The following is a 70,597-nucleotide window of genomic DNA, read 5'->3' on the forward strand; positions in this document are numbered from 1 at the left end:
ATCACAGAGCCGGGAGTTGGCCAACATGAGTATCTCTCGATATGGCCCCAAAATCAAAAGAGAAAAAAAAAGGCAGATAAAAAAACATTGTTGAAACAGAATCAAAATCACAAACAGGAATTTCACCAAGGATGCAGGAAAACCATGAGCCCGAGAAGAGGGCTCAGGTGTAGTGTAGTGTAGTAATCCAGGATGCACCGAAGCTGAAGCGAGATCTTATTTGCTTCCCACAGCAAAGTAAAAGGCCCTCCCATTGATCGTCGATTTGCTCGAGTGGGCCCAGTAACGTCTCCATTGGAGACTTTGTTGTTACTGTGTCTGGCATATCGAATACTCTCGGTAGCTTGCCGGGCTCTCCGAGAGGGACGGAGGAATTGAACTCGGGTCGGCCATGTTGGCTGCTTGTAAGGCGAACGCCCTACCCGCTGTGCTATCGCTCCAGCCCACTTTGTATAAATAACATATTTTAATTCATAATAAACAAATATATGTATTTCTATTATAAATAATAGAAGTAATATGTGTAATATTTTGTTATATACAATATAATTTTGTTAGTTATCATTGCTGTTGTGGGGCCATGCCTGGGGGGTGTCTAGTGGGGGTGTGGGGGTGTGAAGGATGAATTCAAGGATGAAGACAAGGCACACATGTGTCCCTCGGGCCACCTCACTGGTCCCTGAACGGACCTGACTGGGTTGGGTTGGTGATGGAGGGGGAGGGGTGAGGGGAGCGGGTGGGTGGGGGCCGTGGCGGTAGTCACCTGGAAAAATCGCACCCACTCGCTGTGCCAGTAGGGGAAGGGGCCGTCCAGGGCTGGGGGCAGCTGGCTGGGGTCCACGTGGCGGCTGAGAGCCTTCAGTGACATCAGCACCTCCACCTGCAGACGGAGAGGAGGGTCAGGGGCACCAGGATGGGTTGGGGGCTGGCACAAGTGTTTGAGATGCCCCACCCGGACCCTGCCCCAGAACCAGCTGCTTCGCACAAGGACGCTGGTCTTCAGAACTCACTTTTTTTTTTTGCTTTTTGGTTCACACCCAGTGGTGCTCAGGGGTTACTCCTGGCTCTGCACTCAGGAATTACTCCTGGCGGTGCTCAGGGGACCACATGGGATGCTGGGAATCGAACCCGGGTCAGCCGCGTGCAAGGCAAGTGTCCTACCCGCTGTGCTATTGCTCTAGCCCTCAGGACTCACTTTCTCTCTGGAAATAAAAGAGCGAAAATGCAGACCCAGACTTGGGTAGGGAGTGGCTTTCACCTCCTCACCTCCCCTTCCCTGGCCTGTACCTGGGGCAGGCATCATTCATTCAGCTCAGCCCTTGAGCCCTCTAAGCCGGGCTCTCCCAGGCTCACTGGAGGCCACTGAGGGTCACTGAAATCTGTCACACGTGAGAAGCTCTCTGAAATCCTGGGACAATTCTCTGGCTTCCCCGACTCCCCTCCCCAGCCAAGGAACCAAGGTGCTGTCTGCTTGGGGCAGATAAGAATGGTCCCCCGATCTCAACAGCGTCCCCTAAGTCGGGGTGGGGCGGGAGCTTTGCTCCGGGGACTTTTGGCCGGCCGTACAGACTTCAGCTGGGGTTCGGGTAGATGCTATGGTGGTTGGGACCCGTTTGTTGGAACTCACTGGGATTCCCAGAGCAGCAGCCACCGAGCCGGGGACCCCGTGCCCACCTGCCTCCACAGCTCCACACGTGGACTGTCTCCCTGACAGTCCTGGGCACATCGAGGCCTGATAAGCGCAATCACCCCTGCCAAATGGGGATGGGGGCTCCAGGTGAGGGTCTGGAGGGACTACGGGCAAGGAGCGTGCTACAGAGCATTCCCGTGAACCCTGCTTCAGCTTCCCGACCTCCATGTCTTTCTATGTGATCCCGGGCAGGGTGGTGCGACCTCATCCCTTGGGAACGTGAGTCTGAATTTCTTCTTCCAACAGCATTAACCTGTCAGAATCATTGATCAATTACCTCCAGGAATTAAAATCCTGCAGGTACAATTATTGGCAGGGGTGGGGGTGGGGAGTTGAGCAGGGAGGGGTGCAAGAGAGTGTCCAGCCACTCCTTACGGTCTGCCTCTTAGGGGACAAAGTGGGGGTGGGGGGACATAAGAACATTTATCATCGGTCTTCACTCCTTGCCTGGGGCCTTTCTATTAGAGTACAGTGTGCAATAAAAATCAAACACAGCACTCATTTTGATTGACTGTCAGAGTTACACACACACACACACACACACACACACACACAATGTCTTTCATTTCTCAGCTTTGCTAAATGCACAATGATGACAGAAGATGCTAACCTTAGGGAAATCTAGGGTCATTGGAATTCTTTATGGTGTTTTAGCAACTCCTCTGTGAACTAACATGATCGTGAGAAGCGTTTTTTGAAAGTTTACAAAAATGACTATAAATGCCAGAGCAAGAGGCCCCAAGGCCCCAGGGATGCTCCGGGCCTGAGTTTGGTGCTGAGGGATGGGCCAGGGCTGGCGGGCCGGAAGTGCCACAGGAACACGGACAGAGCTGTGCACAGATGGAGATGCCTGGTCAAGGACTCTGTGATGGGGACACGGAGGCAGCCCCAGAGAACACAGTGGTCATTGACCAGGGAGGTGGCGGTGGGAGGGACAGTGCCTCACACAGACCAGGAGGGCAGCTGGGAGGGGGGATGGGACAGGAAGGACAGCGAGGGCTGGGCCGGGCCTCCCAACTCCCTCCCTATGTCCTCCCCCACACTGCGCACACCTGCTTCCTCCCTTGCCCCCAGCTCCCAGAGGGGTGCCATCTGAGGTCACAGCCCTTTTCCTGAACTTCTGGAATCTTCATGGCCCAGAGAATTCTCCCTCATCAATTCAAGTGAAAATTCTCTTTAATCCAGTCCCTTGTCCAGCAGCAGCCAACGGACCCCCTTGCCTACACCAAACCTTCTCGGGACCCATTCATCACGCTGGCCTGACACCCACTTCCTGACCCAGTCACCATTTAGCACCTGGAATTCCCCAGACACGCACACATACACACACATACCATACACATACACACATGCACACACATTTACACATGCACACATGCACATACCAGATATATGCACATATATACATATACACACATACACACCTGACACACATTTACTACATACATACACGCATCACACACACCAATATATATGTACATATATACATACACACATACACATATGCACATACACCGCACATATATGCAGAGAGATATATATACACACGTGCACACACCACACATACACATGTACACATACACACTACACATACCACATGCATACACATACACACATATACACATGCACACTTATGCACATACACAATACACATATCCAACCCCCCCCACTCCTCCCCACAGGTGACAGCTTTTGCTCGGCTACTCATAGCCTTGCTTTCACCCTTTCCATAATTGTGAGTGATCATTAATTTCTTTTCCTCTGGCCCTCCCCCCCCATAAGTGGGGTGCCCGTGTTATGGCTTCACACTGTCTCCTCAAATCCATGTGCTGACACCCTGACTCCCAGCACCTCAGAATGTGCCTCCTGTGGAGAAACGATCAAGACCCCTTAGAGCCCTGGGGTGCCCCCGCCCAGGGGAAGGGTGGCACCCGGGGAGTGGGAGCTGAGGGTGATGGGTCAGCTGCTGGCGGGCTGCTCTCACCGGCCTCAGGGCGCCCAGCTGCACTCCAGCTCCAGTCTGCGAGAAAATAAACTTCTCTCCGGAAACCACCCCGACCCCGAACTTGGTTGACACGGCCCTGGTCGAAGAGGGACTCAGCCGTGGTCCCTTCACAGTGCCTGGCCCTCAGTAATGATTCCTCCCACTCAGCAGACACGCCTTCTGGTCAAACAGGATAATTGCTGAAATAGACTTAGACTGGAAGAAACATCAACGATGCAAAGGGCTCCACAGTGAAAAGTGCCTCTTCCCCAGGGATGTTGTACGAAACGGGCAGCAGAGGGCCATGGGGATGGACATCCTGGGAGACCACTGTGGGTTGGGGATATGGCTCAGCCGAGTGCATCGTGCATGCAGGAGACCCCGAGTGTGACCCCCGATGCAAACCCACTGTGCACCAAACGTGGCAGCACCTTATGCTCCATCTGCGAGGAGCCCCAGCAGCTGGCTGCCCCTGGAGTTCCCACGCTGTTGTGCAAATGCAGCAGGTGCTGTTCAAGGTCGGGGTTGAGACATGGAGGCCTCCATGGACTGTCTTGGAGGAAGCTGGTGCCGTGTTGGAGACCCCGCGGGCCTTTCACCCTGCGGCGTGGCCCTGGACAGGGACCCGAGGCCTCCCCCTGCAGCCTGCAGCAGATTGGTAGCCACGGTAGCCACGGCAGCCGCTGGCTTGGAAGCGGGTCTGTCTGTACCACTCCTGTGGACAGAGGACTCAGCCCTGGCTGGGCATCTCTTTTAAATATTTTTTTTTAATGTAGGAGTCACTGTCACTGTGGTCCTGTTGTTCATCGATTTGCTCGAGCAGTCACAGTAACGTCTCCATTTTGAGACTTGTTGTTACTGTGTTTGGAATATCGAATACGTCATGGGTAGCTTGCCAGGCTTTGCCGTGCGGGCGAGATACTCTCGGTAGCTTGCTGGGCTCTTCGAGAGGGGCAGAGGAATCGAACCCGGCTCAGCTGGGCTGGCTGCATGCAAGGCAAACGCCCTACCGCTGTGCTATCGCTCCAGCCCTAAATGTAGGAGTACTGATATTTATTCAGCCATTGATTAAGCTGATTGAATAGGGCGTGAAGGTCACATTACCTTTTTAAAAAATGATTATTTAAGTTTTTAATTGACTATCCATGCGATAGACCGTTGTACAAAGCTGTTCATAATTGGGGTTCAGTCATACAGTGATCCAGCACCCATTCTTCCACCAGTGTACATTTCCCACCACCAATGTCCCCTGTTTCTCTCCCACCATCCCCCAACACCCCACCCCCTCACCCCAGCCCCCTTTATGGGAGGCACTTTCTTGCTCTTTTTCTCCTCTTCCTTTTGTGCATTATGGTTTGCAAATGCTACGAGATCATGGTGTTTGTTCAGGGCATTCGGTATTTTTCTCGGCTGGTATACGGCTGGAGTAGCTTTTCAACTTGGGTGACTGCTTTGGGGTGTGGATGTGACTGCCGAGGCTTCTGGAAGTACGGGGAGGTGAGGGAAGGTAGCCCATCTTGACCCCAAGAAAGCCTGGATATTTCAGTCACAAAACCCACATACCCAAACTATCAAGATTATATCTTGGTGATGGGGCTGGAGCGATAGCACAGCGGGTAGGGCGTTTGCCTTGCATGCAGCCAACCTGGGTTTGATCGCCCGCATCCCATATGGTCCCCTGAGCATGGCCAGGAGTAATTCCTGAGTGCAGAGCCAGGAGTAACCCCTGAGCATCACCAGGTGTGATCCAAAAAGCCAATAAAAAAAAAATAAAATAAAAGATTCATATCTTGGTGAGGTCCATTCTGAGATGGTGGAGTCAGACCAGGGGTGTGGTCACAATTTTGAATTGTGGAAGCAAGCAGCTACTAGGGGCTCTGCTTGGGCCAACCCACACTCCTCCGATTTACCCTGGTATGTTCAGCAATGTGCAGGTCCAAGATTAACTGGCTTTTGATCTCTTTCGAGATTTATTTATGGGTCTCTGAAATAAGTCCAAAAAATGAACTTGTATAGCTGAGCTGGAGGTGGTTTGTGGGCATGGCTCCCACATACCTAACTTTTGTTCATTTAATTTCTTGATAAACTTTACCCCAAGGTGTTGGGTCAAGCCAAAGGCACAACAGCAATTTGGAGGTATCGGGAAGCCTGAAAGCATCATCAGGCTGCTGATGCACTCACCCCGCAGATACAGGTTGACCTCCTGGTGGCACCATATCCCCATGGCTGGGCATCTTGACCCCCATGTTACACATGCAGCTGGGCAGTCCCCAAGTTCCTGACCACAGAATCCTCCAGAAACAATGAATGTTCATCACTGACTTCACTGCTGATGTGGGGTCATTTGTTAAACTGCAGTCTTGTAGGCCTTCGTGAGCTGGTTAGGAGGAGTGAGACTGTTTAAGCCACGTGGATGGGTGCAGCCCCCTATGGACTGGTCAGGGATGTCCAGCACTCCCCCACACTCCCCCCGCTGGGCCTTGCTGGCCTCTTCTCCTCCTCAGGGCTGAACCAGCTGCTTCCATCCTTCCGTCCCTGTGGCCCTTGAGCCAGCAATGCTGGGGGTGAACAGGGTCATACCAGAGGTTCTGAGGGGTCACCAGGGCTCCATCCGGAGCACCTGGGGACCAAGGTCGAGTGCAGGGCCTCAGCCCTCATGTGCTCCAGCCCGCCCTGCCTTTCCCAGCCCAGGAACTTTCTTCTTGCCTCCCGTTTTGGACTCCGGCATGACTGAATTGCTTTTGATTGCTCACGTAGGCCCCTGCTCCTCCCCCTCTCCCCCCACCAAGGCCCTGCACATGCTGCTCCACTGGCCTGTGGGACCCTTCCTCCTTTGCCTAGATATTACCTGCACCTCCTTTAAGAGTGCCTCCTCCAGGCAGCCTTCCCCAGTTTCTCTGCCAATGCCCAGACTTAAGTAACCCGCTCTGGAGCTCTTGCAGTATCCCGGGCATCTGAGTCATTGTGCTTCTCTTTGAGCTTTTCAAGAACCCATTTGATGGCCTGTTTTGAGTATCTTGCGGACAAACCTGCTCTCTGGCTAATCCCTGGCATCGCGCAGGGTGGAGTCAGGGCGGGGTGAATGTTTGGAGGGAGGAAGGAGGCGGGCAGGAAGTGGCTGGCTTGGATTGAACCCTGAATCTCACCCTGTGACCCTGAGCAGGTCCTTGTCCCTCTCTCCAGAGCCTGATTTCACTCGTCTGCATAACGAGGCCCTCGGCCCCCTGCTGTGTTTATTCACCCGGCAGCTTCCTGTCCTGGCAGAGGGGACACCTGCAGCCTGTGCAGCTGGACGCTGGACTTGGGGCCCCTCTGAGCTCTGCAGCCCCGAGATTTTGCTTTGATGAGGGGCGGCGGGGAGGGAGAGGAGGGACACTTGAGGACCCCCGGGGTGGGGGACACAGGCAGGAAGAGAGTCCCATGAGGGCTGCAGGCAGAAATGGGGTTATGGGGGGGGCGGGGACTCGAGCCCAGCTGCACCAGACAATCCAGCCCTTTCATGGCCAGCTCACGGCCGCGGGATGACCCCCTCTCGGGCCCCCCTCCCTGAGCCCTCCCGCCCTGGTCTGCTCCCAACCCCACAGCTCCCTCCTTTGGCTTACACTCTCCGGAACTTTCAGCCCAGAAATAGGCATCGAGTGTCCTTGGTGGTCGCAGACCACAGAAGGGAAGGCACCCCGGCTGTGAGAAAGGAGGAAGAGGAACCCCGTGTTTGGGGGCAGTTCGGTGTCGAGACTCCCAGGCGTGGGGGTGAATCAGACCAGGCCCCAGACTTGGAGGGACTATGGATGGGGGAGCCCCGCTTCCTTTTGTAACTTAGACACTCCTAGTGATGTGAGGAACCCTCTCCCTAAGCTCTCTGAACTCTCCTTGCCTTCTCCATAAATGGGCACCCCCTGTCCCCAACAAACCGGGATGTGTGGGTAGATCCCTGGGCTCATGAGTCATTGGGTTTGAATCCTGACTCTGCCATCCGTGTGCTATATGGCCTTGGAGAAGCTGTTGGCCTCTTTGGGCACCTTCGCAAAGCAGGTGAGGGATCATTTATGCCAGTGCTTGGCTGCTGAGAGCATCACTCCTGGCCTGGAAGGATGGAGGAGGATTGTTGGACAGATGGATGGATGGATGGATGGATGGATGGATGGATGGATGAATGGATGGATGGGTCTAAGTCAACCTGTCACTCTGTTGCTGTTCTCCACCAGACACATGGCTTGCTCTTGACCTCTGTTGGCAGCTGAGACAGGTCAGGGTTCACCTTGTCAGAATTCCCCACTATAAAGCTACTCTCAGGGTCCCAGCCCCCACCCTGTGTTCTCTGGGAGCCAGACACTGAGGGTCCCGGCTTCGGACCAGGAGTGAAGCTCTCGGCAGCCAAGCGCCAGATGATCTGAGAGTCTACTCTGGAGATGTGTCATTTCTCCTCCTTATTTATTTATTCTCCCCTTTATTCACGCAAGTTAGCACTTTATTTTCTCACACAGATTGTTGCAGCTCTGGTCACCAGCAGAGGCCCCGCCACCCATGCCTGGCGCATGCTAATGGGCTGGTGACTTGTTAGCACCTCTTGCTTTCTGGCATGACAGGAAAAGTTGGCTTTCCTTGTCCCTAGCCCGAGTCAGCATTTTCTCCATGGGTCCCTGCGTGCTTATACTAGAGCATGGTTTCGAGAACCTGGTATGGGAGCAAGGGGTGTCCACTGGTCCTGGGCCCCCCTGATTCTCTGTGTCCTCAGTTGATGGGTCCAGGAAGCTTCCTGTGCATTCACTGATTCTGTGTGGTGACACCTCACCTCTCTATCAATCTACTGTCCAGTTGCATCTGTGTTCCGTTAAGTTAAGCACACATTCCTACAGCCTCCAGATCTAATTCAGGACTACATGGAGCTTCTTAGCCCCATATCTGTCCAGAGACTTCACTTCAACAGAGAGAAACCCACACCCTTCTTTTTCATCCAAATGGGCTATTCGGAGTCCCTTTAAGTTGGCTGTCCTCAATGGGTTTTCAACATTCTTTCCCTTCCTTCCTTCCTTCCTTCCTTCCTTCCTTCCTTTCTTGGTTTGTGGGCCACACCTGGTGGTGCTCAGGGCCTACTCCTGGCTCTGTGTGCAGGGATCACTCCTAATGGGCTCAGGGGACCATATGGAGTGCCAGGGATTGAACCTGGGTTGACTGCATGCGAAGCAAATGCCCTATCTGCCGCACTATCTCTCTGCCTCCCCGTCTTCATCATTCTTTGAAAGTTGCCTTGCTTTCTGACATGAGGTATTTCAAGTTTTTATACCAGTCCCACCTCAGCCATTTCTTAAGGGATTAGGGGAACAATGTCTAGACATCAAGATCTGGACATCCAGGGAGCTAAATGCCATGGTTCTTTGGTCTTAGCAGTGCATTTGTGTGTCAAAGTGTGAGTTCCTGCTAATGTCTGCCATGAAAACTTATAGCTACAGATTCTCCCCACCTCCTGCTTCCTATTTTTAACTTCCTTTGCCCATAATAAGAACTCACCTCCCCAAATACTCGACAAAAATATTCATTTCTTTGATCTCACCCACACAGATATGGTGGCTTCAGAATTCAAGTGCCAGGAGTCCCACAGTTATAACCTCTGTTATGCACTATTAATTAGAATTCAGGATTTCTTTGTAGTCTTTTCCTTAGACTACATCCCACTAAAAGGGTCCTGGAGACCAAGTCCTGTGGTCAAAGTTATTTGAATTAATTATCTTCTTTGTGCTTCTTAATATTACTCATTTGGCATGGAGTGAAGCTAATCCCTTACCTTCGTTTTTAGGTTTGAGGCTTAGATTTTCATTTCTTAATTTAATTTTGAAAATACAAAATGTTTACCTAGCTCAAGAGTCCAAACCCTATAAAACTGAAATTTTTATAGGGAAATCTCACACCCATCTTTCTCCTCTATTGCCTTCTCACTCTCTCTTTATGAAAAACCATTTTCAAGAGAGTTCTGGTTTATCCTTCCTGGGTTTTTTATTAGCATGAATAAATAAATAAGTGCATACATAAATAAGGGAGTGTTTTCAATCTTTACCTTATGTGAAAGGTAGCACACTCTGTGTAGTGCTTTGCACTTGCTGAAGTTATACTTTAGCTTAAAAATCCGTGTCAGTCCCTCCTCAGAGGTCAAGCCACATGCTGTTCCCTGCTGTGGCACTAGTGTGTCATGCAGCCATTTACCTCTGCCAAAATGCCATCTGGGAATGCCAACACTTGTTTCGCAACAGTGATTGGCTTCTCAAACACAACAAACTATGCTTCCATGAAGAACCTTGCACAGATGCTTTTTTTGAAGGTCCAAGGAGGTCCCAGAGACTCCCATCCATGATTCTCAGTCAACTGGGCCGGTGGTTTTAACTTCCAAGGATGAAATACTACAGGGACTCTGAGGCCCAGACATTCCTGGGCCACCCCAGCAGGGCCAGGAACCTCCAGAGCTGCACCCAGAGATGCTCAGGGAATCACGTGGTTCAGGGGATCACTCAGCTCAGGTGATGCCAGGCATGTATCTTAAGCTTGGTCTCAAACCTTGTGGGGAAACTTTTTGTATCTTTGTGGCATTGCATTTTCAGGATAACTCCTAAAAGTAAAAAATCCTGTGCAGACAAGTACAGTCTATGCCATTCTATTGGACGTTATCAAACTCTTGAATGCCATGTTAACACGTGGCATTCCCAGCCATGGCACAGAACAGTGCCCTTTTGCTTGAAACCTCCCCCAGGTGCATTGTCAAGCGTTTGAATAGTTTGTCCATTGGGTGGATGAGAAATGGGACTTCAGTGCAGTTTGATTTGCATGAGAATTCTCTTCTGCATCAGGCACGTTTGCCGGTAGTTTCCCCAGAGCACGTGCTGGGTTCTTCTGAACAACCCTGGCTGACTGATCTCAGCTCGACCCAGCCTCAGGGGTGGTTGGTATTGGCGGCTCCCCAGCTCATTCCCTGTGATTCGAGGGGCCAGTGGGGTCTCAACAGAGAATCTCAGCTCCTCATCTCCTTGTCTGGATCCTGAAGGCCACTGACCCTCCCCAGAAACCAAGAAGCCGAGGGAGCAACTGCTCCTTCCACAGACAAAGAAGTGTCTGAGAGAGGAGGGTGAGTCAGCCTCGGAGAAATGCAGAAGTCCTGACCCCCTATGACAGCGGGGGGGCAGCTGGGCCAGTGAATGATAGAGAGGGGCTCAAGGGGGCCGGGAGGGACTAGGGTGGGACTGCTGTTGGAGGAAGCTGGATCCGGAGACACCGGACAGCTCGCTTCCTCAGGATGACTCACCTGACCTCTTGCTAATTTCTCAGTCTTGATGCTCCTTGCTGATGTCTTCCCTCCCTGGCTGTCTGAGAGATATGTTTAAAATTTAGAGATTGACAATCACACCTCCATGCTGTAAAATTATTCTTCTCCAGGAGATAAGCTTAGCTGGAATTTCACCTCCATTGACTTTTCAAGTAGAATACCTCCCTACCTAAAATACTCTATGGATATACCCACCCACTCGTCTATGATCCATCCATCCATCCATCCATCCATCCATCCATCCATTCATCCATCCATATGTCTATCTATCGACCCATCCATCCACCCTTCTGTCCATCCATCTATCCACCCACTCATCTCTCTTATTTTTCTATTGATGTCTGATAATTTGCTTTCCCACTCAGAAACTGAAACACTTATTCTTTCTTAGTTGTTGTGAATTGGGCAGCTGCCTGGCTGAGTGAACTAATTAGGGGTCTCTTATGAAGTTGCAGTCAAGTCATTGCTGGCCCTGCTGACATCTGAAGACTTGACTGGGCCGCAGGTATATATCCCAGAGCACTTGTCACGTGGCCAGGGAGTCGGTGTGGCTGTTGGCACACATCATCCGACTCTTTGGGCATCCAACAATATGGTGGCTGAGCCCAGGTGGAAACCACAATGTCTTTGGGACTGAGGTTCAGAAGTCATAGACACTCCCCTCTTCCACATTTCAGCCTTTGAGAGTGAGTCTTTAAATCCAGTCTGTTTTGGGAAGAGAGGTGGATTAAGAAATTTACATGAGCTGGGGAGACAGTCCAGGGGTTGGGGCATGTATTTTGCATGCAGCTGACCCTAGCGTGATCCCCAGCACCACAGGTTCCACAAACATCACTGAGCGCCAACTGAGGTGCAGTTGGTGGCTATGATGGTCCGTAGAGCTGCAGGGTTCAGACATCACTTTACCCTCAGGCCCTCACACAGAGTCGCCATGTAGTTGGCCGAGAATTTCTGGGAGTGCTCTCCCGATCTCCTGAGCACTGCCCGGCAGTGCCACCGCCATCCCAAAAGGACTTTGGGGATACGTTTCAAAATCACCACCTTATGTTCGGAGGACCCTCCCAGGATGAGAGATACATGCTGAAAATAGACTATAGACTGAACATAATAGCCACTCAATGCCTCTTTTGCAAACCACAGCACCCAAAAGGAGAGAGAGAACAAAAGAGAATGCCCTCCCACAGGGGTGGGGTGGAATGGGGGGTGGTGGTGGAAGGGATGCTGGGAGCATTGGAGGTGGGGAATGGGCACCGGTGGAGGGATGGGTACTCAATCATTGTATAACTGAAACCCAAGCACAAAAATTTGTAAGATCAACAACTGTACCACATGGAGTTTCACTAATAAAAAATGTTAAAAAAATAAAAATAAGGAAGGTAAGGTAAGGTAAAGGCCCTCCCGTCGTTCATCGATTTGCTCGAGCGGGCCCAGTAACGTCTCCATTGGAGATTTTGTAGTTACTGTGTTTGGCATATCGAATACATCACGGGTGGCTTGCCAGGCTCTGCCAAGTGGGCGAGATACTCTCGGTAGCTTGCCGGGCTCTCCGAGAGGGGCGGAGGAATCGAACTCGGGTCGGCCATTTTGGCTGCGTGCAAGGCAAATGCCCTACCCGCTGTGCCATCGAACACTAACTCTGTATGTACTGTTTTGCTTTTATATAAACTAGGTTCATTCGCAGTATGAAAAATAAGGAAAGAAAAATAAATAAATAAATAAATAAATAAATAAAATCACCACCTTATCCTTCCACCTAGCTAACAGACACTTCTTGAGCACCTGACGTGACTGTCCCTGAGACATCCCTGAGTCAGGATCCTGGATGGGTTAGAGGAGCAGAGAGTCTAGATTCTGGGGTGCAATCCCAGTGCCTGCGGACCCAAGAAGTCACATGACTAAGTACAGCAAGCCAGGTGGACACACTGAGCTGGAGAAAATGTATGTGGGCGTAGAAGGCATATAAGCTGGCTTCCTTGCTCCCTATGTTTAGATACGGACAACTAACCTGGTTTTGTTGGATTATGTTTGCTTGCTTTGACCCCTACATCTCTCTCTCTCTCTCTCTCTCTCTCTCTCTCTCTCTCTCTCTCTCTCTCTCTCTCTCTCTCCCTCTGCACCTGGGACCTTGGACACATGCAGAAATGGCTTTTAATCACCCCTGCTTCCATGCATGCAGTTTTTTGTTTGTTTATCACTGGGAATGTCTTTTCATCCTGGGAGAACTTCTGTTCCTCCTTCATGACCCAGGTGCAATGTCCTTTCCTCCAGGACCCCTTTGGTCACCCTCCAGGGGTGGTCCCCTTCTCTCTGCCCCCGTGACTGCATCCACAGCCCCATGTTGCACGTCTGCCTTCTCTGCTGTGTGTGTTGCAGGGAGGGAAGGGGGACATAGGGGACAGAGAATACAGGAGCTGTGGGGAGGAGGAAGCCACATCAGTTCGGACACCTGGCAGCACTCCCCTGGGCAGCTGGTCCTGGTAGGACAAGCAAGATTTGTAGAAAGGGGGCCCTGGGGGCAGAGCAAGCGGATGACCAAAACCACAGCAGGAAAGTGTGGGTGGCACATGGGTGGTGCCTGACGCTGGCAGGTCCCAGGTCCTTCCGCCTTAGACCTCCCACCCAGCTGTCCACCTCCCAGAAGGTGAGGGGGGGCAAGTGTGCCGGCTCCAAAGAGCTCCCATCAGCAGGGGATAGTCAGGGCCGGGGAGACGGCTGGAACAAGAAACCCCAGTTCCGGTTGAGTCACTGATGGAGTCTGTCCCACGAAAACAAGAGAGGGCTGAACTGGGAGGAAAAGAGGAAGCCCAGGGCGGCAGGACCCACCCAGGGGAGCAGGGCCACCTTGGGGCTAAGTCGTCCTCTGGCTTCTGTCTCTTGGTTTCCACCGTCCTCGCTGCTCCTCCAGCTCCCCAGACAGCCCCCTGTTCTCTTCTACCATCTCCTCCACCCCAGCTGCTAGAGGAATCTTTTAAAAAAACAAAGCAAAGGAATCCGATCATGTTACTCCCTCCCCACTGTCTCCCTGGCGCCTTGTGACTCGGAGAACAGTCAGAGCCTGGGATCGATCTGGACCCGCCGAGCCTCGCCCACGCCTCCCCCTTGGCTCCCAGCGGCCCCTCCCTCCAACGCTTGACAGTCTCCAGGCTGCTCTCCAACCACGGGGATGTCCCAGATGCTGTTTGGGGGACTTAATGCTTTTCCCCGACTTAATGCTTTTCCTCAGGTCTCAGCTTCATGACAGCCCTTTCAGGCTCATGGAAGTGACTGGATTTCTTGGATCTGTGATCTGGTTTTCTGCTCACGGAGGTATTGAGATGTGCACGATGCATTGATGCATTCATTCATCATTGAGATCTCATCACCTGTGACACTATGAGCCACCTGAGGGCAGGGGCTCTGTCTGCTGGGCTCACCTGGGGACCGACACCCAGCACTCTGTCCTGGGCATGGGGTGGGGATTGAGGAACACATCTCAGATTCTCTGTCCCTTGTAATACATGACAAATGAGATTGACTGTTCCCCACAACAGGCAGAGTGGGGAGGCGAAGCAGGGGTCATCGGCTCCATGCTACCGCTGGGAAAACTGAGGCTCAGGAGTGTTATATGGAGTTGAATGCTTCAGATACATGGTCATGTTGTATGCTTGCTCCCGAAGGGAGGGCTGAGTGGCATGGTCCATGATGTATGCAATGCTTTAAACCTACTCATGGTAAGGGTCATTAGGGGGTGTGTTCCAAGTCTGTGTCCAGAGTACATGTCTTCCTTAATGCAATCTTATGACGTGTGTGTGTGTGTGTGTGTGTGTGTGTGTGTGTGTTGGTGTTGAGGATCAAACTCAGGGCCTCACTCATGAAAGGCTCTACTGCCAAGCCACCTTTCCCAGCGTAAGGAAAGCTCATCCGTCTTCCTCATTTCAGACTGCACATCGCAAGCAAGCACCTTCTCCAAGACAAAGCACCGTCCTTGATAGCAGCTTCCTGGGCTCTATGTTAAGGAGGGGTCTGAGGCTGCTTCTAGGTGCCACAGGAAGTTCTGTGATTGACTCTTGATGTCTACCATGGGTAGGAGAGGATATGCACATATTCTCAGTATTTTCTCAGTATCCTTTTCGAAGGAGCAAGTACATTTTTATTGCATAAAACAGTTTGAAATCCCATGACTTTGTGCCTGAATTAGACAACTCAAGTGAGCTGCCCCTGAACTTGCCATGTCCTGGGAAGCTCAGAAGCATCTTCAGAGCTGCTGTTTGCAAGGGGCCATACTCCAGGCACTGTTTTAAGCACTTTCAGTGCATTATCTTAGTGGATTTTCACAAAGTCATGCAAAGAGAGTCACGCAAACACCTTCCTTTTGTGCTGAGGGAACTATGGCACCAGAGGAAAGAGTAAGTAAGTAAGTAGCAGAACCCTCTTCCTTGGTGCTTCTCTATTTCCTCCACCTCCACCCTTTGTAAGGCTAGTTATTTCTCAAAACCTAGAGCAGAGATTGGAGCATGATTCGTAAATGATATTCGTTTACCAAAGAGAAAGGAAATGAATACTTGAGCAGTCTTTGGAAAATCCTCTGGAAATTCCCCAGAGATGAATTTGGTCCAATCCAATAGTTAAGCCTGTGTATTTGGAAGTTGATTTCACAACCATTGGCCCAAAACATTTTTTTTATTTTTTATTTATTTTTTTAAAATTTTTTGGGTCACACCCAGCGATGCACAGGGGTTACTCCTGGCTCTGCACTCAGGGGTTACTCCTGGAGGTGCTCAGGGGACCATATGGGATACTGGGAATCGAACCCAGGTTGGCCACGTGCAAGGCAAACGCCCTACCCGCTGTGCTATTGCTCCAGCCCCTCAAACATTTTTTTAAAAAACTACCATTTTATGTGTTGTAGGATAATTCTGCTGTGTACCAGACACATTCAAAACATTTTACATTCATGAACTTATTAAACACCACCATAGTGTTATGAGGAAGTCAATATTATTCTGTCCTACAAAAGATGATTCAGAGACTTGGAGAAGTGAGCACACAGCATGGGGCTAACCCAAACAAAGACATAAGCTTGTGCCCACATGCGTGGTGTGTGTGTGTGTGTGTGTGTGTGTGTGTGTTTATTGGGTCATATGTAGAGTTGTGCCACGTCAGAAAGAGTATTTTTTGGAAAAAATATATGGAAATAAAGGAGCTAAGGATGGGGTGGGCTGAGCACTTATGTAGAAACCATTTCAGGCTGTTTCCACCCTTTGCATGGAGCCAGCCATGGGTGTTCAGGGGCTATTCTCTATGCTCAGAAGTGACCCTGACAGTGCTCAAGGACCATGTGCCATGTCAGGGATCAAACTACAGGGCAAGAAGTAATACACCTCAACCCTGTATTACTGCTCTTGCCCCCATTGCTCTCTCTGCCCACTTCTCTCTCTCTCTCCACTAATGCAGAGCGTGCATTAGCCAAGGGTAGAATCTCATGCTGTTCCATGTCTGATGAATAAACAGGAGAGTCCCAGAGTCCTGCAGCCGGAAGTCATCTGGTTTCTAATGCCACTCCAAAGCCAAGGAGCCATGGCTGGCCCAAGGTCACTGCACCAGTCATGACTCAGAAAAATCCAGACTAGCAAACAGTCCCCGCATCTCTAAGCTTTGAATCTGACATACAGTGGGACTGGGTGTGATAGTCATGGGGGAAAGATGTGGGGGTGAAATATTGACTTCTTGGGGGGTGGAGCAATAGCACAGTGGGTAGGGCGTTTGCCTTGCACGCGGCCGACCCGGGTTTGATTCCCAGCACCCCATATGGTCCTCTGAGCAATGTCAGGAGTGATTTCTGAGTGCAGAGCCAGGAGTAACCCCTGAGCATCACCGGGTGTGACCCCCCAAAAAAATTTAAAAAAAAGAAATATTGACTTCTTATATTCAAATTCACATCCCCAACCCCATTACCACCACCAAAAACATCACTAGTATCACCACTACCACCATCACCACCATCACCATCACCACCACCAATATCACCACCACCACCATCACCACCATTACTATGATCACTGCCATCATTACCACCACCACCATCACCACCATCATCATCAGCACCACCACCGTCATTATCATCACCTCTGCCACCATCATCAGCACCACCCTCAGGACCAGCAGCATCAGCACCATCTCGGTTCTACAGATGAGGAAACAGAAGCTAAAGACCTTTCCTAGTCTGCCCTAATCCCCAGACACGATAATGAGGCTGGGGCTCTAACGGGTTTGTTGCAAGAGTCTGTCTAGCTCTGCCCTGGGTCCCTTACTCCTGGCGGTGGACAGCGGGGCGAGTGTGTGTGAGGGCCCGTGGTTCAGGGAAGTGCGTCGGGACGGGACAGCGAGTCTTGGCAGCCGAGTCGCCCTGGCCGGGAGGGGGGCGCCTGGTTCTCATCACGCGCGGCGGGCGGGCGGGCGGGGCGCGGCCGACACAAAGGGGAGCCGCGGCCGACCCGGGCGGGGTCCCGGCGCCCCGCCCCCCACCCCCCCCCCCCGCGGCCACCCCTCAGCGCCGCCTCTGCCTCTGGTCTCTCACTGTCTGCAGTCCCGCCGCGCGCTCTGCGCACCCCTTGGTCGGTGCCCCGGGCCAGCGCGCCCCGGCGCGAGCCAGGCGGGACTGCGCCCCGAGACCCGCACGGACCGACCTACAGACTCCAGACGGAGCCTGGACCCCTGGACAGGAGCCAGGCCCTGCATCACCATGGTAATGCCTGCAAAGGCTTTGCCCCTGGGCGCCTGGCTCTGCACCCTAGGCGGGGCGCAGCGGGAGTGGGGGAGCTGGCAAAGGGCCGGTCCACACCAGCGGGGCTGGAGGCAGGGTCCCTTCTCTGCTCTCTCTCCTCTCTGTCCACCACGGAGGTCGCGCAGGGAGCGTCTGTCTTTGCTGTCTTTGCGTCTCAACTTTGCTGTTGGGAGCCCCCCTCCCCGGTCCGGAGTGGAGCTGGAGACACAGCACGTGGGCCTGGCACTGAATTTGGGATTGGGCTGGAGGGTCAGCTAGGACAGGGCACCAGAGGGGCATAGGGGCTCAAGTCCCCTCTCTTGCAGTCGCGTATGGAAGGTTAGAGGGGCGCAGTGGGCAGAAGGGAGTTGTTCAAGAGAACTCAGGGTGCTTTTGCTGTTTTTGACTCAAGACTGGAAATTCATGGTCCTGACTTAAGGTGCTGGCTTAGGAGTTGGGTGGGGGCATGAGGCTAGGGGAAGGGGATAAGGGAGGGCAAGGCCCCTCCCCTCCACCCCTTTCCATGATTTCCAGGCTGGAGATGCCCTAGGAGGTGTGTGTGTGTATGTGTGTGTGTGTCTGTGTGCGTGTGCATGTGCGTGCATGCGTGTGCGTGTGTGTGTGTGTGTGTGTGTGTGTGTGTGCAAGCAGTATCTAGGCATGGGGAATTAAGAAAAGTTAGTTTGGGGGAATTCCCGCTCCCCAGAGGCCCCAGAGCTGGGGTGGATTCACCAGCCTGACTGTGATTGGAGAAGGGCCCCGAGGACAAGGATGGGGCTGTCACAGGTGCCTCTACTCTGCCCTGGCAGCTCTGCAGGGGCTTCCATGCCTGTCCACGCAGATCCAGATCCACTAGGCACGCCCAACTTGCTCCCGCTGACTCACCTCTAATGCCGGAACCCTGTCCTCCTACTCCCTGTTGTCGGGGACAGACCAGCAGACGAGCCCCAGGACAGGCTCCACACACTGGGCTGTCTTTTGGATCCACTGCATAGCAATCCCAGGCACTCTCCAGAGGCTCAGGCAAGGCGCGTCCACCCTGGCAGTGACCCTGCAGGTATTCCCACCCCCAGGCACCTGGGGGTTTGGGAAGTAGGGGGTGAGGATGGTCTGAACCCTGGAAAAGCACCCAGCTGTCCCAGCCAGCCTAGAGGCACCCAGTGTTTGCCAACTTCCTTGGTTTCAGGGCCAACTCTGTGATTTAGAATTTGGAATCTGAGAGACCCTCGGGTCAAGGGTCAGGCACGCACAGCCTCTCTGAGAGGTAGAGAGAATCATTCCTGCGTTGTCTTTAGATATTAAAGCTTGGGTCAGAGAGATAATACAGGAATTAAAGTGAGTGTCTTGCACATCACCAGCCCTGTTTAAGCCCCCGGAACCACATATGGGTCCTTGAGCACTGCCAGGAGTGAGTCCTGAGCGCAGAACCAATAGTGAGCCCTGAGCCAGTCAGAAGGTGGTAGTTGAAAATGGACTCACTCTGGACAAGAACTGAGTCGTGAAAGTAGCTAAAGGGATACACATGATTATCTCTCAGTAACTATATTGCAAAGCATTTATTCCCAAAAGGAGAGAGAGAGAGAGAGAGAGAGAGAGAGAGAGAGAGAGAGAGAGAGAGAGAGAAAGTGCCTGCTAGAGAGACAGGCTAGGGGAGGTGGGCAGGTGGGGAGGGTGTGGCAGGAGAGAAACCAGTGACACTGATAAAGGGATGGGTATAGAAACATTGTATTGCTGAAACCCAATCATAAACAAACTTACAACTGTGTATCTCACGGTGATTCAATATAAAAAACTAATTTAAAAAGAATGGAAAGAGTGACCACAGAACCAGGAGAGAGCCCTGAGCACAGAGCCAGGAGTGAGCCCTGAGCACAGAGCCAGGAGTGAGCCCTGAGTACCTCTTGGCTTGACTCCAGACTCCTCCCACCCTGCTCCAAAACTGCATCCAATGGGGATAGAAGCACATTTTCCAATTCTGACTGCATGAGCCTGGTCGTGAACGATCTGGAGTCCTGGGATTATCTTTCAGATAATGGCTACAGTCCTGTGCTACCCACTGACATTTGGCTGGTGATGGAGCTGTAGATTGGGGGGGTCCCGAGAGTCTCTGTGGCTGACCAGGTGTGCTGTGGGCGTGTCCAACCCCGTCTGAGCTGGTCCATGCTCTGAGTTTTGTGGAAGGCCCCAGCTCCTCTCAAGAGGGGTCCTTTGTCATAACATATGGCTGTAGTGACGGCCCCAGGGGGCTTCAAGAGAAGCTGGCGTGGAGCCAGGGAGCCAAGACTTCTGTCTGCTGTCATTCCGAGGACTGGGTGTGAGGTCACTTCCTCTCTTCGGCTCTCTTGGTCTCCCAAATGGTGTTCAGGAGACCTGGGGTCTTTCCTAGTGGTTCTGAGCCAACTGGGCCAGTGCTTCCATGCAAGGACCAGAGGATGAGATGCTGGAGGTATTGGGGCCCCCTGTGCGGTTCAGAGGCACCCAGAGCCACACCTGCCAGTGCTCAGAGGACCACATGGTGCCCAGATCAACTGGGGTCTGCCGTGTGCAAAGCCAACATCCTAAGCCTCTTGCGTGCTACCTCCCGGGCTCCTGGAGGGCCTTTTCTTAGGTCAACTGTGCATTTGCCTTCCTGCCTTCCCACAGTGGGCTGCTGTGGGCCCTCTCCCCGCTTTGAGAATGGGTTGAAACTGGTTTAACTGCCCAGCATCACTGTATGGAGGCTCCCCTTGGCGCCTCCTGTGTGCCAGGGCACAGCTCTGGGGAGAGGTGTGTTCACCTCAGTGCTGCCGTCGGAGGGAAAGGCAGCCCCAGGTGGGGCGTGCTGACCTGGCAGGAGGCGGTCTCCCTGTCCTGGAAGCAGCTCATCAAGGTCCTGCTCAGAGCAGAGAGGCAGCTGGGAAGCCCTGGTCCTGAGAGGGGTGCACGGGGTCTTGATGGAGAGGCTTTCATCATCCATATGAACATTTTGTTTCTTTCATTCTATCCTTTCCTTTATTTTTTGGTTAACAGGGCTACACCCGGCAGTGTGGGGGGCAGGGGTGAGGCTAGTTCTGGGTGCGTAGGGGGTCACATCCTGGAAGCGCAGTGTTTGTGCACAGGAGACCCCTGATCCCCACATGTGAAACCAATACACTAGCCCTTCAACATCTCTCCAGTCCATAGGTGAACACTTAGAGGGTGACGGTGACCGAGTGTCAGGACCTGGTAAGAGCATTTAGTAAGCAACCAGGGTGTCTGAACAGCAAGAGAAACTCCCAGATGCAGCATCAGGGGGTCTAATGGAAAGGGGGAAAGATCCTGTGGGCAGAGGCTGAGAGGTCAGCTGGGCCAGAGAGAACCACTGAACCAGTGGGGAGCCCCTGTTGGGGGGACAGCAACAACTGGACCTGTGCATGAAGAGAGCCAGAGGTGCCCGGGAGCAAGGCCTGTTGGTAGAGTGGCCAGGAGGGGTGGAAGAGTGAGCGGAGCGGAGCGTTGGTTCCTCACTCCCGCAGCTGGGAGAGCTGATGGGAGAATGTCTGGAAGGGCCTCGCAGCGCACTTGGGCCCGACTTCTCAGCATCCTGGACCATGGACTGGGAGGGAGGCAAGTGGACAGAGGGGAAGGGCCAACACAAACTCATGGCAGAGAGGTTCGGCCAGCTCACGGTCCCACAAGGGCACACCAGCCTGGTCTGGACTTGAACGTGGGTCTCCCGATGCCAACTGGCCTCTCAGCTCAGGTTTTATTTTTCCACTCCTGGAAGGATATTTTTTTTAATTTTTGATTTTTAATAAGGAGCCAATTCTCACTCATACCTCCACCCACACAAAAGTAAAAAAAAAATTTTTTTCAAGTAGAAGTTCTTATTGGCCACGTGCAGAAGCTTCCTGGCAGGCGGCTGCAAGACACTGGCTTTAGAATCTCCAGCCTGGACATGCCCAGGAGGGGCATAGCCGACACCTACCCCCCCAACACACACGCGCACACTCACACACACACATTCCTTATAAACCTGGTGGGGAGGTGCGACCCCCACATTGCTGCCTCTCAGCCTGAAAGTGGGGTGTGGCCACACTAAAACATTCAGTAGGAAGGGTAAGAGGAGAGTTCAGAGGTCAGGGGTGCAGAGGTCACTGGAGTTCCTGCCCTAACACCTCTGGGGGAAGCCCCGGTGCCATCAGGGGAAACCGTGGGTGGGTAAAACTATGGGAGGCCCCAGCCCTACCAGACCTGGGAAATGATGCTTGGACAGGCCAGAGCATGAAACCAATGGTCCCACTGGATGGGGCTCACCTGAGACTGACCCCTGGCCTCCTGAGCACTGCCCAGGAGGCCCCATCACCCCTAAATTGGAAGGTTTTATTTATTTTTTATTAAAATATCTATATTTGGGGCAATGCTAGGTAAAGGCGACACTCAGTGGGAGCTGATGAAAGTGGGGGTGGTCCCCAGGCCCCCCCATTTTTTTCCGATGATGCCCTAGAGGCTGAGCTCAACTCCGGAGGACACTCACCCCGGCACAGAGGTGTTTGCTCTCTCTCACCTGTCCCCCAGAAGGGTCCTGCAGTGTGGGCAGCTGTGACCGCTGCTTTGGACTCTCTCGGGCCTGGGTCAGGGGTGCGAGGGCCTTAGCTATTTTCTTTCTTTCTTTCTTTCTTTCTTTCTTTCTTTCTTTCTTTTCTTTATCTCTTTCTTTCTTGTGGCTTGGGGGCTGTACCTCATGGTGCTCACAGGTTACTCCTGGCTCTGCACTCAGAAATCACTCCTGGTGGTGCTTGGGGACCATATGGGGTCTGGGGAATGGGAACCTGGGTCAGCTGAGTGCAAGCCAAATGCCCTACCCACTGTGCTGTCACTCTGGAACCTCAGCTTTCTTTTTTTTAATGGGGGTCAAATTGCTTACCAGAGCATCACTATTTATGTTTTAGGGAGGTTATGTGCTCAAACTACACCCACCATCCATGGGCCAATTCACCATCCCCCACAACATAGGACCCCATCAGCACCCCAGCCTGGGCCTCCTAAGCACAGCTGAGTGTAAGGTGTGCATTCACTGGACACCCATTGGTACCCTGGCGTTATTTCCTGGCAGACCACCTACGACCCATGTGAAAACATCCCGTGTTTGTCCTCCTCCTCATTCCGCACCTCCTGTTCCATCCAAGCTCATGGCATGTCTGTGTGTCAGGCCGTCATGCCTATGTGTCTCATCATCATGTCCTCCTCTTCACCGGGTAACCACATGAACTGATCCCAGCTAGGTCCCGACTATTCTTTGGAATCGAAGATTCTTGCAATCCCTACTAGAAGGGCCCTGGGAGACATTTGAGTCCAGTGCTCTCATTTCAGGGATGGGGAAACTGTGCTCAAGGTCACCCAGAAAGTCAGGAGCAGAACCCCACCTACCCGGGCATTTCTACTGCCTGGATAGCAAGGCGAAGGCAGCCCCCCCTGAGTGCTGCCCACATGCATCCTTCTCAGCCCTCTCTCTCCCCCAAACCGGAAGTGCTGAGACTTAAGTGATGCTAAAGTTTTTGTTTGTTTGTTTTGTTTTGTTTGCTTTTTGGGTCACATCCAGTGATGCTCATGGGGTTACTCCTGGCTCTGCACTTAGGAATTACTCCTGGCGGTGCTCGGAGGACCCTATGGGATGCTGGGAATCGAACCCGGGTTGGCTGCGTGCAAGGCAATTGCCCTACGCGCTGTGCTACCGCTCCAGCCCTGATGCTAAAGTTTTGACCTGTTGGAACAAATGGGTAAATCTGGGTCTTTAGCTCAGATCTCCAAAGACCCAACTAACAACATCTGGGGAGGCCATTTAAAAAGAGAACCAGCCTGACGTACTTACACATACCCACACCCCACATGCACAATCGCACTTTTATTCTCTGCATCCCCCTCCACCCCCCCCAACCCCAATTATAAAAGTTCCACAAAAGAACATTTGGAAAATCCAGCACGCTGGGTTTTTAAAAGTAAATTTAAAAGGTGCCTTATAAGCCCCCGCCACTCACATCCTCCAGGGGAACTGCAGTTAACACTTTCGCCCATGGCCTCTTGGCTTCCTCGCGGTTTTACACAGTGGACTGACTATTCGGGGATTTTTCTTTAAGCAGCATGTTCTCTAGCCAGAAGAACCATCTGCCATAGGAGGGGGTTGGGGGCTGTCTGGGAGGGACCCTCCTTGGGAGGTTGGCAGTCAGGGAAGTGGTTCTCGGGGGTTCACAGGGATGAAATTCAGCCACTCGTACACTTTATTATGTCTGTTACTTACGGTTACAGGACTGAGCGTCCTGGCCGTGACATTGAAACCCTCACACTGACGCCTCCTCCCGTGCCCAGAAGGAACCCTCGGAATGGACACTTCTGTGTCCTTCAGCACTGTCCGTGGTTCTGGGTGTCCATGCGATGGTCCCCGGAGTCCAGTCCTCCTCTGGACGTGGGTACAGGCTAGGGGCCCAGGCTGGGCTGGGGGCCTGGCCGGTCTCTGCTTCTTCCATCTCAGCCCTGACTGCCTCTGGCCTTGCTCCTTGCCTGGGAACAATTAAAGACCCAGCCAGGCGGCACTCACCAAGGAGAAATGGGAACGAGTCGATTGAGTTTCACGGAAATCATTTTGAGGGGCCCCCGTCTGGCCTGCGGGCTCTGGGTTGGTTTGGAGTGGCAAGTGGCCAGCTTCCTTCCTGCCACTGCCTGCCCCCCCCTCGCTGTGTGCCCCCCCACCCCGACCCTTATGAGCCCCTGGCGTGCAGGCCTGGAGCAGGTATCGTTCTGGCCAAGAACTCCAGCTCCCATTAACTTGGAACATTCGCCGTCTTTACCAGCTGCCCCTTAAATGGTTACAGCGTGAGCCCAGCGGAACCCATCTCGGGGAGCCAAAAGCATCCCAGACGTGAGCGAAAACAGCTTCATTCGGCCCACTCCAAGGGGCGCCAGACAGGCAACAGCCAGGGACACCCCGCAGGCCCGGGCGGACAGGGCATCAGGGGGCATGGGAAGAGGGCACGTCTGGCCCACCTCATCTGGGAGGGGTCCCGGCTCTGTTTCTCTCCTCTTCTCGCGATCCTGGGCAAGACCAGCACCCGTTTCGTCTGCCAAGTGGGAAGGCCCTGCTAAGCCTGGGATCCTTGTATGGCCACACAGACAGAGATGGGCCACAGCTGGCGCCCAGGAGAGGCCTGGAAACCCTGGTCACCCTCGTGTGACGCAGGGGATCCCGTCTGCACACAGGCTGCGCCTTGCCGGCAGGATGGGAAAGGGAGGAAGAAAGAAAGTCCCTGTCTCTTGGTAGCACCAGAACAACCGTCTGAGAGAGACACGAGAGGAAGCCCCATGTCCGGATGGGGAAACTGAGGCAGGGATGGAGTCGTGCCTCCTGTCCCAGAGGTTGGGGTACGGACGGCAGAGGGGAGGCAGGCTGCCAGTGACAGGAATGCAGGAGCAAGGAGTCACGCCCTGAAAGCCAGCTTCTCTGAGCGGAGGACCGAAGAGCCCCCTCTGTGGCTGAGATGCCACGCCCTGTTCTCTCTCTGCCAACCTCAGCCTGCTTCAAAGAGGGAGGGGCAAGCTATGGAGGCTTTGGGGCATGAGGTGACGCCAGATGGTCCTGGGTGAAGGCAGTCCATCCTGTCGCGCTTAACTTTTCCCTTTAAAAGACAAAGCCCAGCTTGGGGTGGGGGTGGGGCGGTGATGGAGAGAGGGGACAAGGATCATGCAAGGTGCTGCCTTGCGCGCAGCCTGCATGCAGTCAACCACGGTTTAGCTTTTCTTTTTATTGGTGGGGGTGGGGTGGGGGGCCAGGTCACACCTGGAAATGCTCAGGGGCTACTCCCGGCTCTGCACTCAGGAATTACTCCTGCTCCCCTGGGGGGACCATATGGGATGCCAGGATCCAACCTGGGTCTGTTGCATGCAGGCAAGCACTGTACTACGGCTCCGGTCCCTAATCATGATTCATTACCCGTCACCCCAAAATGGACCCCCAAATCCCACCAGGAGTGATCCCTGAGCATGGGGCGGCAAGAAGCCCTGGGCCACTCCGTGTGTCCCTCCTCCAAAAAGTTAAAAAACAAAACCAGAAACATACCAATGTCCTTCCTCTCATCCCCACCCACTCGAAGCAACAGAAGTTGCAAGTCTTCGTTCGACTGATCCCAGTAGGGGCCACACCCTGGGCCGTGCTCTGCAGCCCTGGTGGTGACCGGGTTTGAGTCTGAATGTCCTAAACCAGGTCCCCGTGTTCCAGCAGCCTTGCTGGGATCGAGACCAGCCGTCTTCCTCCTCCCCCACGTCCCGTTTTTTCTCCCCGTCCCCAGGGACCTTGCTCAGGAACAGGATGTTTCTGTTCTCCTCCCTCCTTGGTGGGTTCCCATTGGTTCTCCTCGCTGACTGGAGTCATTGGAGTCTGACACTCCCATGAGGTCTCGTCAGTGTGGGGGCTGGGGGCCGGGGTGGGGGGCATCACTGGGCTGTCACGGAGAAGTGGCAATGCCAAGAGGGACCCTCAGCCCATCCTTCCTCCTGATGGAGCCCCTGTCACGACTGGGTCCATATCAGGCCCCTATGGGTACGGAATAGGGGCTGCTGTGTTGACTTCTCCTGTGGCTGCACCCCGGATCTCGGACTGGGTAGCTCAGAGTTCAGATTATCTGGTACACCAAACATCCGACCTGGGTGTGCCTGCGCTCAGACCGACCCTCCCCAGGCGGTGTTCTTTGTTTTGTTTGGGGGCCACACCCGGCGGTGCTCAGAGCTTTCTCCTGGCTCTGTGCTCAGGGATGGCTCCTGGCAGGACTCATATGTGGTGGTGGGGGTTGAGCTAAGGTTGGTGTGTAGGACAGACGTTGTTCAGGCGGAATCCCCTCGCTTGCCTTTCTTTAAGGCCAGATCCTTCGGTCTATTGTCTGTGTTTTGTTTGTTTTGTTTTACTTTATTTAAACATCACTGTTTACGAAGCTGTTCCTAAGCCCATGGTTCCGGCTTTTGACGTTCCAGCACCAATCCCACCACCTGAATGACCTTTGCTCCACCCTTGTTCCCATTTTCCCGGCCACCCCCCAGGCCGACCCCCTTCTCGGGCACACAGTCATCTGTTTTATATGACTTGTGACAACCAAATGGCCAAACCAGTGTGGCTCTCTCCATTCTTCTATGCACTCCTTCCTCTGTCTCCTTTGCATAATCCTGGAGAATCCTGGCTCAGATCCCTGGATAATCCTGGCTCAGATCCCTGTTTATCTGTCTGTCTGTCTGTCTGCGGTCACACCCTGCGGGGTTACACCAGATGACCAGGGTACAGGCCTGATGACTCAGTGCTCTGGCCGGACAGCGTGATGGTGGGCCCAGCAATGGTTGGGGGAAGTCATCAAGGTCATCATACCTTCAGTCACTCCTAGAGCCCTTGGCCCCCATGGGAAATCTCAGCCACTTGGCTCACTCAGCAGCCCACAGGGTGGCTGACGTGGGGAGGGGAAGGACTCAGCTGCAGCCCCCCAGAGAGTGGGGGAGGCTGAAGGTTCTTTTGTGTCCCCAGCCCACATGGCTCTTCTCCTTGGAACAGCATGTAATATATTTTTAATTTAATTTTTATAAAGTTGTTCACAACAATTTATTACATTTATTCTCCCAACACCAATCCCACCACCATCACACCTTCCCAACACCATATTTTGAATGTTTCCACTCAGATCCCCAAACCCTGGCCCCAAAGCAGGACCTAAATAATTTATTTTGTGTTGCGTGTTATGAATAATCCTCTAAAAGGGATCCCCAAAAGTTTCCTTAAGGGAAAGTGTATGAAGATGTTGTATTTCACCCTGGAGTCATTAAGCCGGTCTATAAGAGATTACTAACATGTTGTGAAAGATTGAGACATGTGTGTGTGTGTGTGTGTGTGTGTGTGTGTATCCCCCCTTTGAGGTTGGTTGCCTTCTACTTTACACCTCATCAAATTGGTGTGCTACTTTTGGTACATCCGTGGCATAGAATATGAGACGTTGCTCCGGGAATTCTAAAATTTTATACAGCTGAGGTTAATTTAATTTTTCTATTTTTTTTAACTGGATGGTGACTTTGGGGTTCGGAGGCGTCTCTGCAGCATATCATTCTGTGTTGTTCTCTTCTGAGAGCTTTGCTTGTGAGTCTCTGGATCATGCTGTTAATGAGCTTAGATGGCACCAGAGGCAGTTCCTGGGCGTGACTGCATGACCAGGCTCCCAGAAGAACAGGGAGATGGGGAGAGGTCACCCATTCCCGACCTGTGGGAGCCTGGAGATTTCAGTCACAAGTCATGGATACCTGGGTTTCTCAGCAGATTCAGTCATGGATGAGGCATGTCCAAGCCGGTATCCTGTGGAGATCAGCAAAGAGCATGGCAGTGATTGAGTTCTGGAGGTTTTCGGCTGCCGTGGCTCTGTTGGGGCAGGGAAAGGAACTCACCCACCCCCCCCTCCGGGTTGCCCTAGAAGAAACAGCCTGACCCAGGGTCTGGAGGCATCTCTGCTGCATGTTGTCAGCAGATGATATTTGAGCAAAAACCTACAGGAGGGAGAGGATAAGGTTGTACTGAGAACTAGTCCAGGCAGAGGGAGCAGTCAGTGCAAAGGCCCTGAGGTGCCTGGAGGACTTGGGGAACAAGAAGAAGGGTGGAGGTGGCGACAGAGGGGGCTGGTGGGAGCGAAGGTCAGAGAGCTGGGGGGTTCTGAGTCGGGGGGCTGACTGCCCTTACTGTTATCACTGCCTCTCTCACCTTTGATCCTCTCCTCCTGTTCCCCAGGACTCCCTGTCCCTGGACGCGGCCATCCAGCACGCCCTGGCAGGCCTCTACCCGCCCTTCGAGGCCACGGCCGCCACCGTCCTGGGCCAGGTGTTCCGGCTCCTGGACTCAGACTTCGGGGGTGATGGGCTGAGTCTGCTGCTGGACTTCCTGATTCCTGCCAAGCGCCTGTGTGAGCAGGTGCGGGAGGCAGCCTGCGTAAGTCAGGAGGCCCCGGGGCCCCGGGTGAGGGCTGGGCAGAGCAGGCAGGACGGGGGGCCCTGACTCGTCAGGAGCAGAGGTGGGAGCTTCCTTCCTGCCGGGGCCCAGAGGAAGACTTCAGCACCCACTCCACCCACCCAACCCAAGCTGGCAGGTGGTCAACCCTTCCCCCCTTGACAGACAGGATCAAAAGTGCCAGTTCACTAGCCCCTGGGGAGGCTGGGAGCCAGGCATCCTGGTGGTCCCCGGGAACCTGACCCCCACCATAACCCTGGCTTCCTTATGCTCAAGTAGGGAACAATTTCTGTGCACACAGCGGAGACTGTCCAACCCACCCTGAGCCCCTAAGGTGGCAGAGAGCTTGCTCATTCCCGGAGACTCTGAATAGGCCTCAGGGGCATCCTGGGAGGTGACAGAGGGAACCGTGGGTTGGGCAGAAATGTGGTGGCGAACTGAGAGCAGAGTGGTGTGGCAGGGTCTGTGCTGGTGGCCCACCAGTCACACCTCTTACAGTGCCTTCCTCTCTCCTGGATTTGGGGTTTTGCACTGCCTATGTCGATGTTCCCAGTGCCATCTTGCCACAGTAGAATTTTCCAGGGTGGAGCCAGATTTGACCTCCCAGAGAGAAGTAGGAACTCTTAAAAAAAAAAAAATATATATATATATATATATAAGGTAAAGGCCCTCCCGTTGATCGTCGATTTGCTCGAGCGGGCCCAGTAACGTCTCCATTGGCGACTTTGTTGTTACTGTGTCTGGCATATCGAATACTCTCGGTAGCTTGCTGGGCTCTCCGAGAGGGGCGGAGGAATCGAACTCGGGTCGGCCATGTTGACCGCTTGTAAGGCAAATGCCCTACCCGCTGTGCTATATATATATATATATATATATATATATATATATATATATGTTTTTGGGGTCACACCCAGCGATGCACAGGGGTTACTCAGGAATTACTCCCGGCGGTGCTTGGGGGACCATATGGGATGCTGGGAATCGAACCCGGCTCAGCCATGTGCAAGGCAAATGTTCTACCTGCTATGCTATCACTCTAGTCCCTAAATATATTTTTTTAATGAATCACTGTGAGATACAGTTACAGACTTACAAATTGTCATTATTACATTTCAGTCATACAATGATCGAACACCCATCCCTCCACCAGTGCCCATTTTCTACCACCAGTGTTTCCAGTATCTCTCCTGCCACCCCCACCCCATCCCCTCTCCCCTTGCCTCTGTGGCAGGCCCATTCCCTTTTACCCTCTCTCTCCTTTTGGGTATTATGGTTTGCAATACAGGTAGTAAGTGGCCATCATGCTCGGTCTATAGTCTACTTTCAGCACGCATCTCCCATCCCAAGTGAGCCCTCCAAGCATCATTCACTTTGTGGTCCCTTCTCTATCCCAGTTGCCTTTTCCCCCAGCATGTGAGGCATTCCTCCTGGCCCTTATCTCTACTAGCCTTGGGTGTTAGTCTCCCATTCTGTTACTTTCTATTCCACAAATGAGTAGAAGCAGGAACTCTTCCCTGTGGAGGGAGGAAACTCTCAGGGAAGGATTCTGATTGGTCAGGCTGGGGTCCTGGGCCCTGGGCCCTGGGCCAATCTCTGTGCTAGAGGGCTGGGTACCAGGACCGGCCAGGCTCAAGTCCTGTGAATGTGGATGGCCGGATCGTGGGGACTATTTTGAGAAAAGGCTGAGAAGGGCCTGAGGAGTCCAAACCCTCTCAGGTCAATGGTGGGAAACTGTCCACCCCCATTGCAGGTTTGTCAGCCATGTCCTAATGCCCAGTCCGGCCGCCCCGGGCTCAAGAACCACTACGAGGCTCATAGCCCCCACCCCTCGACCCTAAGCTCCTCCTGCCTGTCCACACCTGGCAGGGGCCAAAGGCAGAGGGGACCATGGGGACCATCTCAGAGGTGAGCAGAGAGGGGTTGAGGGAAGCTACAAGTTCAGGCTCATAGGCTGAAATCAGAGACCCCAAGTTCAATACGGTGTCTGGTTCACAGAAACTCTTCCAGATGCATCATGGCAACTGTTGCAGGGGGGTATTCTCATGGATACATCTGTGCCAGTGTCCACGCTCTCTCTGTTGACACACTTTCTCTCTATCTTTCTCTCTCTCTTTCTCTTTCTTCCTTTCTTTCTTTCTTTTTCTTTCTTTTTTCTTACTTCCTCTATTTCTTCTTTCCTTCTCTCTCCTTTCTTTCCTTTCATCCTTTGTTCCTTCCTCTCTTCCTTCCTTCCTTCTTTTCTTTCTTTCTTTCTTTCTTTCTTTTTTCTTCTTTCCTTCTTTCTTCCTTTCTTATTTCTTCTTTCCTTAGTTCCTTTCTTTCTTCCTCTTTATTCCTTCTTTCTCTCTCTTTTCTTTCTTCCCCCTTTCTTCTTCCTCCATTTCTTTCTTCCTCTTTGTTTCTTCCTTCTTCCTTTCTTCTTCCTCTTTCTTTCTTTCTTTCTTTCTTTCTTTCTCTCTCTCTCTCTCTCTCTCTCTCTCTTCCTGTCTCTTCCTTTATTTAGTGGGAAGGGGGGGTGGCACACTCAGCCATGCTCGGGACACCCTGCAGGGCCAGGGACCACTCCTCCCTCACGCTGAGCATGAGCTATGAGCCGTCTCCCAGGTCTGGCATTATTTCTTACACATCCATCCCCATCCTCCTCTGGACAGTGACCCTACTGCCCACTTCCTGTAGCTGGCCGTGAAAACACATCTATGCTGCTTTCTTCCCCGTTTCTTTGGTGAACAAAGCTCACGAGCTTTCAGTTTCTTGATTTTTATTCTGTGACATCGGCGACTTAAATGTTAATTTGTCAGGGCCAGAGAAATAGTATAGCGAGGAAGGCGCTTGCTTTGGACCTGGCCAACGGGTTTCAAGCCCTGGTACCACCAGGAGTGATCCTGGGCACAGAGTAAGCCCTGAGCATGAGGCCCAACCCCACCGTAAAAATTTAGATTTTACACTATAAATAGCATGACAGGTGAATTTGTGTTGCCTTGTGTGGAGGGATTAGCAACTGGCCCCAGGCCTGGAGTCCTGGTTCTAACCCAGCCTCTAGCACTGTGAGTTTGTGAGATTCTTGGCTCTTCTCCAAGCTTCTGTTTCCTTCTATGTAAAGTTGGGATACGGACCCCCTTCCCACTGTGCAGGTAGGAGGGTACTGTGGCCGGCCCCTCGTCCTGGCCTGCAGGAGGTGCTCATATCCTCCCAGCAACCTCCTCTCAGGAATAAGAACAAGGGCTGAAAAGACAGCACAGAGAGTAAGGCAGACCTAAGGATGACCCTGGCATCCCGTATGGTCCCCTGAGCACTGCCAGGAATGGGCACCCTCATGCCTGAATGCAGAGTCAGGAGTAACCTCTGAGCATCATCAGGTGTGGCCTAGCCCCCACCCCGGCGCCCCCCCAAAAAAAAAGGTAAGAAAGAAAGGAAGGAAGGAAGGAGAGAGAGAGAGAGAGAGAGAGAGAGAGAGAGAGAGTGCAGGCCAGCCTCAGCGCAGCCTCTCAGAGCCAGTGCCTGGAGGCAGCCAGGAAGCCCAGGGACCACTGGGGACAGGCACAGCCGACTCCAGGGGAACCCTTCCTCCCATGGGGGGCATAGGAGAAGACCCTTCTTCTCGTCCCCACAACGCAGTGCCCGCAGGCCGTGGTTATTCTGAGTGTCTGCGGGCAGGTGATGGGTTGCACCCTCACACCTGAGCTTCCTTCTCCAGGGCCTGGCAAGCCTCAGCATAGCTGGTGTACCAGCTCGAAGGTACGCTATGGTCATAGTCAGGCCTCAAAATCCTAGGAAACACCTGTGGGCTCCCTGCAAACCCCAGCCGGCGGGGGAGGGGGTTCCTGTGGGCACGTCCAAGTTCCCATGGACTGTCCAGGGCTCTGAATCAGGCACTGTTGGGCCGCTGGAACTGCAACTCCCACCATCACCACGTGGTGTCACTGTTGAGCGTCGTCCCTGCGCAGCCCCGGGGTGGGGGAGGGGTGAAGGTCGGAGAGGTAGTTCTCAGTGAGAGGGGTGTGGCAGGTTCCCGGGGGAAATGGAACAGTTTTCTTCAAAGTCATCCCTCAAGCTAGTGGCAGAGTCGAATTCCCCAAGTTCAGCTTCATTTCCGCTCCCTTATGAACTCTCTGCTCAAGGATTCAAGAACGGTACCCTCGTAGAAAACGACCTTTTTAGTTTTCAATTGGCAATTCCAACCACTTTCCAAAGGGCAAATGTCAACTGGGGAGGGAATTAGAATTTATTCAATCTACCTCTGACATGCGAGGCTTGGTGTTGGTATTTATTTTTTTTTACACGTTTATAAAATATCTCACTCCATCCTCCCACCTACCCAGTCATGCCAATACAGATTATCATTCCTAATTGGGACATCGAGGCTCCAAGAGGTTTCATGGCACAGTAGCAGCAGCTTGGATCTCGGCGTTCATGCCTTCTAGGCTTGCAAGTGGAGCGTGGGGCTAGAGCTGGGTTGAGGGGTGCTTCGGATGGGTGGGAGAAGAAGAAGGCCAGGGGCGGTCTGGGACCCCCATCACGGGAAGCTAAGCCACACCTGTCCACCACCCTGTCTTGCACCCGTCAGCTGGCAAGTCCTTCCTAGGTCAGGGCAAAACCAAGGCAGAGAAGGCATCTGGGGGTAGGGGGCTGTCTCAGGTCTGCATCCGGGACCCCCAGAGCAGGGGCCTTATATGGAGACCCCTCATCCCCAGCCTGTTCGAGAGCCCCTGGGGAGAGGGAAGGAGGCAGAGCCCCTGGCGTTTGGGCCGACCCCCTGACGCGCCCTCCACTCTCCGCAGGCCCCCTATGCCCGCCGTGTCTTCCTGCACGAGGGCTGGCCCCTGTGTCTGCACGGCGCCGTGGTGGTGCATCTGGCCCCCCTCAGCCCCCTCCTGCTGCGTGAGGGCGACTTCTTCCTCCAGGCCGAGCCCCGGGAGGAGCAGTCTGTCTGCCTCGCTGTCAAGTGCCTCTCGGCTGACCTCCGCACAGTGGACACCAGGCCGGTTCCCGAGTCCTCCTACTCGGAGCTGTTCACGCAGGCATGGCTGGGGGCCCTCGACGGTGCATCCGAGGGTCGCCAGCTCCGCAGCTGCCTGGTGGCGTCTGGAACTGGGGTCGCCCGGGTGCCCTGGACCAAGATCACCAGCCCAGAGTTTGTGGACAACGAACCCCCTGTGGAGAATGTCCCCTCCTCCCCGGCCTGGAGTTCCCTTCAACTCGAGGCTCTGGACCTGAGCAACCCCCGAGAGCTGGTCCAGGCTCGGACCCCAGACTGCCAGGGCTTTCAGACCCCGGGCAACACCGGGACGTGGGGAACCAAGTACCCCCGACTCATCAAGGTGGAGCAAAGCCGGCCTGGGGAGGGGGCCCTGATGGTGGACAGTGCGGCCAGCCAGGACTTGGAGGGTGACTACGTGGGCCTTCTGGAAATCTCTCCAAGGAGCAGCCGAGCGTCTCCCCAGAGGGAGGCGGGCACCTCCAGTGGGCATCCCCTGGCCGCCCCGGGAGAGTTGAGGGGAGTGGAGGGAGTCTCTCTCCCTCAGAGAGGGCTTCCGTCCACGGGAGCTGACGGGGCACCTTCGCTGGACAAGTGCGTTAGTGCCCAGCCAGGCAGTTTGGAGCAAAAACCCCGTGATTGGGGCTTGCCAGGAAAGCTGGACCTGGAAGGTCCCACAGAGGGCCCAGAAACCCAGGCCCCGGAGGTTGACCTCAGCGGCACTGAGAGACCCTTACCTTGGGCTTTGGACTCCAACTCAGAACCAGCTGCCTCCAGGACACAGGGACCCAAGCAAACATCCTCTCCCCTGTGCCCGGCCGGGTCCCTCGCTGCTCCAGCCTCTGCAGCCAGAGCGACTGGCCGGCGCCCACCAAGCCATGGCCGGATACCCCTACCTGAGCCCGCCACCTCCTCGCCCACATCCCCCTCTCCCAGGCACAGAGTCTCCGTCTTGAGAGGACAGAGGCCAGCCCACGATGTCCCGGAGGAAGCGCCGCCTTGCAGAGTCCTGTGTCCCCGGTCCTCGCCCGAGCCCAGCCGAGACAAGTGGCAGGGGAAAGGTAGGGGTGCGGCGTGGTGAGAGGCGGGCTGGGATTGTGGTTCTGTGAGAGGGAGCAGGGCCAAGTCCGGGTTTGAGGTCTCACTGGGTGCCCCGCTGAAACCATCCGAATACGGGCGTGATGATCGCAAGTGAGGCCTCGCTCTGCAGGTTCTAGGTCACCCTCCATATACTGCGGGGGTCACGGCGAGGGCCATCTGGAGCTTCAAGGACAGCAGATGTGTCGCGTCCCGGCGGGCTCTGCTCAGTCAGAAGGCGAGAGCAGACATTCCCCCGGGAACCCGAGCCTTCTTTCACACCCTTTTCTTTGTTGCTGCATTTGCCCAGCTGGAACAACTCAGACGCAAACATCTGGCCCAGATGCTGACTCAGGCCCACCGCTCTGGGAAAAGGCTGGTGTGCCAGAAGCTTCCGCAGGCCCTCTGGGAAGAGGCCCCCCTCTGGACCTGCAGCCACCGGGGTCCGAGCTTGGCATTAAGGCTCTGAGTGCGGAGATCCTGAGCTCACGGATAGCATGCCTGCCAGGTGCGCGGGGAGGGGGGCGTGGGGTGGGGTACCTGCCAGAGGTGAGGGGCAGCGGGCATGGCTGCCAGGGGTGCAGGGTGAGTGTCAGGTGTGCCTGCCAGGTGCACGGGGTGGTAGGTGGTGGAGGAGGCTGGACCTGGCCTCCTGGGACTCAGGGTCCTTCTCTTCCAGTCAGGAGATGGATTCTGTCTCAGCCATTTCTAGGGGCCCATCTGTCCTTCCTAGTTTCTGAGAGTCTGCCAAGGGTGAGTGTCCAGAATTTCCAGAATTTTCCCTGGAAGCACAGCTTGAGACAGGGGTCCTGAGGAAAGTGATTCCCTACTGGTCACTCCCAGGGGAGGGTCATAGAGGAAGGAAGGTGAGGCAGGATGTGGCCTGACCCCTGACCAATCACCAGAGGGCATGAGCTGAACCACAAGGGCTGCGGTGGGGCGGGGGGTGGGGAGGAGGGGGTGTCAGTCCTCATCAGCCCCCATATGTTATGTCCTGGGAAAGGAGTTTCTCTTGCACATGGACCAGACCAGATGCGAGGCTGCAAATGCAAGGCCCCTTTATTGTTAGCTCGAGCTAGGGTTTGAGTCTCATCCAACGCCGTGGAGTCGTGACAAGGACCCTGACTCTGAATTCTGAGCAGCAGCTTATAGAGGGTTTGGTGACATAACAGCATTTTCCCAGGAACTGACACTATGTTGCCAGTTTTTGGTCCCGGTCCTTTCCCGAGACTCCCCTCCCTGGCCCTCTCCACCTGGCTGGGCGCCACTGCCAGTGCCCCCTACTCTGATGGGCTGATGCCACGGGGCAGTTTATCGGCCCAGGATGATACTGTTCTCTGAGAAGTCGGGACTTTCTGAGAGGGGAAAGCGAGACTCAGGCCTGCTGAGTCTCGGTGTTAAAGTGGAATCTGTCATGGCTCCACTTTTGCCTCACCTTGGGAGGGGATGGGGCCAAGTTCTGATTTACTGTAGGGGAATTCTGGGAAAGGAGGGCATCTGGGCGGGGTCCAGGGCGCCCTGCAGCCCTCACAGAGGGTGTCAGTGCTGCTGCTGACACTGGACATGGCCTTGTCTCTGCAGGGAATATTTGTTAAGCACCTGTCATGTGCCTGTATTGAGCACTGAGCACCCCACATGCCTCAGTCTGAGCTGCCGTCTGCTCTCAGGAAACCCTGTTAGCATGAGGGGAAACCAGCAAGTTATTGCAACCCAGTAGGGAAAAGAAAATGGTACCTGGGGGCTATGCAGGGGCCTGTGGTCTGGGCTCAGGGGAGGGTGATCAGGGAAGACTTCCTGGAGGAAGTAGTCCAAAGCTGAGGCCTGTAATATAGCTTCAGAGAGCATAACTCACGTGAATGGGTGGGAAAAGTGTTCCAGACAGAGGGAACAGCGCGTGCCAAAGGTGGCTTGGGTCATCCCTGCCCAACCCCTACCTCCCGACCTGCTGGGCACCTTGGCTGAATAGCCTGGAAACAAGATGAGGCTCTTTCGTGTGGGGGCCCTGGGCTGGGAGAGGGATTTCTCACGGACCTCCTGGAGGAGGTGGCCTCTCAGTTGGACTTGGAAAAATAAGGAGAGCCTTGGCAGCTGAAGCAGAAAGGACGGGGATACAACTGGGATAGAGGTGGGTGGTGGCAGCCTGGCGTCCCTGGGGCTGGGCTGCGGTGACAGGGAGGACGCTAGCTGCCTGGAGCGGCCAGGCAAAGTCCCACAGAGGCTTAGGCGACAGGGACTGGTTTCTCCCGGGCTCAAGGTCATGGGTCCCGGTAGAGTGTGGAGGCCGGTTTACTCCCTCTAGGGCCTCCCCTCCCTCTGTTTCCACATGGTCCCCATTCTGTCCATCTCGGTTTGGACTTCCGGTTGCTATAAGACACGGTCCTACTGGATCGGGGCCCGACCCAGTGACCACACGATCGTAGTGACCCTTCAGAGACTCTTCAATGATGCCACAATAGTACAGCAGGGAGGGCGCTTTCCCTTGCACGCGGCCAGCCCAGATTCAATTCCCGGCATCCCACGTGATCCTCCTTGCCCAAACATTGTCAGGAGTGATTCCTGAGGGTAGAGCTGGGAGCAACCCCGGAGCATCACTGGGTGTGACCCCAAAATAGAAAAGCAAGCAAACTAGGGCTGGAGCGATAGCACAACTGCCTTGCACGCAGCCGATCCGGGTTCGATTCCCAGCATCCCATACAGTCTCCCGAGCACTGCCAGGAGCGATTCCTGAGTGCAGAGCCAGGAGTAACTCCTGAGCATTGCCGGGCGTGACCCAAAAAGAAAAAGAAAAGAAAAGAAAAGAAAAGAAAAGAAAAGAAAAGAAAAAAAAGAAAAAAGCAAGCAAACAAAAGAGCCAATGACAGCCACATTCTAAAGCACTGGGGGGGGGGGGGTGAGGACTTCAGCCTCTGAAGGGGGTGGGTGTGGGGTACAGGTTATCTGGGGACCAAATGAACACACATAGAGCCCAGAGGGGCTGCACTCTGCTTTCTCACAAGGAGCCATGGAAAGTCTGAGCCGAGGAGATGCCCTGAGTGCCAGTCACTGTGTCCCCCACTCAGGTGATCCGGGTGAACCCATCAGGGCTCATCCCACCTTGATAGCAGTTTGTGGAGGGGGGGTATAGGGTCTTGCTGGGTGGCTACTTCCCCAGTCTGCTTCCTTCCCAAGAAAACAGGTGCAGGGGCGTCACACAACATCTCCCCTCCAGGGAAGCCGATGGCCGCGGGGTGCCCAGGCCGTGGACAAGCATCTCCCACCTGGCAGACCTATGCCTGCCTTTCCACTTTTCAATTAACTCACTGTTTGGACTTTCTGTGATCAAAAAAAAAAAAAGAAGTCAGACATACAGGAAATTGGGGACTAGAGGATAATTAACATTCTCTTGGCCCTTCAGTGGGTTTAATAAATCTGAACTTTCTTTTATTTTGGGTCACACCCAGCAATGCTCAGGGGTTCCTCCTGGCTCTGCACTCAGGAATTACCCCTGGCGGCGCTCAGGGGACCATATGGGATGCTGGGAATCGAACCCGGGTCGGCCGCGTGCAAGGCAAACGCCCTACCTGCTGTGCTATCGCTCCCGCCTCAAATCTGAACATTTGGACTTGTTTCACCTTTTTGTTACTGCCCCCAGTGCTTCAAAGAGAGCGAGTGTTCTCCACTCCTTTCCTTTTGCTCGTTGCAGCAGTATCTCTCGAGGCTGAGGCCTTTCCCCCGAGGAACACCCAGCAGAGCCGGAGCATGGCTGCTCCTCTTCTTCCCTCCACACTTGTGTTCCAGTTTCTCCGGTGGGCCCCACTCTGCATTTTTCCCTTCAGAACTCACAAACTGCATGTCACACTGGTGCAAGGTCTTTGCTATACGCGTATACATGAGGCATTCTAAAAGCGATGTAACGCTTTTGTCCTGTCTTCGAGGCAGATGTACGTGTTGCTATTAGTTCATTTCTTACACAATTCTCCTTGTTTTCACACACCCTGCGAAGGAGAGTGTGTGACTGGCCCGGGAGGGCGGGCAGATTCGGCTGCTCCAGGGCTCCTGGGCTGGAACAGGGCTGTGTCCACATGGGCAGGAGCTCAGGTTCCAAGCTGTCCCTTGCTGTGTCCCGGGTCTGGGGCTCTGGCCCAATGGGAGAGGCACAGCAGGAGCCCAGGGGAAGCCTTTCGTCTGAGAAGACGCCTTTGCCCTCAGTGGCTCTGTGCTGAGCCTGGCCGTGCTCAGGGCCCCACGGGGATACCCCCGCCAGCTCAGGACAACTCAGAGAGGCGGCTGCACGCTCCCCTCCACCCAGTTACAGAACTAAAGCTCCCTGACCCTCCTGACCCTCTGACTTAGCAGACAGTGAGCCCCCTTTACCTCCCCCCGAGTAAGGACCCCAGACCTCATTCTAGGAGCTCTGCCCCTGGGGTCCCCCTGACCAGAGGAAGTTCAGAAGACTTTTTCTACTCCAGACCACTTTTCTGAGGAAGGAGCTTTTGAGCAGGGTCCTGAAGGATGAGTAGGAGTTCGTTGTTCATGGTGTGTAAGAAAGGGCACTGCAGGTGGAGGGACCATAGTGGGCAAAGGCCCAGGGGTCTCGGCACTGGGTCCTTGAGGGTCCCACTGAAGCTGCTGGTGTCTCTCTCCTTCAGGTGGCCGGGACCGGCAGGGGCGGCCCCTACTGCTCATCTCTGCCATGGCCGGAGCCTGGGATGCGCCATGGTGCACTGTGTCCGAGGTCACCAAGCTGCTCTCCTACTTGTGCACCGTGCCCAGGTAAGGGCCAGAGTCCAGCACAGGCCTCTATGTGGGGAGATCTTGCACCTGGTGCAGCTCTGCTTGCGGGGTGGGGGGTGGGGGGTGGGATGCAGGATGGACTTAGTCTGGCCCTGGGAGTTTCCCAGTGTGGGGGGAGAGGGCGGCAGGCAGTAGTGAACCGGGCATGAGCACTGCTCCCGAGCAAACACAGTGAACCTCTGTTCACTGTCGATGAGGGCTTCTCAAACTGGAGCAGAAACTCCTGGAAGTTCAAACATCTGCACCCCTCGGACGTGGACTGGGAATGTGGCTTTCTAATACGTTTCCTGATGATGCTGACAGAGGCAGAGACCACTTATTTGTAGAGTATGGAGGTGCCAGGGGTGGGGGAGACCATGCCGGTGGGGGCTTGAGTCAATCAAGGAAGGCTTCCCTGTGGAGGTCACCGTGGGGTCATCGATGTAGAATCTGAATGACACGTATTTATTGAACAAAGAAAGGGTGAATGAGGAAAATGGATGAACAAGTTAGAGTGAAAGAAAGAATGAATTAGCAACAACTGATTTGGGATGATTTCAAACCACAAACCACCACTCTGTCTGCCCATCACTACCCCCCAGCCCACAACACACACACACACACACACACACACACACACACACACACACACACACACTCACACACGGAGTTTGGATTTCGTGTTTGGATTTCGTCTTCCCTGCCTCTCAGTCCCAGTCCCCAGCTGGGGTGAGGACTAAGGCGGAGACCCCAAGCCAGCCAAGATGCCCAGCGGCTGGGGGCGAGGATGGAAGATACAGAGACTCTTGGGAACTGCCTCCAGGGGCTTCCCCGGGAACGTCACTGCCACCTGCTGGCCTCCAGGATTTATCCTTCCTTGTGCAGGGTGAAATGGCTTCTCTGACCCCACTGCTCTGTGCTGACAGGGGGCCAGCAGGTAGACAGAGCTCTGAAACTCCCCAGTTTGCTGCGTGACCCTCAGGCAGTCACAGGGGGTGAGTAAGTGGGCTCAGAGCACTGAGCATGGTCACCGAGGTCAGTGTCCACTAAGGATTGCTTTTCCCACTGCCTGACGGTGGCCCTGGCCTGGCTTCTCTCTGGGCCACACCGGGGACGGGGATGCCCTCGACTTCCGGCCCTGCCCCCCAGGGGTGTCCAGGCTGTGGCAGAAGCTGGTAAGGAAGCAGAGTACAGATGTGGGACATGGTGCAGAGACCCAGTCACACCTCAGGGCCGGTTCTCATCGCCTCCACATCCCTCTGTGCCTGCCTCAGTTTCCCCTCAGAGGGTGTCATAATGGCGGAACTTTACATGCCGCTTACTCTGCACCATCCCTGAGTGCTTGAGAACAAATTAATGCCTCGGTCCTCACTTCCGTCCCACGGGGCCACTATACCCCATTTACAGATGGGAAGACAGAGTCTTCGGGAGCTGCTATGGCAGGGCTGCATCTGGGGTTGTCTGTAAGCCAGTGGGTCATTAGCCCCCCACACCCCATACTGCCCCGCCCCCATGTTCTCAGATGGGCCGAGGGCACTCGGGATTACTCGTAAGTACAGGTGAGCAATCAATCAGCTTTTTAAACAGTCCTGGCAGAGGGCCCGAGTGGGGAAATTTGAGCTCATCTTCAGAAAGCGTCTCGTGAAGCAGGGAGGGTGTCGCGGTTGCAGATAACCAAGCCCAATTGAGAATGTCTGGTGTGATAAGAAACTGGATCATTCTCTGTCTCAGCTCTAAGTCTGGCTATAAAAAACTTTGTTAAAAAAAAAAAAAGTCTGTCTCTCCTCGCAGACGAGCCCTGGGCTGGTTGGTTGGAAGTATGTCCCCTGACCCCTCTCTAATCATCGGCCAGCCCGAGCCAATGAGAAAACAGACTCCGGTGGGCATGCGGGGACATGCAGAGACTCAGAGTCCAGAACAGAATGAGAGTTTCACCCACACAAAAGGGGCAGGGGACTCGCCACAGCAACCTGGACGGCGAACATTAGACGAGGATGATTAGGGACTGTGTGAATCGCTGTGGGAGTGGGGGTCAGAGGGCTCCGCCTGGAGAAGAATCCTGGAGGGCTTCCTGGAGGGGAAAGCATTGGCACCTGGTCCTTCAGGAACCTGGGCTCATCACCTGCAGCCAGGCTCCTCACCATCTACACGGTCCCTGGCCCTGTTGACCCAAGCCCTGGCCTCCAAGCTGGCTAATTCTGTTTGCACCCACAGGCTGCAAGACAAAACCACAGAGCTGGTGTTGGTGATGGATGCCAGGAAAGTGCCCCCACCAGCTGGCCTGGTCAGTGCCCTGCAGGCCACCCAGGTGAGTGGGCAGTGGGCAATCTCGGCCGTCACTGGGCTCCTTCTGAGACCCGCAGGGCCTGCAGCCAGACTCGAGACAGCAAAACCAGGTTTGGGAGTGTTAGTGTAGTTTCAACCCATGCCTGGCTTGGCTCAAGGGTTCAAATACGGTGGCAGGGACAAGGATGCTGTCTCCGTTTCTGGTCCTGTCCTGCGAGGTGTCCTTCTCGGTCACCCCTCTCTCTGGGTGGCAGTTCCATGCCCAGCCCCGGGCGCTACACCTTCACATACACCTGTTCCTGAAGTCCTCTGGGAAGATGAGCATCCTTAGCCCCCATTGGCTTAGGTGTCCATCCATCAACCGTTAGGGGTGGGGCTGACGGCTGATTGGCTCCGACCCCAGTTCCCGGCGTACCTGCAACTGGCCCTGGGGCCGGGTGCAGTTCCTTAGTAGCTCCTGGGAAGTCCTACCTGTGCTCAGTTCACTGGCCTCCTCCTTGCTCTAGAAATGGGGAAACTGAGGTCCAGAGGGAGCAGGCAACCAGGAGATTTGCTTAAGCCTACTCAAACGTTGCCCAGAAGGGGCTGGAGCGATAGCAGAGCGGGTAGGAAGTTTGCCTTGCACCCGGCCTACCCGGGTTCGATTCCCAGCATCCATATGGTCCCCTGAGCACCTCCAGGAGTAATTAGTAATGAGTGCAGAGCCAGGAATAACCCCTGAGCATCTCGGGGCGTGACCCAAAAAAGCAAATAAATAAATAAATTTAACAAACATGCTGCCCAGCAGAGCAGAGGCGGCAGCGGCCCGAGAGCTGGCCTCTCCATTTTCCCACATCTTGGGGGACTGCTGGGGGTTGGGGGGGGGCGCTGGTCAGCTGGGCGGCTCTGACGCTTCTCTCTGGCAGGCGGGGCTCCCAGTGTCCATCCGGGCTGCGTCCTTGCTCTTCCTGGGGGAGAAAGAGGCTGCGCTGCCGCTGGAGACATTACCTGACCTGCAGGTGAGGGGGAGGTGGGGATCCAGGGGTTGGGAAAAAAAAGCCAGGAGCCCCCGGCTCTGGCCCAGCCCAGCGCCCTCCCTGTGGGGCTTGGCATATGGGTCCCAAAATGCTTTCTCTCTGGCAATCCCAGCTACTTGGTGGGCACCAACGCATGCTTGAAAGCCACACGTGGAAAGCCACACTATTGGAAAAACTTCTTCTGGTCCCCCCTCCCCCTGAGTTTTTTTTTTCTTGCTGGGGAAATTGAGGCCTCAGACCCCACTGCAAGCCAGATGAAGAGGGTCCTTGTCCTCACCACAGCCCTGTCCTTTCTCCATCTCATGCCCTAGTTCTGCCAGCCTCTCCCACTCTCTGTGATTCGTAGGGAAAGGCCCAGTTGCATCCTTTAATGCAGCCATATGCCTCAGACTTGGGCACCTGCCCCGCCTGGCTCTGAAGTGATTAAAAAGGTCTCTGATGGGGCTGGAGTGATAGCACAGCAGGTAGGGTGTTTGCCTTGCACACGGCCAACTCAGGTTCAATTCCCAGCATCCCATATCCCAGCATCCCCTGAGCACCACCAGGAGTAATTCCTGAGTGCAGAGCCAGGAGTAACCCTGTGAATTGCTGGTGTGACCCACAAAAAAGAAAAAAAAAGTCTCTGGCTTCATGGGGTGAGAGAAATAGTATAGCAGGTAGGTATTTGCCCTACACATGGCCAACCCGGGTTCATCAGCCCCCGAGCAACACCAGATGCGACTCAAAAAAACAAACAAACAAACAACAAAAAAGGTTTCTAGCTCTTACTCGGTTAGTAAACAGCACAGAGTGAGCAGGAGAATTTTGGATATTGTTTTGTTTTGGGGGCTACACCCGGCAATGCTCAGGGCATACTCATGACTCTGTGCTCAGGGATCACTCCTGGTGGCGCTTGGGACCCTATGGGATGCTGAGGATTGATCAACTGCATGCAAGGCAAGTGCCCTCCCCACGGTACTATAGCTCCGGTCCTGCAGGAGAATTTTATCATTTGAGTAGCACAAAGTAAGCAGGAGAATTTGGGGCGGGGGTGATTGCGCTTATCAGGCCTCGATGTGCCCAGGACTGTCGGGGAGAGAGTCCACATGTGGAGCTGTGGAGGCAGGTGGGCACGGGGTCCCCGGCTCGGTGGCTGCTGCTCTGGGAATCCCAGTGAGTTCCAACAAACGGGTCCCAACCACCATAGCATCTACCCGAACCCCAGCTGAAGTCTGTACGGCCTGCCAAAAGTCCCCGGAGCAAAGCTCCCACCCCGCCCCGACTTAGGGGACGCTGTTGAGATCGGGGGACCGTTCTTATCTGCCCCAAGCAGACAGCACCTTGGTTCCTTGGCTGGGGAGGGGAGTCGGGGAAGCCAGAGAATTGTCCCAGGATTTCAGAGAGCTTCTCACGTGTGACAGATTTCAGTGACCCTCAGTGGCCTCCAGTGAGCCTGGGAGAGCCCGGCTTAGAGGGCTCAAGGGCTGAGCTGAATGAATGATGCCTGCCCCAGATACAGACCAGGGAAGGGGAGGTGAGGAGGTGAAAGCCGCTCCCTACCCAGGTCTGGGTCTGCATTTTCACTCTTTTATTTCCAGAGAGAAAGTGAATCCTGAGGGCTAGAGCAATAGCACAGCAGGTAGGACACTTGCCTTGCACGCGGCTGACCCGAGTTCGATTTCCAGCATCCCATGTGGTCCCCCGAGCACCGCCAGGAGTAATTCCTGAGTGCAGAGCCAGGAGTAACCCCTGAGCACCACCGGGTGTGACCCAAAAAGCAAAAAAAAAAAAAAAAAGAAAAGAAAGCGAGTCCTGAAGGCCCGCGTCCCTGTGCGCAGCAGCTAGTTCTGGGGCAGGGTCCGGGTGGGGCGTCTCAAACACCTGTGCCAGCTGCCAACCCATCCTGGTGCCCCTGACCCTCCTCTCCGTCTGCAGGTGGAGGTGCTGACATCACTGAAGGCCCTCAGCCGCCACGTGGACCCCAGCCAGCTGCCCCCAGCCCTGGACGGCCCCTTCCCCTACTGGCACAGCGAGTGGGTGCGATTTTTCCAGGTGACTACCGCCACGGCCCCCACCCACCCGCTCCCCTCACCCCTCCCCCTCCATCACCAACCCAACCCAGTCAGGTCCGTTCAGGGACCAGTGAGGTGGCCCGAGGGACACATGTGTGCCTTGTCTTCATCCTTGAATTCATCCTTCACACCCCCACACCCCCACTAGACACCCCCCAGGCGTGGCCCCACAACAGCAATGATAACTAACAAAATTATATTGTATATAACAAAATATTACATATGTTACTTATATATAATAGAAATACATATATTTGTTTACTATGAATTAAAATATATGTTATTTATACAAAACAAAGTATAATACATTATAATAACAGATAATAAATTCTACTTTGTTTTATGTAAATAAAGTATTATTTATAGACTTGAAATACTTTTTTAAAGTATTCTTTTAAAAAATCCACGGTCCTCCCGTTGTTCATCAATTTGCTCGAGCGGGCCCAGTAATGTCTCCATCATGAGACTTGTTGCTACTGTGTTTGGCATATCGAGTATGTCACGGGTAGCTTGCCGGGCTCTGCCGTGCGGGCAAGATATCTACCCACTTTTGGATGAAGGTTGATCCCAAGCAATGCTAGGGGCTCCGGGAATCTCTCTCAATGTGTTTGGCCTGTGGGACCACTCAGTTCCGTGCTCAGACCTAGAGATGCAATGCTGCAGGCCACAGGCTCTGGGGGCATCAGCTCACCGGGCTCTGCTTAGGGGAACACCCGTGTCTAATGAGGGTGCAGAATGGAGTGAGAAAGAGCTCAGACTGCAGGGCCAGACTGAACAGGGAGAGAGGGGGGTGGGAGTCCAATGCTGTGTGACCTTGGGTAAGTCACTCACCTTCTCTGAGTCCTTTTCCTCATCTACAACACGAGGAGGTAGCAATGCTCCCTTTCACAGTGTCCTTGAGGAGGTCAACTGAGTACCTGCCAGAGTGGCTGGCACAGCTGAGCTTTGTGCACATAAAGGGAAAATAAACCCTGCTCAGGGCCCTGGGGCTGGCCCTGGGGGTGCTTGGGTCCCCTCTGGGGCAGGTAGGAGAGTAGGAAGCTGCTCCTGTCCCCGGGGACTTCCACCCTCCTCCCGCCAGCCTGGGAGGGGGCGTTTCATGCCCAGTTTAGTGCATGAGGATGTCCAGGACCAGGGCACTTGCCCCGGAGACTCCCCGCTCACACATGGCCGGTGACTGCGCCCAGGCTCTCTCTGCAGCTCTCGGCAGGAACTGCCCTGCACTGTGGCCGGAATGGCATCGTCCCTGGCCTCTGCCTGCCCCTCCTCGTGATCACCCCCTCTCCCCCACACGCCCCAGACCTTGCTGCCTGTGTCCTGCGGAGCCCGCAGTGTGAGATCTCCCCTCCCAAGCGAGACACACTGTGTGACTGCAGCATGGCTGGTTGGCAGCGGGCCTGGGTGCTCTTCTTCCCAGCCGTTTCGGCTTTGGTTTATCTTTCCTTAGTCCCCGTTTCCAAAGGCAGTGCTGGGGGTGCCTAGAGGCCTCCAGCCCTCGTGCCCTGCCAGCTGGGGCGAAGGCTCCAGGCTCTGGCCTGGTGGTACCAGCTGCTCAGGCCAGCTGGGGGCCGGGTGGAGCCGAGGAGGGCGCTCAGGTCCCCATGTGTGACGCGAGCCTCTCCCTGGTCCTCGTGCTTGTTCGCACAGACGCAGCCCGTCTGAAGCGCGAGCTGACGCTTGCTTGCCTCTCAGTACCCACTCCACTCTCGGAGGCCTTTACTGAGGGCTTTTAAATGCTATCTCTGCCCTATAGCACTATAGCACTGTCCTCCCGTTGTTCATCAATTTGCTCAAGCAGGCTTCAGTAATGTCTCCATGGTAAGACTTGCTGTTACTGTTTTTGGCATATCGAATACGCCATGGGGAGCTTGTCAGGCTTTGCCTTGTGGGTGAGATACTCTCAGTAGCTTGCCAGGCTCTCCAAGAGGAACGGAGGAATTGAACCCGGGTCAGCCGCGTGCAAGGCAGACACCTTACCCGCTGTGCTATGGTTCCAGCCCTAAGACCTTTAAATGACATCTCCCTTATCACTGTCACTGTCACTGTCCTCCCGTTGTTCATCCATTTGCTCAAGCGGGCCCAGTAATGTCTCCATTGGAGACTTTGTTGTTACTGTGTTTGGCATATCGAATACGTCACGGGTAGCTTGCCAGGCTCTGCCGTGTGGGTGAGATACTCTCGGTAGCTTGTCGGGCTCTTCAAGAGGGGCGGAGGAATCGAACTCGGGTTGGCTGCATGCAAGGCAAACGCCCTACCGCTGTGCTATCGCTCCAGCCCATCTCCCTTATCAACCCAGAATAAAGAACCCACCCAGCAATGGCTGATACTCAGCATGGGCACAGATGAAGCCTCCCGGTCCTCACAGGGCCCTGGAGGGCAGGGGTGATGCCCCATTTTACAGAGGAAGCCCGGGCACAGAGGAGCTAAGAAGCCCACCAAAGGCAGCCCAGCAGAGTGGGCTGCTGAGAGCCCCATGGGCCCCAGCCCTCCCTTCACGCCCCCAGGTTCCCACCTGTCTCCCCCCACCCCGGCGCCCCCCTCTCTCAGCCCCAGCCCTGGGGTTTCTCAGTCTCAGCCGTCCCCCAGGAACTCCCTGGAAATCCTCAGCCTCGTCCCGAGGAGCTGAGTGAGTCCAGTGCGGGGCTCGGCAGTCTGGCTGTGACGCTGTGTTCCAGGCGATTCGGACGCAGCCGAGGGCAGAGAGCATCACTGCTGGCCTCCGCCGCCGCCCTGGGCCAGGCTGACACCCCTCTCTGGCCTTCCGTCCTGCAGAAGCTGGACCCCTTCCTCGCCGACCTCCGCCAGGCCTCCGCCCTGCTCCAGGCTTCCATCGAGGCGTTTGAGAAGGGCGACCCCCCTGGAAGCGTGCAGGTGAGCCAGGCTGGTGGGGCAGGGGGAGGCCAGGGCAGACATCATCGTTCCGGGGTTTCACTTAGTTATTCAGCTCATGTTTCTTGGGGCCCTCGGTGGTCACACCCTGGAGACCCAACCTGGACTAGCCCACTTCAACTCTGCCCCTCTGGGGTTCACTGGGCAGTGGTCAAAATGCAGACAAAGGAATGGGGAAGACAACTTGGGCCCTGTGGTTGCCCTGAAGAAAAGAGTGATAGGGAAGGAGAGTGAGCCACTCGGAAGAGATGTCATTTACCTGAAGTTCTGAAGGCTGATGGGCTGGCCCGGCAATAGGAGAGTCAGGATACAGCATGTGCAAAGGCCCTGGGGTGCCATGGTGCTGGCTATGTGCAGAGACAGCAAGGAGGCTGATGGAGACTGGAGTATGGGAGGCAACAGAGAGAACTTTCCAGATCTAGCGGGAGTTGTGGGTTCAGGATTTTATTCTGAGGGGGCAGTGAAGCCATGGGAGAGCTTGAAGCAGAGTGGGGCAGTGGTGGAGGAGCAGATGGCAAATTGGGAGGGCACCTGAGGTCCTGGTGGTAGCAGGAGGAACCAGAGAGGCAGTGGGGAGGAGGCCCAAATTGAGGAGTGGGAGCAGAGATGGAGACCGAGGGACTCTCTGGAGGGCCTGGGGGTCAGACCAGAAAGGGCACAGGGTGCATGACCATGGGAGTTGCAGTCAGCTCCTCTCTGCCCAAGCAGGAGGCCTCCTGGCGCCTCAACCAGTCCAAAGAGCGCATGGAGGAAGTGCTGAGAGATCCCGGCCTGTGCTCCCTGCAGCGGGAAGGCGGGGCCATGCTGGCCAGGCTGCAGCAGGAGGCCAGCAGGCTGCCCTTCCACCCCGACATAAGGTACGTCTTGTCCCAGGCCCCAGAGCTCACGGGAGGGAGACCTGGGGTCGTGTTCTGGGCCAAGGCAAGGGCCAAGCCCCATCCCGGTGCCTTCTCTGCTGTCCCTGCTCTGCTGTGGTCATCTAACTGTGGGCAGGCACGAATGACCCCCAGCCCAGTGGATCAGCTTTTTCTTGGGCCTGGAGGCCTAGGGAGAGGTGGGGGACCCCAGGTTCTCCCAGCTGACTGCTGGGTAATGAAGCTCTCTTAGCTTCACTGGACACTCACGCCTGTACTACTCTGTCCACTCCCGACTGACTGGGAGGACTCAGGAACCTCAGGGCCTTGGGATAAATAAGAGAATTCCTGCAAAACACCTATTACCATTCTTTATAAGATATGAACAGGACCAGGGGGCTGGAGTGATAGCACAGCGGGTAGGGCGTTGGCCTTGCACGTGGCCAACCAGGTTCGATTCCCGGCATCCCACATGGTCCCCCGAGCACCAACAGGAGTAATTTCTGAGTACAGAGCCAGGTGTAACCCCTGTGCATCGCTGGGTGTGACCCAAAAAAGAAAAAAATACATATGAACAGGGCCAGAGAGAGAGCAGAGCGGATGAGCCACTTGAGGCCAACCCGGCACAGCCCGTGGTCCCCGAGCACTGGCACGTGGCCCCCAAAGAAAACAAAAATGTGACCCTTATTTTGTTCTGACAGTCATTTCTCCTTGTGCTCTGCTCTGCCCATAGCCTCAGCTCTGTGTGTGTGTGTGTGTGTGTGTGTGTGTGTGTGTGTGTGTGTGTGCGGTGCTAGGGGGCAAACCCAGAACTTCACCCCTGTGAAGCACGTGTCTGACCACTGAGCCACATCCCTGCCCCCCCCCTTCCATTTTTTAAAACCAAGGTAAATAAACATGCCATCTGTGTGAGTTTCAGGTCTATAACCCATGATCCCGTTACTGTGTAGCGCAACGATCACCGTCTCCCTCACCAAGTCCATGCCTGCTCACAGGAACTTTTCTCCTGCAGTGAGAGCCGAGAGCATCCAAGGTTTACCCTCCCCTCCCCCACTGCACCTTTCTCACACACAGCAGTCCCGCTAGCTGGAGCCGGTTACCCATCTCGGCAGCCCCACGCCGTCTTAGTTCTCTTTTGGGTACCGAGGGCACGGACCCAGGGCCTCATGCAGGCGATGCCTGTGCTGGGACATCGAGGTTTGTCCCACTCCTGTTTCACTTATTTTACAACCTTCCGTTGGTGCTTCTGGTACCTTCCTCCCTGCCCTGCCCCACCCATCCACTGTCTTGATCTGTGTGTGAACTGCTGTTTGGTTTTGCTGTTTTCATCCCCCGTGGCCAAGAGCTCACAGGGCATTTGTCTTTCTCTGGCTTGCTGATTTCACTTGACACCATGCCTTGGAGCCCTGTCCACGCCCAGAGTGGCCCTTCTGTGCCGAATATTCCATGGCGGACAGTGGCAGGTGGCCTCCCCGTGGGACTAAGTGTTCTGAGAATCATCTCCTCTGCTGCTTTCACCCTCGTGTGACCTTCACAGAGGTCAAGGACGCACGGAGTGTCCAAGCTCCCACCCGCCCAGGCTCTGGCTAACATCCTGGCGTGACGTGCCACTGTGTCCAGTCCGCTCAAAGTGGACACTCCGGTGGTTTCCAGACCGTGGCTTTTGTGGAGAACGCTGCAGTGAACGAGGGCTGACCCACAGCTTTGTGAGTCAGCCTCCCCCTTCCCCTTGGAGAAATACCCAGGCGTGGACTGGCCGGGCCCTCCAGTGGCTCTGGTGGGATTCTCTGGCGTTTTGACATTTAGGAGACCAAACTGGGGATCGGTCCGTGGCAATGTGTTGTCTGTGAGAGCAAACACAATTGCTGGGCTTGCCGAAGCTTTGGAGAACAATTTGTTTATTTAACCAACACCTCACTCGCTTGATCTGCACACCGCAGAGCTGGGAGCAATGGCTCGTTTAATTCGCTTAATTCCGGCCCCTGGCTGTCACTCGGGAAGAGCAGGGGGTGAGCTCAGGGGGTGGGCTCAGTGCCTGGAATGGGGAGACCAGGGTCACCCAGCGCGCTCGCAGTAGGACCAGGGCTGCAATCCCGGGCAGCAGCCCAGTATCTTGAAAGCATCACCCTGGAGCCCTCCACAGTCAGCCGGCCCCCGCCCTGGGTTTGGATGCCTTTCCCCCCCTCGCCTGCTGGGCCGACCCGCGTGTTTCAGCAGCCCCCCCACCCCCACCGCGCCCCTGGAGTCCGTCCTTGTCCTCGCCAGACCGGCTGCTGCCAGAAGATCCAGCAGGGGGCGCTGTGGCCCCACACCAGCCGCCTCTGTCCCGCAGCGCTGGCCGTGCTCACCCTTTGCCTCCCTCTCTGCGGTGGGTGGGCCGGGAAGGGGAATTTCCATCCTGTTCACTTCCCCGGGACCCTCACCTCTACCCTGCGAGGGCAGTGGCCCAGAGGAAGCGGCTGTCAGCTGGGGCAGTCGCGTGCCTTCCCGTTGCTTTCCTCTCCCCGAGTCCCCAGGGCCCAGCAGGGTGGGGGTGGGCTGGTGGGGTGTTGGAGCCTCCCTTTACCCAGTGCCACCAGGCGGGGAATTCCAGACACACCCCTTTATTCATTGCTTGCTGACTGACCCTTGGGAAAAAAATGCAGGCGAAGAAGGGTGAATCAGGGTCCGGTTCAGAGAGAGCCGGTTCCGCTCTGGAGGAAGTGACAGGAAAATGACTTAGCTGCTGCTGCTCCTGCTGCTGCATCATTTCGAATGATCACAAAGGCCGTTTCTTGGCCCTGCGTGATCGCCCTGGGTCTCTGGGAATGGCTCCTGGGTCTCTGGGAATGGGCGCAAAGCAACCACTGAGCCGTGGACCCTGCACACACACAGCCAGATGCTGGTGCCTGGCACAGAGAACGTCAAAGCGCCTGCACGAGTTCTGATGTGCAGCAGGGCTGAGAACTGATGCTAGACTAACTCGGCTCCCAGTGCCCTGGGAGGTGGGTCCTGCCAGCCCCAGTTTTCACAGAGAGCAGAGGCCCCCAGAGGGGCTCAGAGACCTACATAAGACTCTGTTCCTAGAAGGCAGCAGGGCCTGGGTTCGAGCATCCCCACATCTGTCTGCTCTGGCTCAGACTCTCCTAGGGAGTGGGGGGCTTCTTTGGATTCAGGGTTGTGGGGAGCGAGGAGCAGGCCCTGCAGGGCAGGACTCTTGGGGGTCAGCGGGGCCCCTCGGACCCTCTCTCACCCACTGTGCCCCCAGGAGCCAGATGGCTGGAGCTGCCGCCCTGTATGAGCTCGTGGAGGAGCGGCTGCATGTCCTGGTCACTGTGTCCAACCAGGTCCTGAGGCGGCTGGAGCTCCGAGTGCGCCTGGGCTGCCTCCAGGCCGCCGTCCATCAGGTGAGGGGATGGGGCTCCTGCACGGCTAGGACCAGTCATCCCTGGGACCCGGTGTGTGAGCATGTGCGTGTACACACACACAAACACACGCAGACACATACATATTAGCACACTCACACGTACACACACGCACACATGTACACACAGATACATAAGTGTACACACTCACATACACACACACATTCTTTTTTTTTTCTTTTTGGGTCACACCCAGCGATGCTCAGGGGTTACTCCTGGCTCTGCACTCAGGAATTACTCCTGGTGGTGCTTGGGGGACCATATGGGATGCCGGGGATCGAACCCAGGTCGGCCACTTGCAAGGCAAGAGCCCTACCAGCTGTGCTATCACTCCAGCCCCCACACGCACATTCTTAATGTGAGCCCATGGCCCCCTCCACACGCATGCACACACACGCAGGCAACACATATACACGCATGCACATGCATACATGCACACACATTCTTAGTGTACATCCATGCCCCCCCATATATGCACACACATGCATCCATACATGCATGTAAACACACACATATTCTTAATCTGTACCTACGGCTTCCTTTGCAAATGTATATGCATACACACACACACACACACACACACACTTCTTTTTTTGAGTCACACCTGGCAATGCACAGGGGTTACTCCTGGCTCTGCACTCAGGAATTACTCCTAGCAGTGCTCAGGGGACCATATGGGATGCTGGGAATCGAACCCGGGTTGGCCACGTGAAAATCAAATGCCCTACCTGCTGTACTATCGCTTCAGCCCCCACACACATTCTTAATGTGCATCCATGGCTCCCTCCCTGGACAGAGGCCCAGGGCTGCATTAAGCCCCAGAGACTGCAAGCAGGGACAGCTGGAGCCCTGGCACACATCGTGTCATGACAGCCTGGTCACTTCCCAGCGGTGCGGTTGCAGTGGGAGAGTGTCCCCACCCAGAGAGGAGAAAGTGGGGCTCTGTGTGAGCCCATCCCTGCCACCACCTGCTCTGACTGCTAGGGCCTTGGTGGGCCCTCCCTTCCTCTGCCCACTTTCCCCCCCTATTCTGGCTACCTCCAGGGCAGGCCCTCACTCACCACCCAGTGGCCCCTGTTTCCTCGTCTCTTCAGTGGGGGATAGCCCCACTGGGTGTTACGGGGATCGGGAGGGTAAACTAGTGTTCTTGAGGATACCCCAGAGTAAGGGACAAGCACGTGGGGTTTAGAGCCGTCTCAAATCCTCTGTCTCACACTGAGTCCTCGTGTCCACCCACCTTGGCCTCTGAATAAGCTGCCGCCCACAAGGGAAGCGGCTTTTCCAGTGGGCACGGGGTGCCTGCTTGCCTGCAGGGATGGAGTTCAGTCTTCGCAGCTGCCCCTGTTATGTCTGGGGGGGAAAGGGGCAGCGCTGGGCAGCGGGAGGAACTTGCATGCCCTAACTTCATGGACAAGTGCCCTGAGGGTCTGGGGCACCGCCCGCTGGCTGGCCAGCCAGGGTTGGGGCTCACACTCGGGGTGGCCTCTGCCCTTTGGATTCGGAGTCAGTTCTTCAGAATCTGGCCCAGTTCAGGCCAGGCCACCGGGCACAGGCCCAGCCACCAAGTGAAGACAAGAAAACCTCATCTGCCTGGGAAGTCGGGGCTCTGGTCAAGGGATGTCCCCCCACATCTGTGTCCCCCGTGTCCAAACTGGCCTATTCTGCGGCAGGTCAGCCACTGGATGGAGCAGGAAGGAAGCCGGTGCCTGCAGGCGCTGAGCCCCGGGGACGGAAGCCTGGAGGCCGTGGAGCGAGCCCAGGCCGAGTTCGAGGACTTCTTCCTGCAGGCTGCGGTACGTCCTGGCTGGCTGGAAGCTGCAGATGTGGTTTCGGGGGGACCTTGCGGTACCAGGCGTGGAACCACGGTCTCCTGCACACAAACCCTGAGCTCAGCAGGTCGGATCATTTCCTCATGTCACTCCAGGAGGCCAGCCTGAAAACAGAGGCAGCAAATCTGCACCCTTGTTGTGGGGGGGGGGGGGGGCCTGGGGAGGCCAAGGAAGATCTGGACTCTGTTTTCAGACCCCCAAGGAACACCCCCAGCCAGAACAGGGATGACAGAAAGGGACAAATGTGGGCACTAAAGGAAGAACCCCAGCCCCCCACTTCAGGGTCAGAGAAGATCCTAGAAGGAGGTGGCCCCTGAGCCTGGTGCCTAAGCACAGAAGGGGAAACTGAGGCTCAGCAGTCAGCAGCAGTCTCCCCCATTAAGGGGGGGGGACTGAGTGGACATCCCGTTCTCTCCCCGCTCAGGCCCAGTACCGCCGAGGCCTGGAGCTGTCCAAGCAGGCGGCCCAGCTGGGCGCGGCAGCCCAGGGGCCTGGGGACACGGGCGCGGCGGAGCTCCCGGAGCTGGTGGCCTTGGCTGCAATGCAGAGCAGCTTCCAGGCCAAGCTGACCCACTTCTACATGGCAGCCGAGCGGCAGCGCACAGACCTGGACACGCTGCTGAGTCTGCACCGTTTCTGCAAGAAGGTGAGGGGCACGGGCTGGCGGCGGCCACAACAGCCCCCAGGGCTCTACCCATGCCTTCCAGGGGGAGAAGATGCCCACCCCCTAGTTCAGGCCCAGCTCCCCTGGCCCCTGGCTTGTCCCCCTAGGGGCAGGCAGCGTCCTGGTGTGCCCAGTAATAGCTCCCAGAGGACCTCCTGGAGGACCTGCCACCAACACGGCACGTGGGGCAGATGCCCAGGATGCTGGGATCCAAACAGCGCAGCCCACCTCCATGGTCCAGCTGCAGAGCCCGACCCAGAGCAGGGGACAGCAGATCAGAGTGGAGCGGTCCCTGGTCACTGGGTCTCTGGCAGGAGTCTCAGCTCTGCCCCAGCCTCTTCTGTGCCCGCGCAGGGGGGAACCTGGGGAGAGGGGGAGCATTTTGGCTGGGGCACACACGCGCGCACACACACACGCGCGCGCACACACACACACACACACACACACATTCTTAATGTGCATCCATGGCTCCGTCTTTGGACAGAGGCCCAGGGCTGCATTAAGTCCCAGAGACTGCAAGCAGGGACAGCCAGAGCCTGGCACACAGGGGGAGTGGGGGACCCTCACTTCCACCCTGGCACAATTGAGGGTCCCCCCACTCCCAAATACCCAAATGAGGCTGTGTGTGGCCAGCAGGAGGCACTAGTACCCCTGTGTGGGTATTTGGGAGTGGGGGACGCTCACTTGGCAGCTGTGTCTCTGGACAAGTGAAGGTGGCAGGTGGGTCAGCCTCATCCTCAGAGGAGGAAGCTGAGGTGGACCCGGCAAGGGCCTGGCTCACCCACGGCCACCTCGCCAGAGGGATGATGTGCCCTAACTCATGCCCGTCACCAGTCTTCTAAGGGCTGGTGGGCACGGTAGCTGGTGCCTGAGACCAGGCGGACACAGTGCTGGCAAAATGGTGAGCGGGAGGTCAGGGCAGGCTTGTCCCCTGACCACCGTGTGCCCCAACTGCCACTCTCAGAGTCTTCCACCCCCCACCCCCTCTCTCGCCACAGCACAGGGGATGTCCCTTGGTCTCATTCCCATTTCACAGGTGAGGAAACTGAGTCCCCATGGGCAAATGACTTGCTCAGGCAAATCCATAAGCAGGACCTTTCTCAGGAACCTGTCCCTCTGGAGTGAGCAGCCGCGCCTCTTGTGTTCCAGTGAGGGGCCAGAACAGACCTCAGGGAGCAGGGACCCGGCTGGGACAAGAACCCACAGTGCTGGCCAGGCCCTGCCCTCAGCTGACCCCTCCCTTGCCACCAAGGACACAGTGTGGGGAGAGCCTGACCCGGGCGGCATGGCTGTGGGCCTGTGCCAGTGCCTGGGGACAGGGAACACAGCCTGCTCAGAGGGCAGCCCAGGGGACGCAGTCACCTCCAGCCCAAGGGCCGGCCAGACAGGCCACCCTCTGTCTCCCAGGGACAGCCGCAGGGAAAACAGCTGTGGGCACCCGGGGGATGCCTGACGCCAGCTGTCTCAGCTAGAGAGGAAGGCGGCGGTGGCCTGAGACAGGGCAGGGGTTGAACCACTGCCGGAGACTTTGCAGCTCTCTAGCCTTGGCTCGGCTTCAGAAACTGACACCAGCAATAACCAGTGACGGTTATGGTGATGGTGACAAAGATGGCGGTGATAATGGTGGTGATGATCATGATGACAATGATGGTGATGATGGTGATGGTGGTGATGTGATGATGGTGGTAATGATGGTGATGAAGACGGAGGTGATGATGGTAATGATGGTGATGAAGATGGTGATAAAGATGGTGATGATGGTTGGGTAATGATGGTGGTGATGGTGGTGATGATGAGAGTGTGATGAATGGTGGTGATGATCATGCTGATTATGATGGTGATGACGATGATAGTAGTGATGGTGATGGTAGTGATGATGGTGGTAATGATGGTGGTGGTGATGGTGATGAAGATGGTGGTGGTGGTGTTGATGGTGATGATGATGATGAAGATGGTGATGGTGATGATGGTGATGAAGATGATTGAGATAGTGATGATGGTGATGATGGTGATAAGTATGTCTGCATAGCTCTCCCTGGACTCCAGACCCTATGCCAGTGGTTGGCCTGTGGTCTTACAGTCACACCACCCCTATGAGGCAGATACTAGGATACTAGGGGTATGAGGGCTTGGGACCACACCCGGTAGTGCTGGGGGCTACTCCTGGCTCTGTTCTGTGTTTGGAGGTTGCTCCTGGCAGTGCTCAGGAATAACCATCTTACATGTAAGAAAACGGTTCCTGGAACAGCTGGAGTCAGGCAGCCTGGAAGTGGCTGAGCTGCTTCTAAGTTCAGATCTGGCTCCAGCCTGCGGGCATGAGAGAACGGACCCCGTTCGCAGGACCTCCAGTCCAGCTTTGCTCACACGGGATCATTTACTCAGAGTTTTGATATCAGGATGAGTTACAGGTTGGGGGTATGGGAAGCACCTCCCCCTCACTCACCTCTGTGCCCACTCCCCCAAACCCCAAGAGACCAGGCCATTCCCTTGTCCCCTAGTTCCCCGCCCCCACCGGGGTTTTAAGCCCACGTGCCCCTCCTCATCAAGGCTCTCCTGACCCCTGCACCTGCCTTATCTGTGTCTCTTTCTGCGGCTCCTTGTCCTCGAAATGGTCCTGGTTGTTGCTGGGTTGTCCCCTGTAGAGAGGCTGCCCGAGGCTGTGACCAGATCTCACTGTGTCTCGTCCTGTTGTGCTGGTCAGTGCCCAGAAGGAGCCCAGTCCCCCCCCCGCCCCCATGGTGACTGGCCAAGCGAGGGGCAGCAGGCTGGTGATGAAGGGGAGCCATCTGGCCAGAAGGGGTCCAGCAGGCAGCAGACCTGACCTTGAGGCCCACCTTGACCCCAGTGTTTTCCCTAGGCAGGCCCTTTCCCCCTGGGCCTGAATTTCTTGTTGAGGGGCTCGTCAAGCAGTGCTGATACTGGGTTAGCTGGGTGGGCAACTCTGTGCTAGGGCCCGGAGGAGCAAGAGGCCAACAGGACCGTTCCCAGCAGTGCTCAGAGCACTCCAGGACCTCCAGTGATGAGGCTAGGGCACCCAGAGCAATGTGGAGTTGGAGGTGGGTGTGCAGAAAGGGGGGTGGGAAGCATGAGTCCTTGCGAATGCCTGACCTGGGACCAATCTCCACAGCTCTGAGCTCTCATCCACACATCAGGTTATGCAAGCTGATATCCAGCATGCAAGATGATGCCCAGACAGACAGGGCTGGGCTCATCCAGGAGCTGAAGCCCCAGAAAGACAGACAGACAGACAGGGCAGCCCAGGGCTGGGCTCAGCCCCAGGAGGGCAAGGGCGAGGCGGCTTGGGCACTAAATAATAATAAGGCGCTTGTGCCGCTAACGGAGATTTATGGAGCCCTTTCCCAGCCATGAGCTCCGTGTGCCTCCGCGAATATGAAGCCATTTATCTAAAGACAAGTTCCCCTAATCCATGGAAAGATGGTTTCCTCGGAGCAAATGGTTCTCCAATCCCCGCAGCCTAACTGCTCGCTGTCGGCTTCTAAATTAATGGAGAGAAAGATTATGTTTTCCACCAGCTGCAGGCAACGGGTTGGCGCCTCGCCGCCAGCAGACATTTTATGAGTGAGGTGGGGGCAGCACGCCGCCCCGCAGCTAGAGGCTGGGCCGCAGGGAGAGGGGCTGCGGCCTATTGCCGGTGTGGCCAGCTGTGGCACGGCCAGCCTCAGCCCTGCAGGGTCACTGGCAACCTGTGGGCTGGGGGGAGGGGCGGAGCCTCAAGGAAGGGGCGGGGCCACGAGGATGGGCGGAGCCTCGAGGGAGTAGGACAGTCTCAAGAAGGGGGCGGAGCTGTGAAGAGGGTGGAGCCTCTGAGAGGGGGCGGGGCTTCTAGGGGCAGAGACATCAGGAGGGGGCGGAGCTGTGAGGAGGGCGGGGCTTCACGGAGGGGCGGGGCTTCTAGGTGTAGAGTCATAAGGGAGGCGGAGCTGTGAAGAGGGCGGAGCCCCAAGGAGGGGCGGGGCTCCTGGGGTAGAACCTTAGGGGGGGCGGAGCCTCGAGGAGGGGCAGCGCTATCATGAGGGCGGAGCTTTGGGGAGGGCGGAGCTTCTAGGAGCAGAGCCGTGAGGGGCGGAGTTGTAAGAAGGGGCGGAGCTGTGAGGAAGGTGGAGCTTCAAGGAGGAGCAGGGATTCTCGGGGCAGAGCCTTAGGAGGAGGGTGGAGCTGAGAGGAAGGGGGCAGAGCCACGGCCCTGCAGATCGGAGTTAGAACCCCAGCAGGCTCCCTGACTGCACCACCTCTAGGGCCAGTGGTTTCTTGTATGAGCCGGTTTCCTTCTCTGTAAAATGAATTTCGGGTCCAGTTCAGGATGATCGGAGACACAGAGCCTGGCAAACAGTCCGTGCCCAGTTAGCACTGGTCAGACCCTCCTGCGCCCTTTGCCATCCACAAATTCTGTGTGATTGGGGCCTGTCAGGGTGGTCAGGGACCTTTGAACAGGAGCTGAGCCCCAGGTCCATTAGAACGAGCTGGGTGAGGTTATCTGGCAGTGGATATGTGGCCCCAGGAGAGAGGAAATCATTGTCATCAGTAGAGGATGTGGTGAAGACCAGACCCCTCACCCTCACCCCAGTCCCCCACATCCCTTCCACAGTCATTCGCCCTGCAGGGCACTTTTCCAGCCCTGACCCTGCTCTCACCCCGACCCTGTCCTCCCAGAGCCCACCTTCCTGTCTTCTTGTCCCCCAGATGGCCTGGTTCCACGCGGACTGTCAGGACCTGATGACGCAGCTCAGGCTGGGCAGGGACCAGAGGGCCAGCCCTGGGGACCAGAGGCGCCTCCACCGCTACCTGCAGCGCCTGGCGTCCGAGTTCCCCGCCGAGAAGCTGGCGGCCGTGGGGCTGCAGGCGGCCTCTCTGAGCTGGGCCCACCTGGGCCAGGAGCTCTGGGCAGAGGCACGGCACACCCACGAGGCCATCCGAGCCCTCCTGGAGAAGGCGTCGGCCCATTGCTCCAGCCCCTCGGGGTCCCCAGCCCACTCCGCCCACCCTGAACTCAGAGGGCCAGTGGCCAGGACCCAGGGACGGTGGGGCTTACCCCTCCAGGACAAACTGGGCATGCAGCGTTCCCCCAAAGCCTGTTGGCTTCCTCGGGCTCCAAGTGGGGGGCAGAGCAGAAATTTCCGGGCAGGCGCTCCCCCCTGGGAAGCTGGCCAGTGGGCAGAGGCTGACGAGGCCCCTGAGCATGTCCTGGCCACTCTCCTCTCCTGGCTGCGCCCCCTCAGGCGGGGGCAGGGCCCTCACCCCATCAGAGGCAGCTCCTCCTCCTCAGGGACAGAATCCCAGACGTCTCTGGAGGACTCACCCCAGACCAGTCCCCCCGCGTCCCTCTAAATGGGACCCCGAATCTCGGCACTAGCCCCAGGAGCTGGACGGGCTGGCTGGACAGGAAGAGGCCTGGGCCACCCCATCGGGACCACATGCTCCCCCACCCCAATCGCTCTTATGGCTGCTCAGGGGGAGAAATCTGGACCCACCCTGGCCCCAGGAAACTGGGGAATGATGTGACTCTGAGCTGGGGAGAGTATTGGCGGTGGCAGGCTCTAGGAGCTGGGCCTTGCAGAGGTCTCCGGGCAGGGTTGCTGATGGCCATGCCAGGCCCTCCAGGACTCTCTTGCCTCTTTCAGAACCCCAAGTGGGCAGATTCTCAGGTCCCAGCGACCGAGTCAGGAATGAGGTATGTTTATGGATACAACCCCAGGAACTGCAGCGGGAAGGTCTGGGAAGGGATGAAGGGGTGTCATCTAGTGAGTTCATCTGCACCAACAAGGAGCTGCTTAGGGCAGGCTTGGGGTCTAGAGAAGGTGGAGGGCTTGTCTGTTCCACTCTCCTGCCCCAGGCTCCTCCTACAGCCACAGGCCAGCGGTTTCAGATTGAGACCCGGCAGGGGCTTGTCCTTGAATACCAGAGGACATCCCCCCACCTCCATTTTTCGGCCTTCAACCCCCACCCTTCCTGAGGAACGGGTTCAGTGGGTGACCAGTGGCACGGGGTCCCACTGGAAATCCTGGAGACCTGGGGAAGTGGTGGGATTACTGTCTGCCCTCTAGTGAGATGGGGAGGGTGGGGAGGCCACTGCAGGACCAGGAGACATCACAGTGAAGAGGCTACTCGGCCTCAGTGCCCCAGTACATGAGAGGGGCTTCCTGGGCATCCTAGCCCAGATAACTCAAGTCAGTCCTGTGCCAGTAACCAAAGACACAGTGTTTCTCAGTTCTCAGAGAGATGGGGGATACTGATGAAAAGCACTTGGGGCACAGGTCCCAGCTGTACCCCCCCTCTCTACCCCCCAAGCCAGCTCTTCCGTGTTCCGCTCTCCTGCCTTCCGTGCAGACAGGCCTGAGGCTGCAGAAGACGTTTGATCAGCCCATCTCCATCCGTGCCTGTCACCTCCGAGGGGGGCCAAAGGCTTGCCAAGTGCTGTTGCCATAGCAACAGCATCCAGCTGGGGGGAACCACAGGCAGGGAGCCAGGGTACCCAGGGTGCTAGGATGGAAACTGACTTCTGAGAGACTTTAGCTGCTGCAAGGGCGGCTGGGGGACTGTGTGTGGGGAGGTGGGGGGAGGAGGGACAGGGATAGGGGGATGGGCAAATGATTCCAGAATGCTTGGGAGGGACCCCCAAAGTCACTTTCTGTCTCCAAAGAGATCTGAGCCCTAACATTCGATCTACTCCCAGAAAATCCTAAGGGGAGAAATGAAGCATAATAATGAATAATAATATATAAAAAGAATGAAAACAAATGTGAAGAGCTTTTATTCTGCACTTCTGGCCCAACACTGAGCCCCGTAATCATTTTGCAGGGAGCCGTGAGTCTCATCCTAGGAAGCAAGGACTCCCCTGTCCCCATCCTCTTACTGAGGAGGACATGGAGGCTCTGCCAGTCTGGTGACACTGGACAGCAAAGGTGACGCTGGTGACACTGTGACTCAAGGCCATACCCATGCCTCCCTCGGACAAGTCAGTTCCATGGCAATTTCTGCAGTGGCCCTGGATTTCTGTCCCCTCCACAATCCCATGCCACATGGCCACTGCCTCTTACCCAGGGACCAGGGCTCAGGAACCCCCTATATTCCAGTTGCCTGGGGCTCCTGAGTTAGGGCTCTGGCCGCCGGATACTCAGTTCTGGACTGGACCGAGCATCCGCGGATACCAAGCTCCTCAGAGTGACCAGTGCCTGGCCTCTCTGAGCTCCGTTTCCTCACCTGTGCCTGGAAAGGCCACTGGGAGAATCAGGACCCCTGTGGGCCCCTTTTCCTTCCGGCATGTGAAGCCTTAGAAAGTCACTGCACAGAGGCAGGATGGAGACAGACAGTCACTTCACAACTTACAAAGTCCCTATTGTCCATCCATTTTCTCATCCCATATGTATTTCGTAGGGGGTGGGGGGGCATGTAGCATCAGGGGTCAAACACAGGTCTTGTCTATGTGCTCCCACCCTTGCTCTCTCCCCAGTCCCTCCTCTTTCTGTACCTTTTACAGCCCTGGAGGCACAAACGCAGCCCTCCTGGATGTCCCCAATGTCCAGATGAGAACATGGAGCCCTGGAGAGGGACACTTGCCCACAGTCACACAGCACAGAAAAGGGTGGAAAAGGAGAAGCTGGGAGTGGATGGGGAGACAGACAGCACAGGGCACATTCCTTACATGTATGAGGCCCTGAGTATGATCCCCAGCACTGCATGCCCCCCTGAGAACTGTGGGGGGGGGGGTGTGGCCCTCTGGTCCCCAGCACTGTTGGGCCCCAGGCACTGTTGGGCCCCAGAACCTCTGGTCCTCAGCACTGTTGGGCCCCAGAACTTTGCTGATATCACTGAGAGTGGCTATGGGACCCCCTAAGCTCTTATTGAGAGCACATTCCCCAAAAGGGGGTGTTCAGAACCTCCCACCAATCCCCCCCTCTAGGATTTTGGACACGCCTCTCCCTGTTCAGCCACCCCCCCCCCCTGCAGAGAAGTTGCCCACATCAGACCCAGACAGGATGGGGTGCGGGTGAGCGGCATCAGCGTGGTTTGTCCTCAGGAAATCCAGAAGATCTGTCCCTCTGGGGCTGATGTGTTGGTCAGCCCGAGGCACCCCTATCTGGCCCCAGCCCCGCCCTCTGCAGGCTCCACAGAGGGGACCCTGGAGGGTGCGGGGTTCCTGGAGTCCCATCCCCTTCTGGAAGAAACCACTGCACTTCTTCAGGCCTCAGTTTCCCCATCGTTGAAATGGGGAGGTTGGGCAGACTGTAGATTGCCAAGCCCGCGGGCCGCCTCCTCCACCCCCATCCTTCTGGCACCCCTGCACCTACTGTGCTTGCAGGCCCCAACCTGCAAATTCAAGGTTGTCCTTGAACTTGAGTCCCTCAGTGCCGCCTCATCCCTCTAGTCATCCTCTCCGCCCCTCTGCCCACCCCACCTCATTCAGCTCCTCTCCCTGGCACAGCTCCAGCCGTGCCCGCGTGTCCTTGGGTATAGCCCTGTAGCCTGCCATCCCCGCTCACATGCCCTCCGCAGACGGCACCACGGAAAGTCGTGTCTGCCCCTCCTAAACACTACCCACCGCCCCCCCCAAGCCCCCAGGCAAAAGCCCCCTGCAGCACTTCCTTAAGCTCCTCCTGTTAGCCCTTCTAGCTCTTTCTCGGTTGTTTCCAGCTCTTGCTAGCTCCTTCGAGGCCCTTCCAGCTCTCTCTCAGCTTGAGTGCCCCTCGCTGAGGAGCAGAGATCCGGGTGCAGCTGCCCCCTCAGAGGTGATCGCCAGGGAAACCAGGGTGCTGGGAGAAGCCGCAGGAGCTGGGAGGGGAAGGGAAGGGAGGGGAGGAGCAGTTTTAGGTCACCCCCAATCTCTGCCTAACAGAGGGATGACGCTGGGGGCAGGTCCTTGCACGGGGCCTTGGGGCGCTCTGCCAAGGCAGGCTGGGCGGGGAGGGGTACGGAGTCTGGGAGATGCACCCACGATTACAGTCTAGAATGAGAATAAACGGGAGCTCTTAGAATTATTTTGAAGGGGCAGAGATGCCAAAGAGAGATTTCTCCTAAGAAGATGCACAAATGCCAAGAGGTACTCATCACCCCTCACACCGGGAGGCCTCTGTTGGGATGTCCAGAATCCAAAGGTCAGGTCACAGGGGGCAGTGAGGATGTGAGTGCATTGCGAGCCCCAGCTCAGGGGGCAGTATAGTTTGAAGCTTCTCAAATGACTAAACAACCTACCACCATAGGACTCAGCAATTCCACTCTGAGATACATACCCAAGGGGAAAGGGAAATAGGTCCTAAGAGTCTATAGCAGTTATTCTTTTAAAAGGGATCAAAATAAATTTTATTCCAGGTATTAATTCTATCCAAGTAATTGGACTAAGGCCAAAAATCTGCATTTACGTGTTCGTTGTTGTTGTTTTGTGATTGGAACCCACTTTTTTTTTTTTCAAATCGATGAACAATGGGAGGACTGTGCTACATTTTTTTAAAATTTTTTTTTATTAGTGAAACACCATGAGGTACAGTTGTAGATTTACAATTTTTTGTGCTTGGGTTTGATTATACAATGATCAGATACCCATCCTTCCACCAGTGCCCATTTTCCACCACCATGGATAATATCCCCCCAACCCCCATCCCCCCATCCCCCCCTGCCTCTGTGGCAGGGCAATCCCCTGTGTTCTCTCTCTCCTTTTGGGTGTTGTGGTCTGCAAAAGAGGCATTGAGTGGCAAACATGTTCAGTCCATAGTCCACTTTCGACATGCATCTCCCCTCCTGGGAGGATCCTCCAAACACCCTTTATTTGGGAACCCACTTTTTTTTTAAACTTTTTTTGAATCACTGTGAGATAGACCCTTACAAAGCTATTCACAATTGGATTTCAGTCATGCAGTATTCCAACACCCACCCCTCCACCAGTGTACTTTTCCCAGCACCAGTGTTCCAAGGTTCCCTCCCATCACCCCCCCCACCTCCCTGCCTGTCTCTATGGCAGGTGCTTTTCTTCTCTCTCTCTCTCTCTCTCTCTCTCTCCTATCTCTCCTTTTGGGCATTATGGTTTCAATATTGATACTAAAAGGTTAACAAGAATATCCTTTTACCTAATTTTAACCCTCAGATCCTGTCCAGAATGATCATTCCTAGCTATTATTGTCATACTTGTCTCTTCTCTATCTTACCTACCATCAGTCCCACACACACTTGTGGTTAGTTCCAACCATTAACCAGTCCTCCTAACCCCTATTTTCCCTGGCCGTGGTTATTAGTCTTCATATATATTTTATATATAATATACCACAAATTAATGCAGTCATTCTATATCTGTCCCTCTCCTTCTGGCTCATTTTCATTCAGCATGATACTCTCCATGTCCATCCACTTAGAGAAAATTTCATGACTTCGTTTTTCCTGACAGCTGCATAGTATTCCATTGTGTAGATGTGCCATAGTTTCTTTATCCATTCACCTGTTCTTGGGCACTCAGGTTATTTCCAGATTCTGGCTATAGTGAATAGTGCTGCAGTGAACATTGGAGTGCAGATGGTGTTTCTGCTGTGTGTTTTTTGGGCACCAGGGTATATTCCCAGAAGTGGTATTGCTGGGTCAAATGGGAGCTCAATTTCTAGTTTTTTGAGAAATGCCCATATTGTTTTCCTTTAAAAAGGCTGGACCAGTCGGCATTCCCACCAACAGTGAAGGAGAATCCCTTTCTCCCCACATCCACACCAACACTGGTTGTGTAGCAGTTATTCTTAATAGACAGAAGGTGATTATGACCCAAATATTGAGTAAATAGTAAGTTCATAAGCAAATGTTAGTCTGTCTATCCATTGTAAAACCATCCATAGAGCTTTTGAAATCCCTTCTACTTATTTTAAGAAGCCAGTATTATGCTCACATCAGTCAGATGAAGACTTTACAGGAGAAACAGTTGCAGGCTAATATACCCAGGGATATAGATGCAAACAAAATGCTAGAAAATAAGAGGCAATAGTATATGGGGGAAAGCATAAAACAGGATGACCGAAGGGGTTTATCTCAAGCATGCAAGGGTGGTTAAACGTAAGAAAATCACGCCTCCTCCAGATGGATCCTCGGTGACCAGGAGCCTCTACAAGCATAGCTCGAGTATGCGGGAACCAGGACTTTTACTCCAAACCGCACGGCCGCATAAGTGGCCGCGCGACATCTCCCTATATACAAAGTGATCAATGGAAAGTAAATCATCCAACGTTTCTCCCTGAAAATCAGGCTTAACTCTTATATAAACCACAACACCCAATAGGAGAGAGAGAACAAAAGGGAATGCCCTGCCACAGAGACAGGGTGGGTTGGGGGGCGGGTGGGGGGTGGGAGGGATACTGGGATCCGTGGTGGTGGAAATGGTCACTGGTGGAGGATTGGGTATTCAAAATAAATTAATTAATTTCTTTTTTTTTTCATTTCATCATCCTGTTATTCGTCGATTGCCTCGAGCAGGCCCCAGTAACGTCTCTTTCATCCTAGCCCTGATATTATATTCAAGGCTCTTTAGGAGAATGAGACCCATCATTGTTACTGGTATTTGGCATATTTGGTACGCCATGGGGAGTTTGCCAGACTCTGCCCTGTGGGCAGGCTACATTCGATAGCCTGCAAGTTTGTCCAAAGTAGGAATGAGATAATAAGATGTCATAAAAAGATGTCCTGATAAGATGTCGCGCGGCCGCGTGGATTTGTCCCTCTGCCAGTACCTTCATGTGTGCGGAGAGTGGTCTCAGCATGGTGGTGGCTGGTCCTGGAGGTCTTCGGCTGCCGGAGCCCTGGTCGGGGCGGGGAGGAAAGCTCAACCCACTCCCCTTCAAGGGGGCTCCGGCGAGGAACAGCCAGGCGCTGTAATTAATTAATTAATTAATAAAAAAAAAACATAAAATCAACCAATGGCCCTGAGAGATAGTACAGGAGTTATGGCACTTGCCTGTGGCTGATACCGATTCAATATCCAGCACCACATATGGTCCCTGAATACCTCTAGGGGCCACTCCTAGGTACAGAGTCAGGAATAGCCCCTGCGCATTCCTGAGTGTAGGCCAACATCCCCCCCCCAACTACACGCACACACACACACTCACACACACGCACGTGTGCACACGCAAACTTCATCTTCAAAAGAAAAATCAAACTGGAGGACTCTCAGGCTCAAACTTCAAACTTCCTAGAAACCTACAGTAATCAAATCATTGTGGTACAACCATAAGGATAGACTAGACAGACGGAATAGAATTCAGAGTCCATGACAAAACCCATGTATCGATAACATTGGCATCAATGAAGATATCAACCAATCATTCAGTGAGGGAAGAATAAGTTCTTAATGGTGCTGGAACCACCAGATTTCCACATGAAAAAGAGCAAAATTGGATTTCTACTTCACAGAATATGCAAAAAGTGAATTCCAAGTGGACCAACAACCAAATGCCAGAGCTAAATTTATAGAACTCTTAGAAGAAAAGGCAGGCATAGGGGAGGGAGACATAGCACAGAGGACAGGGTGCTGACCTGAGTTTGATCCCCATCACCAGTATGGTTCCCCAAGTTCTTGAGCACAGAGCCAAGTGTAGATCCTGACCTACCCAGGTTGAACCAAAGCCCCCAAATAAATAAATAATGAACAGAAAAGAAAACATAGCAACAAGTTTTCATGAGCTTGCATTTGGCAATGAATTCTTAGATAATGTATGACATCAAAAGCATGAACAACAAAAGTTAGAATTAAGAGACTAAATTTTATAAAAATAAAGCAAAATCTTTTGTGCTTGAAAGGACATAATCAAGGAAGTGCCAAGACAGCCTATAGACTGGAAGACAATATTTTCAAATTATATGTGTGGGGGCTGGAGCAATAGCACAGCGGGTAGGGCGTTTGCCTTGCATGTGGCCGACCCAGGTTCAATTCCCAGCATCCCATATGGTCCCCTGAGCACCGCCAGGGGTAATTCCTGAGCGCAGAGCCAGGAGTAAGCCCTGTGCATCGCCAGATATGACCCAAAAAGCAAAAAAAAATTATATGTGTGATCAGGGCTTAATATCCAGAATATACGGAGAACTCAGCAACAAAAAGACAAAAAAAAAAAAAAGAAAAAAGAAAAGGACAAAGAGCTTGAATGGACATCAAAGAAGATACACAAATGGCCAAGACTTACATGAAAAGATGCTCAAGATAATTAGTTATTAAGGACATGCAAATCAAAATCACAGTGAAATGCTATTTCACACCCATAAAATTATAATAAATGTTAGTTGAGGATATAGGAAAAATCAGAACCGTCTTGTACTGCTAAGGATGTAAGAATCATGATGAAAAAGTCTTACATCCTTAGAAAGATAGAAAGATGACACTCTACAGGACTATCACTGCTGGGCCTGAATTTCAGATCCCTGGTTGTGGAGAGACCAAGCTCACACACGATAATGCAAAAGCAAAGGGACTTTATTGCTAGCTTGAGCTAGGGTCCAAGTCTCATCCAACACAGTGGAATCTTGACAAGGGCCCTGACTCCAAATCACAAGCGGTTTATACAGTTTTTAAAGTTAAGCAAGTTAAGCAAGTACGATGGTAACAGTGGTCAGGCAACAGTGGTCAAGTAACAGTTAAAGACAGTTTCCAGAACCAGTTTATGGTTACGTAAGTTACTCATTCTTTACACCTTTAACAAAAGGTAATTTCTGGGGCATTGTCATTGATTGAACCCACTTGCTGGGCCCAGAACTCCAGGTGGGTTTAGGTTGGCTAGTTACACATTGTTTGATTTCTGGGAAACTGAAACTGTTTCAGTACCAGGAAGTGAACCTGAGGCCTCTCTGATTTTTCTTATTTCTGTAGCCTCTCATAGCGTCAGTTTCACCCTTACATCCCCAGACACAGGGACTTCGGCATTTATTTGTATACTGATGCTTTTTGTAGTACGGTTTTTGTTTTTGTTTTAATAATGGGCCCGAGTGATAGCATAGCGGGTAGGGCGTTTGCCTTGCATGCGGCAGACCTGGGTTCGATTCCTCCGCCCCTCTCGGAGAGCCCATCAAGATACCGCCCGAACGGCAGAGCCTGGCAAGCTACCATGGCGTTTTAAATGTGCCAAACACAGTAACAACAAGTCTTACAATGGAGATGTTACTGCTGCCCTCTCGAGCAAATCGATGAACAACGGGAGGACAGTGCTACACTCCTTTTTCATAATAGCCAAAAGGTGGAAATAACCAATGTTCAGCATTGGGTAAAAGGGTAAAAGGTGGCAAATGGACTGTCATCCAGCCATGGAAAGGAATGGACTTCTGGAGCCACAGAGATAGTGCAGAGGAGAAGGCACTTGCCTTGCATTGGGCCGACCCCAGTTCGATCCCCGGCATCACAAGACTCCCCAGAGCATCAACCGGTGCAGCCCTGGAGGCCTCCCAGCACCACTGGGTGTGGCTCTGGAGACCTTGTGATCCAGAGCAAAAGTGGCCCAAGTGATCCTTGGGACAGTGAGATCCCAGCGACATTGCCCCTCAGACCCTTGCATTGAACCATCAGCCCAGTTGGCCAAGAATTGCTGATGGGATCTGCAGGCCTCTTGGGAACTGCTCCTCTTGGGGGAGGCACCTCCTACTCCCCCTCAAAAGAAAGGAATGGGGTGCTGACGCAGGCCACTGACATATGCGTCTCTTGAATGAGGCCTTAGGTTTCACTCTTGGGACCAAAATATAAATAGTGCAACAAAATGATTATATAGTAAAGATGTCCTTGAAAACTTCAAGTTAAACAGACCAGACCCCAAACAAGAGCCAATGCATGTCATTCCATAAAGTGAACTGTCTGGAATTCACAAGGCCACGGAGTAAAGTAGGGCTGGGGGTGGGGGGGTGGGGGGGGGTGCTGCTCAATGGGAGAGCTCTGTTCCGGGTGATGAAAGAGCTTTAGAAATCGCAGTGATAACAGGACTCGGCTAATGCAGTTAATGCCACTGATTTATGCGCTTGACGTAGTTTAAATGCTGGATTTATATGCATTTGCCACAATTAAAAAAAAAGAAAAACATGTTCTGAAGGAAATATGTACTGGTACATGATAATACATGGCTGAATCTTGCAAACTTGAAGTGAAATAAGCCAGTCAAAAGAGACGTCATACTGTTTGATGTCATTGATAGGGCATTTCAGAACAGGCTAATTCTTAGGCTCCGAAAGTAGATTACAAAGTACTGGGGATTGTTGGCTGTGGATGGAAAATTCTGGGGCCTAAACAATAAAGGACTTCTCTCTGAGGTCACAAAAATGTTCCAATGGGGGTATGGTGCCACCAGCAGGTCAGTCTGTACCTGTGAGGCGAGTGCATCAGCAGCCTTATGGCACCATCAGACTAACAGATACCCCCAAATTGCTGCTGTGCCTTTGGCCAGACCCCAAAAACTTGGGGCAAAGTTTACCAAGGAAGTAAATGGCCAAAAGTTAGGTATGTGGGAGACACACCCACAAACCACCTCCGGCTCAGCTATATAATTGGAGGCATGGCCTCTCTGGTTCCTGATCAAACTGCTTAATGGCCATGATCCCAGAGACTCAGAAATGAATCTCGAAACCCAGCGGCTTTTGGCAGAAATGCGTCCTGTTCCTGCAATAGGTTACTGGCGCTCGGCCACTCCAGGTGGGAATAGGTTTCATGCCTCGACCTGTTCCCCCTGGCGGCCTGGTGACCACCATCCTCTAGAGGCCACTGGACAGTCAGGTTTGGGCCTGCAGTAATGAGACACGTGGGGCCTCACCAGATGGGGGTGGAGTTGACCCTTTTCTCCCCATCCCAATGAGACCCCAAGTCACTGCCTACAAACAACCTCTCTGGCTCCTGATCAAGCTGATTAATGGCCACGATCCTGAAGACTCAGAAAGAAATCTCGAAACTCAGCGGCTTTTGGCAGAAATGCATCTGGGTCGCATACAAGGTGTCTGCCATCTCAGAGCTTATTGGAAAGCCAGGTATGAACCAGCAGTGACAGGGTAACTGCAGTCTCATGGGAAGGGGGGTGGTACTGGCTTGTCCTTCACACCCTACCGAGGTCACGAGTTGCCCCCCATGAACGCTTCTCTGGCACGGCTATGGGTCTAGAGGCAAA

At 54.6% G+C, this 70,597-nt stretch overlaps 1 protein-coding gene across 1 annotated transcript; it reads left to right on the top strand.

Moving 5' to 3' along the window:
• The first annotated feature begins 17,591 nt into the window (after positions 1 to 17,591).
• On the top strand, positions 17,592 to 59,840 carry KIAA1755 (KIAA1755 ortholog). Its single transcript, XM_056121903.1, has 15 exons — positions 17,592 to 17,707; positions 28,482 to 28,679; positions 33,476 to 33,956; positions 34,060 to 34,074; positions 35,048 to 35,257; positions 39,378 to 39,501; positions 41,716 to 41,809; positions 42,693 to 42,785; positions 44,718 to 44,834; positions 47,627 to 47,725; positions 48,452 to 48,600; positions 51,845 to 51,983; positions 53,672 to 53,794; positions 54,255 to 54,476; positions 59,196 to 59,840. Exons 1-15 carry the CDS (start codon positions 17,705 to 17,707, stop codon positions 59,838 to 59,840), a joined length of 2,712 nt encoding a protein of 903 aa, XP_055977878.1. The 5' UTR covers positions 17,592 to 17,704.
• The last annotated feature ends 10,757 nt before the right edge of the window (positions 59,841 to 70,597 follow it).

The sequence above is a fragment of the Sorex fumeus genome, unplaced genomic scaffold (assembly GCF_029834395.1).
Source record: "Sorex fumeus unplaced genomic scaffold, SorFum_2.1 ptg000044l, whole genome shotgun sequence".
Classification (NCBI taxonomy): Eukaryota; Metazoa; Chordata; class Mammalia; order Eulipotyphla; family Soricidae; genus Sorex; species Sorex fumeus.

What these genes read in the sequence shown, in the direction of transcription:
- KIAA1755 (XM_056121903.1), top strand. An exon ending in ACGGATAGCATGCCTGCCAG is followed by an intron (nt 35,258 to 39,377) that starts GTGCGCGGGGAG and finishes TCTCTCCTTCAG; the next exon opens with GTGGCCGGGACCGGCAGGGG. An exon ending in ACCCCCCTGGAAGCGTGCAG is followed by an intron (nt 47,726 to 48,451) that starts GTGAGCCAGGCT and finishes CTGCCCAAGCAG; the next exon opens with GAGGCCTCCTGGCGCCTCAA.